The sequence below is a fragment of the Ptychodera flava genome, chromosome 1 (genome assembly GCF_041260155.1).
Source record: "Ptychodera flava strain L36383 chromosome 1, AS_Pfla_20210202, whole genome shotgun sequence".
NCBI classification, from domain to species: domain Eukaryota; kingdom Metazoa; phylum Hemichordata; class Enteropneusta; family Ptychoderidae; genus Ptychodera; species Ptychodera flava.
The window spans coordinates 23,367,964-23,440,052 of record NC_091928.1 but is presented as its reverse complement, the minus strand read 5'-3'; the positions used below and the strand labels follow the sequence as shown (position 1 = coordinate 23,440,052).

At 36.8% G+C, this 72,089-nt stretch overlaps 1 protein-coding gene and 1 long non-coding RNA gene across 2 annotated transcripts; one reads left to right on the top strand and one right to left on the bottom strand.

Moving 5' to 3' along the window:
- Positions 1 to 6,703: 6,703 nt before the first annotated feature.
- Positions 6,704 to 9,189, top strand: LOC139133290 (uncharacterized). The gene is made up of 5 exons (XR_011552555.1): positions 6,704 to 6,808; positions 7,280 to 7,361; positions 7,648 to 7,740; positions 8,187 to 8,226; positions 9,030 to 9,189. It is a non-coding gene; the product is annotated as an uncharacterized lncRNA (long non-coding RNA).
- An 8,439-nt stretch (positions 9,190 to 17,628) lies between these two features.
- LOC139133280 (uncharacterized) lies at positions 17,629 to 58,522 on the bottom strand. Its single transcript, XM_070699811.1, has 3 exons — positions 58,416 to 58,522; positions 22,202 to 22,332; positions 17,629 to 20,979 (listed from the first exon to the last, which is right to left on the bottom strand). The coding sequence occupies exons 2-3, from the start codon at positions 22,306 to 22,308 to the stop codon at positions 19,752 to 19,754; spliced, it is 1,335 nt and encodes a 444-aa protein (XP_070555912.1). The 5' UTR covers positions 22,309 to 22,332; positions 58,416 to 58,522; the 3' UTR covers positions 17,629 to 19,751.
- Positions 58,523 to 72,089: the final 13,567 nt, after the last annotated feature.

Below are 72,089 nucleotides of genomic sequence, written 5' to 3'. Positions count from 1 at the left end.
TTTCTGGTTATCCAACGATATCAACATGAACTGGATAATGAGTGAACAGGATTGTATATTGCGAGGAGGACAGCTTGCCGTCATAAACAGTAAAGCAGTGCTTGTAAGTATGCTGACAAAGGAAGATATCGGTAATCTTACTTACCATACTATACATTCTCAAAGCTACAAAATGCTTTATAAGACGTCTCTTATAAATAAAAAGTATCTTTGAACAGCACTGATGTTATTTTCATGTACGAGTCAAAGATACGACCCACATCTTTCTATGGTCATACGCTCTATACCTGATTCTGTTAGATCTTTGATATTTGCAGTAAGATACTTACCATATAGTGCTATACAACTTCGCTGTTGCCTCAACAGAAACGTCAGTTTGAAATTGACTTGAAATTAGTCATGTTTATATCTTTCTCTTTTTTGTCAAAAGGAATTCATTGTATATTATATTTCCCATCTATATGACTTTGAACGAGATTTCTGGATAGGAGCATCAAATTACGAAAAAATGGACGACCTACACTTCAATGACATTGGCAACACGGTTTTAGACATATCCACTGGCATAACTTGGTCTTCGCCACTTGGTGATATTACCTCCGTTGATTGTTGTATGTGTGAGTATTTATTGTTCATTTACAATGAAAAGTTTATAAAGTATTCCTATATTTTAGTTCGTAAACAGTCCATCCCTAACATCGTTTAGTACACTGAATGGATTCACTGTTATAAAAGTATGAACAGGTGTACTTATGACACTCAAGATTTTCCCATTTTTATATTCTTTGCTTTGCCTCTCATCATTGCAGATATGCGACAACGTTATGCATATAAATTAGGTATAAGTGTGTGTACAAGAATGCGACAACGTGTTTGTTCTAAAGTAATCGGCGAGCAAGGTTAGTTCATTACCCGTCAAGTACATCTTACACATGACTTTGTGCAGAGAACGTCAACGTTTCGTATGTCCGCCTGTATCCTGATATTTACGATAAATCAATCGTTAAAAAATCAGAGATTTATAGGATTCAAAGAAAGAGAAACTAATAAGGCTCTGGTACTTATGTTTGTCAGAAATGAAAACCCATGAGTACTGACGGTGAAAATACACAGAAAAAGTATTATCACAATAATGGAATTTTGCAAAAATTACGAGGGGATAAAACACAATATTTTCGAGTGAAAATCAAACATATTTTTGATTATCGCCTCTATAGCCTAGTGATCGGCTTACGAATTATCGTTCGACAACTATTCATGTACATACTTGATGCAAAATAGTTGACTTAGAAACAACGGTTGTTTTGCAAGCACTGTTTCAAATTGATATTGAGAACGAATTCCCGACAACAGTCAAAGTGGTTGTTAAACTACTGAAAATATTTGCAAGACTTTTGGTACTATAATATTGATTGGTAACATTTCTTAAAATGATCAATTTTACCATGACGAGTGATGTATACGTACACAAGATTTCGCATATTTCAGTTTGTTGCTCTTAACCTTCTGAGCTCACTTGAAACAGCCGCCTCTCCTTAACGCACGATTTGTCGCGGGGGTGCATATATCGCATGCGACAGCATATTCCAAAAATGAGAATCATATGCCACAACAGAGCATACTTATGACTCGAAACTTCTATGAGAATCATAATTTGTTCATTACATGACATGCCTCTAAGATGACATTTTATGTCATAATATCAATCATCCACAGATGAGCCTGAATTGTGTGGACAGGACGACAACGGACTTTTATTTGACGGTACCTGTTACTTCCTCGTTGAGGAATCACGCAAATGGGAAAGTGCTGATTTAGCCTGTGCTGGTTTTGGTTGCAAATTGGCGACAATATCTTCACGGCGGACGCAAGTATGTAAAATAATGTGTTGTACAAAAGGTCGAAAGTCTGCTTCTAGCAATTATAAAAAGTAGATTTTTGCATTTACATGTTTGCTGTTCACCTGAACTTATGACAATGTATATTAAATGATTATATGACAATGTGTATTAAATGAGACCCTTCTACGTTCGTTGTACGATCTTGATACTGTAAGTACTTCTATATTTCCTTATATCATACATTGCATGTATATATATATATATATATATATATATATATATATATATATATATATATTATATATATATATATATATATACTGAACAAAATGTTCTCAATGGTTCTCTTTTAAAGTGGTTTCTTCGGCGCCAACTCCTGCTAACTGGAACTACAAAAGACTGGTGGTTGGGTGAACAGTTCAAGAATAATTCTTCTCGTGATAAACTCAGTTTCTTTGTCATTGAACAGGCGACTGTCGGACAATGTTCGAGTAAGCTTTTACGTTCAGTGTTCTCATTCCTATGAAAATATGTAAATTCATTCGTTTTTCTGCTTGATATAGGAATCATTATCTACCGCATGCACTTACCTAGTAGAGTAAATCATGATTGAGTGATTGAGTGAGTGAGTGATTTAGTGAGGGGATGAGCAAACGATTGGGTATCTTAATGTTACGTTGTTTTTTTTTATGAACGAGTGGATGGATGTACGGATAGGGTCCGGACGGATGGTGGGGCAGTTACATGGGAGTAGTTATGGATGAATGGAAAATGTGTCAATAAACGTTCTGAACAGTGCAAAAGATAACCTTTTATTCACTAGCTGATGGATAAACAGATTGATCTGCTCTCTCTCTCTCTCTCTGAACTGATGTATAACCCTTGGTCAGATTTATACACTTTAAGTTGTATTGTCATGCATTACAAATATGTTTCAATTATTCGTTCATTTTTTCCTTAATCTGTAATAAGTCATTCGCTTATGCGTTCTATATGCATTAGTTTGATTGGTAATTATTTCATTTTTCGACATTAAGCGATTCGACATTTTAACTAAGATATTCATTAGCAATCAATAAAACTTGCAGTTTAAATCTGAAAAAATAAAAAGCCTCTTTTGTCTGCCATAACCCGTACTGAAAAGAGTCTAGCTCAAAAGTAACAATAGAATCTACATTCAATAGCATACAATAGGCTTCTCCTTTGTAGTATTTAAATGATGATCCTATAGCAGACCAGGTATTTATAATAAAGACCATTTTAATTAGTTTACACGAAACAGGACCACATTTTTTAACTTGATGTTTCATTCAAGCTTGATTTCTTTTCATGTTTTCTTTGTGCAGAAATGACCTTCGAGTATAATTATCTGTGGACTACTGATGCTTGCGATTCAGAAAACTATTTTGTATGTGAAAGAGGTAAACACCTTTTTCAAACAATATTTATCTAGTCAAACTATTGTTTATAGATATTGTATGTCAATTGCCTATACCGTAATAGTCGTTCGACAAAGTCATATTGATATAAGCAACCCGGTAGTTACCAAACATGTATTTTGATTCCATGTTCCCTGTACAAAATGTTAAAACCCCCCATTGCTTAACTTTTGAACGTTATTTCTTTCGCCCATTTTACATTGATTTGTAAACATACGGACTTGTTCCTCTTATTACAGATATATACGAAGACAGTGGATGTGCTTTCGCTTAATTGTCTACTTCATGGCACTATATATATCTGCAATTTACTTATATGTGTATAAAGTCATGGCTTTATGAGTTGATTTGAAATATATCTTCACATTAAGATAGAGATATACACGAATAAGGTGACAGCAGTGGTGATGCATAGCGGCGACAGTTTTTATAGTGTTGTTGACGACTAGCATGAAGACGCTGATAATCACAACAGGGACAATGATAGTTATAATGGCCACTACAACATTTCTGACGGCAACGATGACGATAAACGGTTAACCGCGAAGATGACTTTCATTACAACTACGATGCTAATAATTATTATCTAGTGAAAACTTTTATTTTTGTATCTATTTCCTTAAACTCTTATGTTTTCTATGTTTCACATCATCGGTGTTTCACTTTATCATTGTGGAAAAAATTTTGTTGACAATATGCACAATATGCATTTCAGGGTTTCTTTACAACCCCTTCCGCGTACCCGTATATATATTTAATATCGTACTCAAAGTTATCCTCCTGTCATGCCCACATGTGGGTTCGCTCCTTTTATCTGGCTCTTTACTGTTATTATCAATGCATTGCTGTACCCTTATTTATCACATTTCTCAGGTGCTAGCCTCAGCCTCAAATGAAGAAGAGTCCATTATGTTTGACATGTTGCGGATTATCGAGCCCTTCTTTGTAACAAAACCAAAATATTGCTTTGTGGCTGCAGTTAAAGGAGCCGATGTAACACGAATAGCGACACAATAGTGACACGAATAGCCGATGTTGAGGTCCCATATTTGTGTGGCGTGAAGCATAACTTATATTTTGCATACCCGACACATGCAATCATTCTTACGATGCCATCTAGATTATTTGTATTAAGGTAATGTTCTCATAGTCTTCACATATTTCCCTTTCGGGTCTTGAGACTTTACATCGTTAGTATATTAGTGTTAATATTTCAATAAAAAACACTGAAAATGAAAATTTTCACATGTGAAAATGACCGAGAGAAGGATAATTTGACATGTTTAGGACACAATTAAGCTATAGTATTTACTACATATACATCGGTCATGCACACCCGCCTGCACAACGAGGACACTGACATGTACAGTCCAGCGTGCGCCTGATTTTGGGACGACTGAAGATTAGTGGACACACATTTGGTTTTGAACAAAACAGGATTTTTTGAGGAGCTGTTAATATAAGTTATGGCATGGGTTGACTCCCTAGGTTCCAACAATTTCCCACACAGGATGGTCTTTCAATGATGGAAACTGTTACCGTTATGTCAACTGTACATCCGAAGATTTCGAAGGGAGTCGTCAGCAATGCATATCGTAAGTATCCTACCCATCTTAAATTAAAATAATTGGCTTAATACTGCACATATATACGAGGGCGCCATCAGAAAACGGACAGGTACAACGTAAACTTGGCAAAAAGGTGCGTAAACGTTCCCGACACGGCTATTCGACGGATTCAGAATAAGTATTCTTAACGCGTTTTGCGTAACTCCATAATATTCCCTGTTGTATTTTATACAGTGCTGGGGCTCACTTAGTTGCAATAACAAATGATGCTGACAATCAGTTCGTCATGTCACTTATCAACAGAACGTGCTCTTCGTGTTCAGCATTTATCGGTATGTAGATTAATACATTATCATGTTTAATATATGAAAAGTATTTAATGATTTATAATATGACAGACTCCTATGGCGAGACAGTGCAAATACGCCGATATCAGCGTATTTGAACGATTTCTGGAGGTCTTTTATACAGCCGTCTCTGCACAAAATGCTGGCGATGTATTTTTCAACTGATGCCTTGAACTCCGAGTTTCGGCGTCTTAAGTTTAGCGCATTGATACATATGAAATTTCCCCTTTTGGCAATCGGGTTTGATGTACAAGGATGCCTTACAGCCAATGGCTAATTGCACAACACGTCCGGTTCTACTTGGGTGGTGCGTTGTTTGCTTGTTTACAGGTCAGAGACTGGTGTGCATTCGGAATAGTTCTCTGTCAAGTATTCGCCGCAATTTCGGTAGAGCAACGCTAAACATCGTGTGTTTCATTTACGTCTCATTAGATAAAGTAAGATTTGTCGTAGCTCTCATCGGTGAAACCTGCCAAGCAGATGAGTATTTCTCCCGCTTTTAGATGACCAAGTTTGTTGTTTTTTCGAGTAAATAATTGTCTTCAAACAAAATTACCTGTTACTCATAAAAATAAGATTGGTATTTGCACTTCCATGCAATATCAGTGATACGCGGGCGCTCCGATGTAAGTTAATTGTGCTACATTTGCAATGATGCATTTTATAACGACGAGAAGCATGACTACATTAATATCTGTTCTCAGGTTTCAACGATATCAAAGAAGAGGGCTTTTTGTTTGGGATGGCGTCAGAGCAAAATATGAGAATTGGTCACCAAGCAATGTGTTCACTGACACGAATGATTGTGTGTTGTTCGATTCATCGGATGGGAAATGGACAGAGACAAATTGTTCAAAGCCTAATGTTTTTGTGTGTGAAATGATATCACTTTGTGTGAAATGATATCACTTTCATAGAGCCATGATAATCTGAAACCACAATAATGAAAACTATTTTCATGATACATGATTGTTTGAGACATATAGTGTTATCATAAAGTTATCACCAGTAGTTCTACAATGCCTTTGTAATTTCTTAAATGCGATTTTGACATCAAAGTGAGTCACAACAGTCTCAGAGGTCAACCATATTTGTAATATCGCGACTTTTTACAGGTAAAACAGGTGAGATTACAGACAGTGACTTTATTTGTATTAACAGTATTTGCTGGATCATTTTTCAAACTCTTGCTGTGTTAGGATGTCGACGTTTTACCCGTAATACTTTTCCATATCATGCAGTTCGCCCCAGGCACAACACAGCACATATAAAATCCCAGGATGCAGCAGATTCTGTCCACACGAATGTAAATTTTGGCCGAGTGGGGGCGCTCGACCATTTTCGCCGATATCTAGTGTATAACTTTAACACCGGTTACCTAGAGGGTCTTAGTTGTAACCTCGTTCCCCTGTATATGGAGTGAATCTCACATTCTTCGCGGTTTAGATGTTTTTTGAATTTTTTTCAACTCCCAGCCGTTTTTTTTAATAAATATGCAAATTAGCTGTAGAAAACGTCAGATTTTAGAGGTTTTTCTGTATCTCCTTCACCGTTTTCAAAATCATCGGCATATGAGGTTGACCTCGGCAGTGTTGACAAGCATGGCTGCAAAGGTACGTTCTCGTTTCTGTTTTCTCTCCGGTTTTCTGCAAAAAAATCGTGAATTTTTGTAATTTTGGTGTCCTCCTTAAACTTTTGGCGCCATTTATGCTATGGGTGGATAAGTAAGACAAAAATAAGAACGTACTTTTCTATCGTACGTCCCAAGCTTTCCAACGATATATTATGAGTATAGGAGCGCCCTTGTTTGCTAAAACTAGATACAAATTTAGCGATGCAATGTAATTTTTAAGCAGAGATATAATCATAGCATCATGAAACTACTCAGAAATGCATTGTAATGGTGTACGTACGACCCGCTCACGTTGTGCTGCTGCATATTTAAACGTCATTCATACAACTATTTTGTTTAAAACAATACACGCTGTAGCCATGTGTGTCTGTAGCATCATCAACACATATTTTGAGATATTTTTGGGTTGAAAAATAGTTAAAATATATGTGTTTTATATAATATTTTCCAGGTGCAAAGGTCAAGTTATCTACCCTATCTTCCCGGCTCAAGTTCTCTACCCTATCTTCTCGCGACCACAACCTATCATCCTTGTAAGTTCACATCTCTTCCTGCTATACATCTACACTCTATTCCCCTACCTGAAACACCCCCTCTCTGTATTGTAATGTATGTGGTATGAACGTTGATGATCACCCATTCCAACATACAGAATCCCGCTGAGTTCAAAGCCAACTAAAACGTATGAATAATCATGTTCAATACCATGGCAGTGTGTTCTTCAATTTTTCAATTACAAACTGCAGTACAGTTAAATTTTTAATTGTTCTTTATATAAATGTCTATAGAACTGACTGTTAATCATTTTTTTCTTTATAGGGGCTGAGCATCAAGCAAATCCATGATATTCCAAATATCCAGTGATCCTGCAACCTAGTGTCATGGACCTTTGTGTTTAGTTCAGTTTCACAGGTTTTTATTTGTCTTCAGACTTTGTGGAATGGTGGTGGTATACTGACGCAAGCAAAATTATTTGGCAGTCCATGACCTTTTACCACTGGCTTTGCTCATGTTTTTTTTGTATTTTTATTTTTTATCATTTTTTTTTAGGATTTTAAGTTTTAATACTTTACAAGTAATCAAATGTAACTTCAAAGACAATTATCCATGTTTAGCTGACAGATGACCAATGTGTGATTTTTATACAATCACACAGCTGCACACCTTGCAACCAGCATTTTAGAATTTAATTGGTGTGCTCTGCAAAATGCGTCGGTCTGTCCTCATAAGCCATCTTACAAGTATTGTTTTGGCCCAATGTCCACCCCCAGGTGTCGTCGAATATCCATTTTCATCCTTTGATGTGACATTTCAATACCTGAACTACTGTGTATGTTAATTCCATTGTCTCTTTTCAGGAGTTGTGGGCCATGATGGGAAACACTATGCATATAGTTGGTAAGTGTCATGTGTGGCAGTTCAGTGATTATGCGTGACAGCCATCTTTTAGCTTTCTCACTGAACATGTCACACAGTTCAGCATAGTCGTTAACATCAGTACCATATTGACTATTTAATGCATGGAATGTTTTCTCATTAAAATGTGTAATACTCATAATACTATTTAATATTCTATAATCTCTAATCAAAGAAAATATACTGGTGGCATGTTCAGAGTGACATAACAGTTTCTCACATCCAGAGAGAACATTCTCATCCATCATTCGAGTGCATGCTCCACCTTCATAACCACCACCGTATTTCTTTATAATCCCCTTGCTACGCAAATAGGACTGTAGTTTTAGCAGTACACTCAATGGTGCATCACCCCCATAGAGAATGCTTTCCACATTTACTAACTTGTCCTGTAATGTCTTTTTTGTTTATTTTCTGAAATTCTCTTTTTCCCACTATGGTGGTCCTCAATTACTTTTCCTTCACAGTCTTTCTCCGGGGGGACATATTTGACTGAGCCATTGATATAATTAATAAGTTTATTATAATTGTCCAGTGTATTACACTTCAGTAGCCTAGCTTCTTTGTGTTTTTGAAGACTCACCAAATCTGCTTCTTGGCCCTTTTTTTTATTTCAATGTCAATTAGGTCAAACTTAGAAATTACGTCTGGATATTTTTGGGGGCATTTAATTTTTACTGTCTGACCCAAGTCTGAATTACCAGATATAATGTTCTTGATATCATTCACAATGGCCTGTTTGTACTGAGAGTATTATCATCATGTTGTTTTTTCTCCTTCAACAGATTTTTGCGGGACAACTTGTGATGGCTGTGCTCGATATGGCTGAATACACCAGACCTTGATTTGTATGGAGCCTTGCAAATGATGCACTCATACTTTTTTGTATTTTTATCTCTCTCCCCTGTGTTAAATAAAGTTTTAATGTATTGTTCCACACAGTCATCCATGTCTTGTGTTCTTTCTTCATTTATATCAAATGAAAATGCCACATTGGCTGCTTTCAGCTGCATATCTAATTTATTAGCCTTGTCCTGCTCTCTAGCTTGCCCCAACTGACTTTGGAAGGCTTCGTTGTTAACCTCCATCTTCAGCTTAAATTGGTCAGACAGCTGATCCTTGAATTTATCAATATCCATTTGATTACTTTCTGGTAACTCTGCATACTTTAACAGATACTCTGTTTTCTTATCTAGTATTTCAGCTTCTGTAAAAAGCTCATCTATAAATTTTCCGATGTTCCTCAATTTAGCATGCAGATGATCCATTGTATATTCAGTTTTTGGATTATAGTTCACAATTGGAACAGCTGTCTGACCATTAGCATTAGATTCAGCCCATGTTGTCATATCATCAGATGTTATTGTCATCTCCCAGCTATGACTGATATTGTGACACTGATCAGCTGAAACAACACACAAATTGCAAAAGAATTTGTTGCTTTTTCTTTGCAGTACAAGGCATTTATATTTTTCATCACCTTCAAGTACTCTCTTGTATGTTATGCCTTTGAGACCAGACTCTGACAATGTCTCAGTTATTTTTAGAATAGGAAGTATCTCCTTTTTAATCATTGTATCTGACTCTGCAGCATTGATCACAGCAAAGGGATACGACTATCTTCTGACTGGGGATTTTGGTCACGCCACACTTCCTGCCCCTCAAACCTGATCAGTCTAATTGCACCACTGATGGCAAATACTTTAAAATTTTGGGAGATCCCTTTACTGTCCGCGTAGGTATCACCACCCTCCCCAACAACAATTTCTACCTTGTTGGCATCTTCAGGCCTCTCCAGATCAATCATGTCTAATTTATTTTCTTTGATTATCTCATTTAATTGAGCCCAAATGGCATCCTCAATGCAAGCCACCCGCCACCCCTTCTTATTTTCACTGCTTGTTTCGACAACTTGATCATGAAATCTGCGGAGGTGGCCTTTAACAGCAGTCAACCTTGGAAGGCGGGATACATTTTCATCAGATCTCAGTGATTTTTCAAGACCGTCATAATCAGCCTCAGACAGACCACCACCCAGATGTATGTACATATGTTCTGCCTGTAGATCTGACCATAGTTTCATATTTTTATTTTCACTCCCAATTTCATCAGTTTTGTCAAATGTAGTGATGCCTCTTTGCAGACAGGTTTTAATAGAAAGGGGCAGTACATCAAAGTCTGCAGCAGTAGTGGCCTCTTTAAAGAAATCAGGTGTTAACAGGTTCCTGGCAAACTCTTTATCATTTTTTAAACGTGCTTTCCAAAGGGCTGTTTCATCATTGCCCGACAATTTAACACCTATGACTTTGTGTTGGCTAAGTATTCGGCCAGTGTTTGTCCTACTGCGGCTTTTTGAAAACTGTGCACGGTTTGAACTAAACAGAACTGCAGTGGCAGCATCAATGTGTTCATTATTTTCAGCTACTTTGAGATGGTCCAACAGTTTTCGTATTGCTGATTTTATTTGACCTGGCCCCATGCTAATGATGTTTTCCACATGGCTGCCTAGCTCGTTTGCCATAGTAACCCGTGCCTTCATAAGCTTGAACTTTCTAAAAAATTGTCGGGACAACAAATCAACATCACTAGCCGCGGACACCTCGTAAAAACGGCCATGTTTCATCATATTTACTAAAAAGAGGTCACTACTGCCAATTGCATAAAACCGAGAAGAAACCATCCGGAGTGAACACATTGTTTTCACCTTTTCGTATTGATCGGCTTGACTATCTTTTGAGTTAGAATAACAACAAAAGCCAAATATTTGAAGTAAAACTTCAGGGGAAAGATCGAGAATAGAAGGAGACTGAGGACAGATAGAAAGGTTTAGATCGCCGTCGACGTCGCTGATCGGAACGTCGTCATTTTCACCACGTGGGCGGGGGCTTGAGCGCGGCACGGCGGCGGCATTGCTCGATTGCGCCCCGCTCACTCGGCCAGCAGCTACACTCTGCCTCCGTCTTTTACCCAATTTCGGCATCGGAGAACGGTTAGAGTAGTCAGCAGTTAGAAATGAAGGAAAAACTTGCTAATTTGCAGATATTTCTGAAGTTTTTGCGATGAGAGTACGCGTACGATATATAGTCGATGCTTTCGGGTCGAGATCCGATCGCTCACTGAAAAAGTTGTTAACTATGCGCAGAAGAGGAAAACTTTATAACGATCTGCGCATCTCAACCTTTGTGTGGACAGATCGTATTGCACTGTGGGAATTTTCTCGTACCGTGAAGAAGTTCAGTAGCAAAATGCTGATAATATAGGTGCAGAAGCATATAATAAATCTCTCAATATACTATGCGCACCTTATATACACTGTATGTGTCAAGATTGCCAAATAAAGTATATATTGAATTCCGTTGAGAAATAAAACTGGTTGGACCGGCTGAAATGTTGGTAGAAAGTTCCTTTCACTGAGGTGACTAAGGTGTGGGACGCTAGAAATGATTATTACAGGGTAAGGATAATTGGACTGATTCGCAGAATGTACGTAATAAATTTAAACATACCATTATTCATATTTTACTTTACTTGATTCTTTGTTTGTTAGACGTTCACATGTTCTTGTTGTTGGAGATGATATCAGAGATTTAAATCTGAACTGTAAATTTTCTGGCATATTCAAATGTGAAACATTTTTACGAAACGGAACTTAGTTTCGGCCGACAGGCGTTTAGCGTTGGCAGAAGACAAAATGTAGTAAAATTGGAGAAGGCGAATACTTTAAACGTAAAAAACTGATATCTATGTGGTATTGGTTAAAAATATAATACAACTGATTGAGAATAATGAAAACGACAAAAACTAAGGAGAAGTTTAAAAAAACTTACCTGAGGCACAGATAAAGGGACTTTGACTGAGGTAAAGGCATAATGCTGTATTATAAAGTCTCCGCAGTGGGAGGTTAATTAATTGCGCCATTCGAACTTAGTATGGACTTCCTAGCATATCGTCATTCAGCATAACAACAAACCTTCGGGGGATGTGAAAAATACGATCGGGAAACTACATGTTTTTATCGATATCTCGCGATCCGCGCGCAGTCTCCACGTGAAATATCGACCGTTGGTATAAAAAACTGTGTTTAAAAAATGTTACCAAGTGGGAGTGCCACTTTAAGCTATATCAGAAATAAGTGTTTTGATATCCCTACGCTCGCATTTTCTTGCTGTTCAGAACAATTTAAATATTAAGCTTGGCATTTCATAAGGATATCAAATCCAGTTTGTTTTCCGATAAGTAAGATACATTTTTTAACCGAACAGTTCTATGATCTTTTAGGAAACTGACATGTGCTATTGTTTTTAGACTTAATCTAAAAACCCTTTCGCACAACCGTACTTTACCGCAATCATCCAAGTGATAAATGGATTTCATCACTAGTTTTGTTTCACCTGGCAGAAGGCGTGTATCATTAAATGATCCCTTTATGTGATTTAACGGCAATATTTACGATGCAGGCCACGCTTTCAAATGCTCGACATGTACTTAATGCTTTCGACAAGTAACCAGGACCATGGTCCATCTATCGCGAAACATCGATACCCGGATTCTTCAGCTTGTATTACAATTCACTTTTGTATGCTATCGAGAATTTGCCACACCATAAGTCGTAGGGGATACATTAACAGAGTAAAGACTCTCAGTCTTCAAAGTTAACATCGTTTTATTATTACGAGCAGAAGTTACATATCGACAAAGATGATTACAGAAGATCCTGCTAACGATAAACGGCTGGTATACCAAAACTATTACTCAACTTTACACCCGCTTAATTACAATTACATATTCAATTTAATCCCTTATATTAACTAAATGTGAAACTTAAACTATACAAACAACTTCAATAACAATCAGCGTGCAATAATGTACATATGTTCACAAATCAAAGCATTTATTAATATACACTTCAAAAAAAACTCTCGTAAATGAACAAATATCGAAAACAACTGATATATTAGAAATGTCTACCCTTAAAATTCCAGCTTGTTTATGAAGATTTTCGCTCGGCGTCTTTGTGGATGTCCCATCAATTAAGCGCATGTCTAGATTGTATGTAGATTAGCTGACATTTGGGTGTTTATTTACCCTCAACCACGTTTAATACTCTGTTCTACCGGTTAGGAAACTGGCTAGATCCTTTGTTTAAGTCCCTGTCTCGATAAAACATTTGGGATAAAAGCGTGTTAAAAAGTAGTACATATGTCGGCCCGCTGGTATCCAGTGGCGGCACGCGTAATTTTAATGAAACGGTATAGAGTCAATACCTTGGATGTAAACAACCTGACCATGACAGTGAAACAAGATGGCATCCGTCAATAGCCGGCAATCTGTGTAATTTACAATATGGAACGCTCCATCCGGTATTGATAATGCTACTTTCACAGTGATTATAATAATAATAATAATTAATAAAGTATTATATAGAAATAATAACACGAATAATAATAGGTTCAATTTCCGTGAAAATTTCACCATAAGGGTATTTTGGTCGAAAAGACCAAATATGATATCAATTTCACTGCCCCATGTTTCCATGGTAACCATTTTAGGTGTTGAAAATTTCAGTTTTTCTAATATCCCATGAAAAGTTACTTTGATTGATATGAAAATTATCTAGTGGGGAAGTTCGGGTCAGAGAACACAAATGCCAGACTTATTTTAATGTTTCGAGTTGCCATAGTAACTATTTTGGGATTGAAAATGTTACTTTTTCCCTAATTCCTATTAAAGAACTATTAATTGATGTAAAAAATTGATAATAAGGGGTTTTCTGGTTAGCACACCAAAAAAATCACACTCATTTTAATGTGAGATGTTTCTATGGCAACCATTCAGGAGTAACAACACCTTTTTTTCAGAAGTCCCACAGCTTCAATGAACTGTTTTTAGATTTCTATATAATACTTATAGCCCCTAAACTTGTAATAATAATAATAATAATAATAATAATAATAATAATAATAATAATAATAATAATAATAATAATAATAACAAGGCAGTATTGCTGAAGGCAATGAGTACTTTGGCCGTGAAAGAGTAATTTTGAGGACAATATATACTACTATTCAAATATGGTCTTGAATTTCCTCCTGTCAATTAGGCATTTGATTAACTGGTTATTAAACGAAGCAATGGCATGATAACGGCAAATATGTCTAGCAACTTTTGTGGAGTTTGAGGCAGGGGTTCTTTATTTATAGTGGAAATTGCTTAAACTCCTTAAATATTCAAATTACAACAAATTTCTTTTGTTCTCGATGGTAGATGTCTAATATTTAGATGGGCATATTTAGATTTCTACCCTATAGTTATCCCTATATACCAAAAATCGGACATCCAGCTCTATTGGCTTGCTCAGAATTAGATATGCGCATAATTAATGAGGTACAATATGTGGTGTCATAAGGTGTCCCATCATACCAAATATGAAGGGTGTAGCACTTGTGGTTACTGAGTTGTGGACAAATACATATATATTTGAGGTCAAAGGTCATTGAGGTCACGTCAAATTTTGTCATAATAATTGTATTGCTAAGTTATTCCTATATACCAAAAATCAGACCTCTAGCTCTATTGGCTCGCTCAAAATTAGATATGCGCATAATTAATGAGGTACAATATATGGTGTCATAAGGTGTCCTACCATACCAAATATGAAGGGTGTAGCACTTGTGGTTACTGAGTTGTGGACAAATATGTATATTTGAGTTAAAGGTCATTGAGGTCACGTGACGTTTTGTCAAACAAATTATATTGTTAACTTATCCCTATATACCAAAAATCAGACCTCTAGCCTTATTGGCTCTCTCAAAATTAGATATGCACATAATTAATGGTACAATATGTGGCGTCATAAGGTGTCCCATCATACCAAATATGAAAGGTTTAGCACTTGTAGTTACTGAGTTATGGACAATAATGTATATTTGAGGTCAAAGGTCACCAAGGTCACATGATATTTTGTCAAAATGTCTGAGATATCTGCGTGAACCGATGGACTCACTGATAGACTCACGGACGGATATGACCCAATCTATAAGCCCCCTGGACTTTATCCGTGGGGACAAAAAACTGTGTCACTGCATCCTTTAGGCAATATGAATACGATGAGAAACTAAATTTTTATTTTTCTTGGCCTTATACATGGGAGTCTATGGAGGTGTAAACTAAAACGTCCTCTAGCACGGCCAAATTCGATCGCATTGTGAAACAAATCAACGTGCATCTGTATGGGGTTGGGTACTACTCTTGTGCAAAGTTTGAAAGAAATTGACCAGGGCATGTCTGAGATATCTGCGTGAACGGACGGACGGTAGGTTCATATCCAGAGCCCCGTACGGTCTGCCGCCGTCGCTTGAAAACAATCTCATAAACCTGGCCATATGGGGCAACTGCGTATGGGCAGCTGGATACTTGACTTCCCGGAGAAGGCTAGCTGTCACGTTCAAGCTCAGGATTATTTGTCGATCAAATTTCAGTAGATTTGCCTTACCTAGATGAAATTTTGTCTATAGGCTGAAATTTCGCCGAAGTTTGACAAAATTGCATCGATTTTTCAGGTTCATATCCGACATTTTTGAGTTTTGAGTGCAGACAGAAATAAGTTTTGAGGCAACATGGCTGCGACCCCATGTTGACCCCTAGTCCTGCGTACGATGCTATGTGCTACAGCTAACACACAGCATCGTACGCAGGATCTAGGACAAGCGAGAGAGTTGCCGACATCGACGGTTATCTACGAGAAGTGAATAAACGACTGTCATTTTTGGAAGCGATCGAGTAGCTGAGGTAGGCTGGGATACGACTTGGGCCCAAGAACGCTGAATTTCGGCAGTAATTTGGCTTTTTACGTCAAGTCCCGAAATGGATTTGAAGTCACCGACCCTACGTACGGGTCTTTGCAGGGCTGTGGTGAGCGGGGCGATTAGCTGTAGCGGAACACACAGCATCGTACGCAGGGCTAGTTGACCCCAAGTGAAAATGTGTTCGCGATCAAATCTTCCTATATTTTTTCAGAATTTTCGACAAAATCATTGCTTCTTAAATCTTTTGTAAAATATAAAATACTAAAATAAAAATGCGATGTGCCATGTCTCCAGATTTCTAAAATATCGTTCGTTGACCGTTCGACGGAATACTCATTTCGCAAACTTGTGACGCAGTTGAAATTCAATACTGACCGCCAAATAATCTTAATGAGACGAGATCATTCTAGACATCCTCCAAATTATCCAACCATTCGCGTTAGAGTTCAGCTCGCTTAGAGTATCATAACATTCTTCGGCCTTCGTTTTATAGATCAACCCTAATCTCTCCCATTTAGGAAATAAATACACAAGCTACCTTGACTAAACTTCGTGCACCATCCAGGACCAAACGCACTACAAATCTGTCTTGACGTCATCATCTCCTTACATGGTAATCGGCATACCGTATTTTTTAGCAAAGGAGACACAGAATACGTCGGAGTATTCAGTTTCAAAACGTATTACATTGTGTGATGTTGTCAAAAAAAGGTAATGTTACTGCAGTGGTATAAATTACAAAACACAAAAGTTCAAATCAGTTTATTTTGGACTGGCTTTACCCAACATTTCATATTGTTTCTTATGCCAGATTTGACCACGTGCTTACTGGCGACCCCTTTACATGCAAATTTTGTGTCAAATGGTGTGTTCTCCTGGAAAAACAAACGTACATTTCTATATGAAGGAGGCGAAATTTGCCCTCAAAACTCGAAACCACCCCTTTATGGGGTGTACCTAGCTATTTTGAACGAGCTTCTCGAATCTGCAGCTGGCTTTCTCAGCTCAAGGATAAGTGTTCTCCATCGCTGTGGGCATTACTATTCTCAACTGGGGGTACAGTTTCCAGTCGTAATGTTTTTCATTGTGTCCGGGATATAAAACCTTTCCTTTTCACACTAGTACTTTGATTAACACTAGTCCACATCTTGTCAGCGATTAAACATGTTTCAAGTTTAAATGTTAAATTCTGGTCTCGAGCCCTCTTGTTCGACCAAACTGAAATTACCCTCCCACTTTGGCTCGTCCAGTGGGTGTAGCAAGGGTCGTGCCATCGCCTAGGAAACGGAGGGTGCATTAATTGTTGCATTTCGATGCACATTTTGATTATATTCAGAAGATTTTGTGGCAAAAACTCAGATAGAGAAGCATTAATATTCAATCTCACTTATTCAAGACTGGCTGAGAGCAGCACTTCCATTCAGTTAACATCATTACGCCATTTATTATGCCAAGAAAGATGAAGCGAAGACATTTTGCCCTCCCTGGTCTCAGCCAGAAATGGTTATACCTTACAGACTTTTTTCCCACGGAATGAAAACAAATGTACTTGGGCTGAGGCCCAAGTACAATAATAATAATAATAATAATAATAATAATAATTTATTGTTTAAAGACCACTACACACCTTGTCTTAGTGGTCTGTACATTATAGAAATTTACTGAAAGAAATACAGGTTTCGAAGAACATACAAGATAACTCAGAGGAAAGAGTGTAATTTAAATCAAATCAATGAAAACAAGCAAGCTTAAAATCTAGAATAAAGGATCCCACCTAAAAACAGCAAAGAAAGTATTTTAAAAAATGTCACTAAAAATAATAGAATAAAATATAAAAAATGCAATGATTTTAAGATATTAAAAAAAACAATTTGGTAAGTATCTCGGGTGAACATTACTTTTGAGAAGTCGAGAAACAGAAAAGCGCAGAAAATACATTCATCCGCAAAATCAATGATATCTTTTATCAAACGCATAATTTCTCCAATATATTGACCTCTAATGTTTGCATTTTGATCTGTGTCATTATGTTAGCACGATATTCGATAGTTGTCCAGCAAGTGCTAGGACTGATATTCCATGGTCAGTGTTGAGGATACTAATTTACCTCCCATTGTTCACGAGCATTCTTTGCACGAATTAATCGAATATTTAAGCGACCTTGAGAAGCTAATAGTTCAGGTATCTTAAAAGCCTCAACAAATAAAATGCGCCAAGGGTCCATCAATGGCATCATCATCATTATCACAATCAACATCGTCGTCATCATCATTTTATTGTCATATTTGAAAATTTACAATAACATTGTACTATTTAAATTCTGCAGAGTATAATGATAATATGGAACTAGGAATATAGATATGTACTAGTCGAGCTTGACCCAGTTAGCTCGTATTTTCTTTGCATTACTACAAGCATTATGGGGTACTGTCGAATGAATGATAAAAGTACTTTTGCGGGGAGGAAATATAACTGTAACTGTAAAAATGGTCTCTAAAAATTAAGTAATTAGAATCAAGTGTTGCATCTACCTTTTGCGAGAATCTACAGTTCCTTTCAATGCTGATTGCGAGTTTATGCAGCATTTTGTGAGTGAAATATTCTGAAATAGTTAACACTCTTTTTCGTAAAGTCCCACAAAATACTTCAGACAAATATTGCTTTTGGTTAATTCGAATACAATGTCATCCACCACCATTTTAAAACCTTCCATATATTCCACTTCATCTAAAATATAGCTGTTTAATCGAAAGATACCTTGCTATTTTGAGAAATAAAGCCTGTGGTTATCAGTAAGAAAACGTGATTTTATAGACTATTTCGATTCTAAACATTAATATTTGACTGCACTAATTGAACACCTGTACCCTTCTAGATATTTCCGTTCAGTAAATAGATTATCACTCAAATTCCATGGACACGACTCAAGTTCAATGAAGATCGTTTATTTTCATATGTGGCCGCTACATTGTCGAATGGGCTCCCTAGTCATATTCGTTCTGCATCAGGTGCTAACATTTTCAAATCTGGACTTAAGACCTACTTTTAGAGAGAGCTTAACACTGTGACACTGTGTACGCTAGTGAACATTTGAATGGATAACGGGTATTACATAATTTCTTATCGTATTGTATCGTATCATATGGTGTGTATGTTGCATTCTTACTATTTTGACAAGAGGAATGATCTTACCGACACGCTAGGATAGGTTGAGTTTGAAGAGGAAACTCGTAGCAGTATGCGATTTTATTTTCAACCTATGTCGAGATGGCTGCATCGGATTTTCTGCCACCTTTTTGTCCGTATCTAGATTCAAAACGATAGAGAAATCTCTGCCAATGATAAGATGGATGGAGAAAGCAGCTCTTTTCTTTGAAGTATTTCGGGTGTATATATTAAGGAAAGAACGATGGAAGGTAATGAATTTAACATGACAATTAATCGTCTTCATCAGTGTCACATTTTAGTCTTGAACGGGATGGCGTGGCATTCTGCTATTTCAACGACTAGGTTTAATATGCACATTTAATGTATCGAACACGGATTGCAATTAACTTAAAAAAAATGAATATCAATCATCTATTTATCGAAATGTTGTGATCATTCATTTGACGTATCATTGAGCCATTTCAGTTGGTTATTGACTTTTTCGGGGTTCGAATGTTATCGATTGTTGTTTTTATTCTAATCTTTATCATGGATCTAAAAAATTCCATTTAATGCGTTTTTAAACGTTTTTCTTGATTTCTCTATTCGTTCAATCGTTGGTGATTGTTGTAGCTTTTCCTTCAAATCTTGCGCTACTTCGAATCTCATTGTGTAGTTGTAACTGAGAACATCTATTATACGATCACGCCATTTATCTATGTCGCCTTCAACGTCAAGATCATTAACCCCAACCTTGACGATCATTTGCCTAGCTTCATTTTTAAATTCTTTTTCGATGAAATCAGCCAATCCAGAGCGACTTGTTACAAGAACTGGTATACCTACTGCCATCGCTTCAAGACCAGCTATACCGAAAGGCTCGCTTCGAGAAGGCACAACAACCAGGTTGCTCTCCTTAATATCTTGTAAATTCTTCTCATATGTGCCGTATTGTGCTAGCTTGATTTTCAAATATTTATCTTGGGCTGACAACCTTTCAAATAATTTCCTTCTAATTTCATCACGATGTTGGGTTGGGACACCTTTTATTATAAAAGTTGGTAGAGGCCGATGCATATCGTGATATGTCTTCGCAACACGGCTGAATGCTTTGGCAATTAACATGTAATTGTCTTTCATATTGTCTACGCCTATCATGTGTGTGTAAGTAAGAACTTGCATGGGATTGCCTTCGCCTGGCAGTTTTACTTGGATCTTAAACGTATCATTATCGGGAAACGGAATATATTCACGATGTATGATCTTTTTGGACAACGCTTTAAATTTTCTATCTAAGACAGAGAATACTTTTGGCCCCACGGAAAACACTGCGGTGGCTTTTTTCGCTGCTTTTATCGTGTTACGTTCCCATTCCTCATAGTATTCCGGTTGATATTCCTCCAGATCCTCATGATTATCACTGATGAAAAGGAAAATACGACTTTTCTTAAATTTCTTCTCTTTTAAAGAAATTGCGGATCCTGAAGTCACGGGTACATGGCCAACAATTACGTCCAGGTGTTTTAATTTTTCTATTTCGGACAAATCACACTCATTGTAGGATTGAAGACAGTCAAGGTTTATGTTCTCGTGGCAAATGTTGTCCGCTACTTTAATATTATGCTCGTTTGCGTCAGAAATATCAATGCAACAGCGATTTCTACCAAGAACTGTCCTGTAAACCTCAAACCCAGCTTCTTTTGCTTCCAATTCTATCTGACGATTCAGGCTTGACGTACCTTTGTCAACCTTTTCCCATTCGTCGTTGAGGATCAATATGCTCCTGTAATGAAACAGAAGATAACATAGTTGACAATGAAAATGACGTCAATTGCCGTTTCAATACTCATTGAATTTGACCGGAATTTTGCTATCACTTGCTCATACCTAGTTTTAGTTATAGTTCAATGAGTATAATATTCTTTATAACAGCTCATTTGCATATTGAATTATATTCTGTAGTCAGGTATTATATTGATATTGAGAGCACATATTTTGACCAGACTTCTGCTATGTATTGACCATACTTAGGTCTAGTTATTTTTTCAGTTTGACAGGCACGAAATTCAGATTATAAGCTCATTTGCATATTCAACTATCCTGTGATATACTGCAATTGATTGAATTTGTGAGTACATAAGTTATATTGAGATTTATTCATGCTCATGATCAAAGCTTGATTAGTGTCACATCCTAATGAATCCATTTGCATACTTATAAATGACTCAACGTATTTAGACCATACATCAACGTTGAATACTCCGAATTTGAACGATCACACCATTGATATGTGACTTTGATTTAAGTAAAACATAATAAGCATCAAACGACACTTCATATAGCACACACAAATGTGTCTAAACACCTGTGGTTTTGCAAATTTTGTTTCGATATAGCGATTCTATCGCTATCCTTTCTTACAGACGCTGTCCACCTAAGTCTTACTTTGTTTTCTTGAGTTTGTATTAAAAATGAGAACTCAAATGAAACCACTACAGGATACAATACAAGATTCATCACACTGTACTAAAATACCTACGTTCTCGAACGTCCTTCAAATTTTGCTGTCGGCAACATCGTGTCGCAGAGGAGGACGGCAGTCATTTTGCTTGTGTGCTTTGTGTAAAATACTTTGAAGTTGCCAATATAGTTAAGAGACTCCAAAACTTATTGCGTTTGTCTTGCATATTATATGTCAATGTGTTTATTTACACCACAATATCGTGGTTTATAGCCTAAAATATCATTCGCTTTATCTAACCTCTCTAACCTCATAGGTTTGGTCACTAAATATTCCACTGAAAGCAGAATTTGTGTGTTGACTTCAGGAACGTCAGTACAAGTCTGTTCTTATCTTGGATGCTTGATTCACTAATTTGATGGAGTGTCGAAACACCATTAAAAACTGCACATTGTATTCAGCGACGTTTCGAAATTGTCACACGTTGACGTTGTTGTTACATTTGATACATTATTTAAAAACAAAAATTGGCTCTTTATCTTACTTGGCTCGTAAATTCTCGGGATTAGCTGTGGTTTTGTCGCACAGTCCACCTGGGCATATTTTAAACCAAATGGTGAGCACGCACAATATGTACATCATCGTCGTCATTTTTCGGCTGGAAGTGAAGACTTTCTGTGAAGAAACAATGAAACACAATAAAAATAGGCTACACGTAGATCTAAACCACTTAACTCTCTCGTGCGCGAATATGACCCTAAAATATATTTTCTACAGCCCACTTTCAATGAAAATAATGATAAAAGGGTTAATAAACCGATAAGCATTAAACTATGAATGTTGCTCGCTGAAGTCGATCGCTGTTCCGTAGTTTCTTGAGTTGCGCAAACAAAGTTCGCCCTGTACACTCAGGGCATCGGGCATCATTCCAAACATGGCCCGTAGATTTTGTCTGGCCGTATAAAAATTATTCTTGAAGAGAAAGATACATGAGTATGCTACTTTGCAAATATTTTTAACACATATTAACACCTTAATGTGGGTCTACTCTAAAAGGCGGAAGCCAGCATCCCAAATGAGAATGCCCAATACTTCAAAAACCGGGAAATGTGATGTTAAGTTTTTTTACATCCACTATCGACCAGCAGTTGTTTCGATGTTGCTTTGTTGTAGAAATTATGACGAACAAAAAGCATCTACAAGCATCTGGAATATTGAACAACCCTATTGTATAATTTCTGTGTCTCTCTGACAACTCATTTATATATGAAATGGAGGAGTCATCACGGGGTAGTGGTTAGCGTACCGGACTCACTGTCGGAGGATGGTGAGTTCGAGATTCGCTAAGTCTAGAGTAACAGACTCTCTGTCAGAGCATGGTAAGTTCGAGACTCCAGCATTGTGTTGTGCCCCTGAGCAAAGCACTTTGCTCCTCTTTGCTCCATTGAGTAGTGAGTTATGGGTACCTCATCCTGTACTTTGGTTGACCTGTTAGATGAGTAATATAAAAATGCATTCCAAAACAGCAATAAATTAGGCAGTCGAACAGATTTCAAAGCTTCCCGATTGATAACTTAATGCTCATAAAGATATACGCAATCAAAGTATTATTACATATGTACCACAGTTTACTTGCATCGAAGCGCGCGCATACTACCGGTATTTGCACTGCAGTGCAATACCAAAAACATTATGCCATTTCTTTATGTTAATGAGTATTTACCAATTTTGACCCGGAACTATTTTTGTTTGTAAACACAAAAATTGTCGTCTACAAGATTTCATTTCACTTTGGTTCTATGCTAGTTATCGTAAAATGGATGACATTACCGATAAAAAAACTACGACAAAGAAAATTGCATGTACTTATCGTAGTGTGAGGATGATTTTTACTATACGGTGAAGCAGTTTGTCGTCAGCGAAGCGAAAACATTGACAACGGGCGACGTCGGCGCAGCGCGCAGCCACAGTTACGTGTGGTTCGATACACGGCGGCTATCAAGTATTGAATTGAACCACACGTAACTGTGGGCGCAGCGGAGCCAATTAAACAGTTAACATTTTCAGAGACGTTTTTGCCAGTAGTTTTCTCACCGGACATTCCCTGTTTTCAATCCTAAAGAATATTTAGAAAGTCATTTTTTGCGTGCAGTTTACTCTGTGTTTGTGTGTCCTACACGCTATTGATAACAGTGAGCGCTTGTGTGCCACGGTGAACACTGAAATTTGATCGTTCGACAAGTTACGTTTGCCGTATCTTACTCTTAAAATTCCCTTAAAAATCTTTGAACTGTTATTTGTATCGATCATTTAGAAAAATTTCAAGCTCAAAATGTGAAAAAATTAAAGCGTTCCATTTTCAAAGTTCTCTTCGTTTGACTATCTATGGAATGTTGCTACGTATGTGTGAGCGATCGCAAGCAGAGTTCGAGCTCTGCGACGTTCCTCTGACGTCATCCTTGATAAACAAATAAACAATAAATAAGCCAATCAAAATAGAGGGTGTGGCGGCTTTGACCAATGAAAATTGAAAGCTAATTCGATGCCTCATTACAGTGATGTCAATGTTATATAACTCCGCAGGGTCGGCTGAAGCTTTGACAGACAAGTAGTACGCACGACTAATCGTCGATTTTCTCGATAAATGATGCAAATAAAAGATAGAACATATAACAAAACCCATGACCTGTGAGTGCAAGCGCGCCGTACTATCGTTATTGCACTCGTGCTGTGGTTTTATCGGCTGTTCTTTTACTCGCTTCGCTCGTGAAAAGACTTCCACCGAATACACCGCAGCACTCGTGCAAATACTGCTTGTACGGCGCGCTTGCTCTCACAGGTCAGGGGGTCTGTCATATTATTAGACAGATGAAAAAGAATGCTCTTAATGAGTTTCCGTGTGTAACCATATCCTGTATATATTTGCAGATATGTGTGTGTTATGGAATAGGTGATGTAATATTTCAGAAATTTATGTTTTGGCCACAGATAGCGCTAGATACAGGTCGTCCTTCCAACCTAAGACTGTGAATCCCTTACAATTGGCTTTGCACGGTAATGGCTTTGGGCTTAGAAAAATAAATCCGAGACAGTATATCCATATTAAAATAGTTTTACTATTTGTGATGTTTTATCATATGTATCTATACTCTAAGAATATTTCTGAATGATCAGATGTACCATAACTCGTATTGAGTCAGAATTTCATGGCTTCTCCTAATTTAAATGTAATAGTCGTACGCACTATGACATTGCCCTAAGAGACCTATTTCCCTGAGAGTCATCCATAGACGGCATGCAGTGAGCATCATGATTTTGGGGCTGCTGATTTGAACTGATTTTTGACACCAGTTAGTTGGATTTGGAACCAAACAGCGAATAGGGTCCAATTTTCTATTCCATTCTGATGTATAGTATAGTCCTGTGAAGCTTTAGGGTGAAAACCCCAGGATTGGTGACTTTATGGACCTGTATCTGAAGCCAGACTTTGAGCCTTGAACGTGCTAACCACGGAGACGTGTTTGGGTATGTTTAGAAATGTCTGCTTCATCCAAAGGTATGACTATGCGATTGTGAAGTCCATATACAGATAGCCGAGACTGTGCTGTTGGTGAAACGAACCGTCAAGATTCATGCAGTCGCTGTACTCGAGAAACTTTTCTAGAGTTTAGAAGTGGTTTTGCAGAATTTGTTCCTCTTGATTTATGTATGCCGGATAATGCTGAAGAGTGAGTACTACAGCAGTAAATGAACAGGTTAAGACCAAAGACAAGTGAACAACATGCTGTATGGGTGTAATAACCAGAGTGTGAGTACTTGACCAGTGTCTAACCACGGGGAATAGTCTGCAGAGTTTTTCTGCTATGGTGTGTTGTAATGGATGTGCGAGTCTACAGCGGGTGCACCTGTGTTGAAATCTGTTGAGGGAAGAGAGCTGACCTTGTGCATCGAGAGAGACTGTGTTAGGAAGCAGATGACTGTTAAAGATAGCTCGTTTATTCAAGCTGCTATGAACTATATCATCATGTGCACTATGGATTTCTAATTGTGAGACTGTGTTACAAATACTAAATATAGCGATAATTATTCCATGTGAATTAATATTAAGAAACTTGAGGCTGAGGGCTAAACTGATTTACATATGCATTTACATATCATGCATTTACATATTGTGATTAAGTTATTGAGTTGAATTACTAACTTCATTAGTGATGGAAAGATTATATTTCGGAGACATTGGTTATGTTTATGTAGAGTGATTATGATTATTGAGTTTATATTCATTAATTAAGTACTTTCTATTTTGTTTTGATTATTCCATTTTTTACCAAAGGTACAGTAATTTGATTGAGTTGATCTCTTTAGGCTCATCCGATTTGAAATATTTATCAGAGCTAAATATTGCTCAAAGTATAGAATATTATCAGAGTCCACAATATTTATCAGAATCTATGATATATTTTGTCAGTAATTATTTCTTTCAAATTGCATAATTTCTTTGGTTTATACTAGAGTGCTGAATGTGCTCAGAGATGTTGTTGCTCAGAGATGTTGTTGTTCACTGCTGTTATAGGACGAAGGGGGAGGGCTTTGCGTACAATTCATAATATTATACAAGTAGTAGAATACTGAAGGCGGAGCCTATAACTTTCACTGATGCCACAAAGGGGGCATATATTCTCAGTGTCAGTAAAGAACACTTTGATAATAACATGCAAAAATGAATTATTGTACTCAGGGTTAAGGGAGTTATGCTATGGCACGAGGGGGGCTTTGTTGTAATGTATAATATACAGGAAGTAGCGCCATCTTGAAGGCGGGCCTATAACTACCCCTGATGCGCGAATGGGACATAATATTTACAGTGTCTGAAGCGAAAAGTTTGATAGAAACATGCAAAATTAGATTATTGTCCTCAGGCATAAGGGACTAATGTTAGAGGATAAAGGGGAGGGCTTTGGGTATAACGTATAATATACAGGAACCACCACTTTACTGTAACAAGGCCTATAACTGTAATTTTTGCCACGAAGGGGGGCATGATATTGTCAGTGTCAGTAGAGAAGACATTTATAACGAGATTCAAAAATGAAATATTGTCCTTTCGCTTATGGGATTTATGTTATAGAAGAAGGGAGAACTTAGTTGTAACGGCCAAATCGGATTTTAGTATATTTTCTGTTAATTGTATTTCTTATTATTGTGTACTGTACCAGTATTTGAGTTTTCTACATATACCAGCAATTCTATACGTGATTCTTTACACCTTATTTTCTATATCCATTATTCATGACTTTTATTCATACACACTCTTATTCAATCAATAGAACTTACTTTTATTTGTTCCTCTCGCTCATATGTTTTATTCAACCAATATAAACTACCTTTAGTGTTGTTCTCGCTCTAATGATGTTGTATTCACCAATAGAACTTCCCTTTTATTATTGCTCTCGCTCATATGAAATCACCTTGATGTTTTAACTCAACCGCTGAATAAAGCTTACCTGGCATTACCACGTTGTTTGCCAATTAAAAGCACCCACGCATAATTTGGTTCAGTGCACCTCTGTAGCCTGATAGGCAGCATACAAGGAACTGACAATGTCTCTGTGTTCCATTTTTCAGGTTAGTTTCTTTTCTTTGACTACACTAATTGTACGGTAGTTTGTAGTATTCACTATGTATTTTTGTGTATTGTTACTGCTGTATTTAAGTATATGTAATTGCTGTATTTTTGTGTATATGAATTTCTTAAAATTTTGCACTCGTGTAATTTTAAGCAGTTAACCTCTGTAGATTGACAGGCAGCATACAAGGAACTGACAATGTCTCTGTATTCCATTTTTCAGTAATGAACGCTATCACTAGTGAAATACTTTTGAGTGTGGGTCTTGGTTGACAGCGAGGACCGTGACATAGTGTATAATGTATTTAAAGTGTTTGATGTTAAATGAAGCACTCAATAAGGATATTATTATTATTATTATTCTTTATTTCAGGCCATAAGCCCATTCAGTAAAATGTACAAAAAATACAACATTACATCTAAGAAATAAAGCTAGAAAAACTTAATAATCTTGTTTCCGCTAAATTATGATATTGTCGAAGGATCTCTTGAGATCTTGTTGCAATTAACTTCAAGAGACATATCCTGACAGTGGTGGACTCTAGGCACATGACCAAAAAACTATTTTTAGTGGAGTACAGTTCTTTGTTGCTGCATGTAATGTAGTTGCAGGGTTGTACTATGATCAAAATGAACGGGAACTTGTTGTAAGTAATGACACCATTCGAAAGCCTAATGGTTATGATTGTGGAATATACACGATTTTGAATGCATAAAGTGTCATCACAGGAAGACTGTATGACATTATTGGCAGTATTACAGTTAGAAGATGGGTGTCCACGCTTTTAATACGTCTATATGATCATATTTTTAAGTCCCTTAATCTAAATCCAAGGGCCATACCACTACCAATAAATTATGCGATATGTACACGATACTGAAGGAGCTATTTCGTATAGGAGAAGAGCCTAGAATTGTAATTAGGCCCTTAGGAAATAATTCACCGTAGTAATGACGACCTTATGCTGAAAAGAAATTTGTCTGTTTGTCATGCACAATATGTCCAGGGAAGTTATCATATGCGGAGGAGATTATATGTTGTTCATGCAGAGAAGCTAAGATGTGATATTAGTTGTGTTTCGCTGAATCTCAACAATTCACCACTGTATTACAAATGTATGTAATGTACTTGTAAATAAATTTGATGTAGCAACTGTAAATATATCAAGGTATGAAGCCGCAAAGTATTGTTTGGGGGACTATGGCATATAGAGCAGCGTAATCTTATTACAATTAGTTAGAGTACTGTAGCCAGTCTCCATAATAGCGCACGAAAACAACATTAATCTGATGTCCGTATAAACTATGCATAACTGTGTATTACATGCATGCACTATGTGTAAATCGGTATTTTACTGAACGAGAGGCCACAACATGGTGAACAATGTGATTATTGGAAGCAATACGTTTAAAGTAGGCAATTTGTTGTGACTGTTATTATATTAAGTACATATAATGTTAAATGTGAATCTTTGTGTGCGCATACACAAAATTTATAAGTCCCTCCATTTAGGTCACTATATATGATCGTATACACGAATACATAGAGAAGGTGACAACCTTTTTTCCAAGAACATATATCCCAGAATCGTAAAAACCATACTTCGGCATTCCGTATATTTCACATATTGATCTATAATACCACTGCATATACCGTCTTATCTGTCAGATTAGAACTGCAAGTCATTTGCCATGTACAGTCTTGTTTGTATATGGTGCATTGTGCACATAGCCCTCGCCATGTGTTTAATAGAATAAATCTATGAAGTGTGAGCACAATATTCTATTACTTCCTATTGTTATCAATGCGATCTCTAACATAACTTTGAATATCATGTTCTTCAGGGCATCAATAGAAGTTAATTGCTCTCTTTAGTCTAGCGCTTTTATATCGTGCATTGTCCCTCACACCAGAGAACAATATTTCGTTTTCGAATCTTGTTATCAAAGTGTTCTCTACTAAAACATTAGAGATCATTTCCCTTCATTGCATCAGTTATAGGCCCATGATCTGTATGGTGCTAGAACTTTTAGATATTGCATTGTATGCAGCCCCACCCTTTCGTCCTACACCATAAGTCCATCAAGCATGAGGACAAAATTTCTCTTTTGCAAGTGTCAATCACCTTTTCTCTACTGACACTGTCAGTATCATGTCCCCCTTCGTGGCATAATTTATGGTTTATAGGCCCCGCCATCAGCATGGTGGTGGTGCCCCTATATTGTACATTGTACACGAAAACCTCCCTCTTCGTCCTATAAGATAGTTCCGTAAGCCTGAGGACAATATTAAACTTTGCATAATTCTATCAAACGTTATCTATTGACACGTGAATATCATGTCATCCTTTCGTAGCATAATTTAAAGTTAAAGGCCCGTCTTCAGCTTGTGTGGTGCTGTATATTACACATTATACGCTAAGCCCCCCCCTCGCCATAAGATAGTTCCTTAAGCGTGAGTACAATATTTCATTTTTTGAATCTTTTATCAATATGTTCTCGACTGAGAGTGAGAACATCATGCCCCCTTTGTGGCATCAGTGAAAGTTAAGGTCTAATGCCCTGTCTTCAGCATATGGTGGTGCCTGTATATTATGTATTATACCAAATCTCTCTTCCTTCGCCCTATAACATAAGATCCTTAAGACTGAGGACAATAATCTAACTTTGCATGTTTCTATCAGATTGTTCACTACTGACACTGTGAATGTCAGGCCCCCTTGTGGATAATATAAAGTTATAGGTCCCATCTTAAGCATTGTGGTGGTGCCTGTATATTATACATTATGCACAAGCCCCCCCCTCGTCCTATAAATAAGTCCCTTAAGCGTGAGCACAATATTTCATTTTGAATCTTGTTATCAATATGTTCTCTTCTGACACTGAGAATATCATGTCCCCTTCGTGGCATAAGTGAAAGTTATAGGTCCTGCCTTCAGTATGGATGTGCTGCCTCTATATTATACATTATACACAAGCCCTCCCCCTCGTCCCTAAAGATAAGTCCCTTAAGCATAGCGCAATATTTCATTTTTGAATTTTGTTATCAATATGTTCTCTTCTGACACTGAGAATATCATGTCCCCCTTTGTGGCATCAGTGAAAGTTATAGGCCCTGCCTTCAGTATTCACTATCGCTCGTGCATATATGTCGTGTACTGGTCAAAATTTCGTGGTATACCATCGCTGGGTGTGCTTTATTGCTTAATTATACACTACGCCCTCCCATTCGTCCTATAACGTAAATCCCTTAAGCGCGAGGACAATATTTAACTTTGCATGTTTCTATCAAACTTTTCTCTACTGACACTGAGAATATCATGTCCCCTTCGTGGCATAATTAAAGTTATAGGTCATGCTTCAGTAGGTGGAGTGCCTGCGTATATTACACATTATACACAAAGCCCTCTCCCTTCGTCCTATAAGATAAGTCCCTTAAGCGTGAGCACAATATTTCATTTTTGAATCATTTTATCAATTTGTTCTCTTCTGACACTGACATATCATGTCCCCCTTTGTTGCATGATTTAAAGTTAAAGGTCCCGTCCTTCAGCATTGTGGTGGTGCCTTTATATTGTACATTATACACTAAGCCCTCCCCTTCCTCCCATAAGATAAGTCCCTTAAGCGTGAGCACAATATTTAATTTTGAATCTTGTTATGAATATGTTCTCTTCTGACACTTAGAATATCATATCCTCCTTCGTGCATCATGGAGTGTAATGGGCACCGATCAGTATGATGCTAGTGCTTGTGTATAGTGCACTTTGCACAAAGCCCTCCCCTTCGTCCAATAAGATAAGTACCTTAAACCTACGGACAATTTTTCATTTTGCATATTTTTATTAAAGTGTTCTCTACTACACAGTGAATATCATATCCCCTAAATGGTATCAGTGATTATTTTAGGTCCCCATCAAGTTGGTGCTTGTGCCGGTATATATTGCATTGTGCATTAAGCCCCGGCCCCGTTTTTCTACTGACATAAGTCCCTTAAGCGTGAGAATAATATTTAAATTTTGCGTATTTTTATCAAAATTAGGACAATATTTCATTTTTGCAAAGTGTTATCAAAATTTTATCTACTTACAGAGAGAATATCATAACCCTTCGTATTCACCCTTCCCCCTTACCCTTTCGTTTAGTTTTTTCCCCGCTTCGTAAAAGGTGTCAAAACATTGGGCTGATCTAACATTTGTAGATAAACATCGAGAACAGTAGTATTAGTGCATGTGTTATAATACAAAGTGGACCAGTTTCTGTGAGGGGAAAAGTTGGAATTTAATTACGCGTTTTTAATATATCTTGAGAACGAGTTTTTTTCTCGTAATTTCGAAATTTAAAAGAATTGAATTTTGAGTTTTTTTATTCTTGTAATTTCGCTTTTTTGACTCCAGCAATAACGATCTTTTATTCTCGATAGTACGCGTTTTTATTCTCATAATTACGAATTTCTCTTGTAGTTATGAGTTTTAAATTCTCGTAATTTGTTTCTCGTTCATCTACTCTAAAGGATACAGGAAGCGCCTCGTTACATCGTACGTTTACCTTGATCTACATCATTTCAAGACTTTTGTCAGTCTTGCGGCATGCCATTGCATGATCATTAAACATGAGAATTTTGCGAAAGTGTTTGGATGTGTTTGCTTGTACAGACAAATAATCTACAGCAATTTTCTGAATTTGCCAAGTGGAAGACAACTTGTACAGTGTAAAGTAGTGGATTAATAAACAAATGTCATAGTTTTCACTTGCATCTAATTTATTCTTCAATACAATATTCTGAAAACATTTCACAGCGTAAATATAATTTTTTAAATTAAATCGAATATTTATTCAGAATTGCAAACAATAGAATAAGAAAGAACAGTTAAATATTGTTTGCAAATGGCATCAGCATGCTCAAACAAATGCGTTTGTTGAATTTGCCTGACCTATCATAATAAATTTCAATATGATTGGCATGGCTAAGAATTTTTAAAATTGTTAAAAGTACGCAAAGATGCTAAATTTTATGCTTGTATCATCATTTTAAATAATTGCTGCTTATCTACATACAATTACAGTATTTGATCACATTTTTAAAGTAGCTTTAGTTATTATCAATCCGTTTCACTGGTTCAGACGAATTTCAATTAGTAATGCAAATAAAATCTTGTTCGTACCCCGGGTTATTACCGGCTGTATATGTACGAAGAAAGACGTACAAGCAGGAAAAAGCTAAGTTTCAATGAATTGTACATTTTGAAATATATGCATGTATAAGAATTAGTGATCAAGTAACACATGTCGATATACTGCTTACCATACATACAAAAGACCATTGTTTTCGTTTAAATGTTTCTAAAAATAGATATTACGGCAAAAATCTCTGTTCACTATTTTGAGTTAGATATTACAGATTTCAATTGATATCAGTGCAAAGGTGTGTTGACCCATAACACGTTTTGAAGACTGAGTTCATTGATAATCAGTGTTTACTTTTCTGTTACACAACGCAATGCATAGAAAGACAGTACGTGGCCTAACAGCCATTAGTGTGGGAAACACTTCCTTGAAAGTTTAAGTCAAGGATATAGGCAAGCATTCTTGTTTTTCGGAACAGATTTCAGCCTGTTCAGTGCTACAGTTGTCTATGAACCCACAAAAATCAGGTGAGTTTCTATCTTATTTTATATTGAGTTTACAGCTGAATGAGTTTCCAAGGAACTCTGTTGAGCGTCGCCCCTGCAAGGCAAATCTATACGGACAATGATCAATGACAAAAGAACATTCGTACAGACATTGATCGAAGTCAAACATGTTTGATCTAGGACTTATTAGTTTAGTTTCTTTAGTGATTGTATGTTCATGCAACTCTGATTTAGTAATAACTTTTGCAAAGCAGTTAAATTGTAGATACTCTGTAAGTCAAGGCTGTTTATGCAAACGAGATCTTGTAAACAAAAGTAAGCGTTCAGTCACCGTTACAAGGCGTTTAATGAGCCAGGTCCTATGACTTGACCCGACCACTTGACCTTTGACCCATGGTCATTACAGAGTGTGAATTTAGCTGAGTTCTTATTTTTTCTCTATTTTTTCTTTGATTTATTTGAGTTACTCGTTCCACTACGTTTCTTATACGTTCTCTAGAAGGCATGCTTATATTCGATTAAACCTCGTAATGATTAGATCGGATATCTGCTTCGTCTGAACGCATTACGGAATATCATTCATAGATGACTATTGCACAGTTGTTGCAGACAAATTATTTTGAGTCTTAGGGACTGGACATAAATTACAGGGGGCGGTGTTTTTCGAAACACCGCTGCATCAAAATAGTGACCCTTCAAAAGTTCATGCACAAAAATGAGTGACCCTCCCAGTTATCCGAGCATGAAATAAGTGACCCTCCCCTGTTACTCAAAACCCCCAACAAACCCGCAATGTGTTCAAGTCTCCTTCTGACTTGCTATACTTTTGAAGTCCCCTCCCACAAGGAAGGCAAAATGTGGCCGATATAACGCTTTGTCCAAAAATATCAAATCATATGTGTGTGATAATTCGTGTTAATGTACTTTGCTTGAAGTGGCAGGTAAAAAGTGCATGCGTGTACAAAAAAATGTAATTTTTAGATTTCATCGATAATGTTGATTCACACGATACATGGTAGTCGACTATAGGAAAACTATGAACGTGTAATTTCCAATATAAACTAGCAATATCTGTTCATCTATAGATGTTTAATAACTGATATAAATATAATTGATTAGCATGGCTGTTTACAAGTGCACATGTGAATAAGATATTTGATTTTGGAATTCGATCCACTATACATGGGAGTCTATCACAAAACTGTAAAAAATGTCACAATTCAAAATATGCACTATTTGTGCACATATGAACTTTAATAATTGACAAATTGTACTTGATTAGAAGAATTTGGTAACACGTGCATCCGTGTACAAGACTTTTTTGGAATTCCGCATAAAATGTTGATCCATCATACATTGTAGTCTATGACGAAACTATGAATATTTTTTAATACAAAACTTGGCAAATCTGTGTGTTTATGTATGCTTGATTATTGATATTTATGTTCTTGATTAGACTAGAGTGGTTACAAGTCCATGTGTGTGCAAGAAATTTGATTTTGGAATTTCACCGAAATGTTGATTCATTATACATGGCAGTCTATGATGAAACCCTGTGAATAATTTTTTCAATACAAAACTAGGTAAATCTGTGCATTTATGTACACTTGATTATTGGTATTAATGTTCTATTAATGTTCTACAAAATTGTTTACCGCCAACACAGAAATACAGAAGGTGCAGTTCTTTGTCTTCTGCATACCATCACACAACACCTTGACACTTCAAATGCGTCTGTTCGAATTTTATTTGCTGACTTCTCAAGTGCGTTTACTATATCACCAAACTTGTTGATCAGAAAATTGAAAAATATGTCAGTCAACAGGCAGTTAGTCGGTTGGGTTGCAATTTTTTTATTAGGAGACCACAGTTTGTTAAGGTACATTCGATACGATCGTATGAGCGATTGACAAATGCCGGCTCGCCTCAACGTTCGGTTATATCACCATAATTATTTACCATTTTTACATCTGAGTGTACTCCTATGCATGAGGACAGTAATGATAAGCTTTACAAATTTGCTGATGATAAGGCTTTAGCTGGCCTCATTACAGCAGATCAGGACACAATCTATAAGCAAGACTGAAGTGAGCAGATTGGTTACATGGTGTGATTGTAGTTTCTGAATGTAAAGAAAACAAAAAAATGAAAATTGATTTCAGGAAAAAAACTAAAATGAGTCCACCTCCGTTAAAAATCAAGTGTAGGGAGGTTGAAAGGATAAACAGTTATAATATCTTGGGAACTTTCTTACAAACATGGTTTCTTGTGATGACCGGCCACATTAATATGTCAAATCGTAAATGTCAACAAAGATTGTTTTTCCTACGTAATTCAGTTGCATACATTTGAAGTATCAGGGAACCGTTTATCATATGTTTTACAGATCAATGGTTGAGTCTATCATTTTGTCATTGTATTTCCTGCTGGGGTGGTATATTGCCTCCTCTGATGAAAATCAGATAAATAGTGTCATCGAAGCAGCTAGGAATATTCTAGGCATATCATTGCCTAGTTTTGATGACATGTACATGAAATCAATGAAAAACAAATCTAGGACTATAATGTCTTACAAAGCTCATCCACTGCATAGAAATTTTATTAAAATGAGGTCTGGTCCAGATATCACTCAATTAGGTGCGGCACGAACAGGTTTAAAACTACTTTTGTGCCCTTAGCAGTTAGGATTCCTAACCAAATTTCTACGAGGTGAAAATCGCATCGCGGAGACGGCTAATGTCACAATTATTTCAAATTTCATGAAAAAAGTACGGTACCGCCAGAAAATGAACCGTCTACCTGGCTGTTTATGTATTCACATAAATTAGTGTGATGGCAGGTTAGCCTATGACGTAAGACTATCAAGTACGGTTTCCCTCAGTTGCCGGGAGGAGAACTTTATAGAGGTGCTAACTGGTCCTCGTTAATTGGGATTAGCTGATAAACAAAAGGTGATTCCAGATCGATTACTCTCTTTTGTTCACTCGCCAGAGTTGTTCATATCAGCGTATATGGGAAGTTTGGTCTGAGTAAATAAATAGCGAACACTCGACTGTTATCTGGCCATTGAGGGCGCTTTATGAGTAAAATAAATAACAAACATGCCAGACACGTCGTTATTCTAGAATGACATCATCGATCCTTTTTTCTGAGGGAAAATACCATTTAAGGCACCGGATTTAATTTAGTTTCAATCGGACAGCTTCGTGAATCTTCGGAGAGGCAGTAAAGTCATTGCGGGGTACATGCAGTGGCGTCTATGCACTAGTGGCGATTTCCATGTAAAGCGTACCGGATGTGTGTTACACAACATGTCGACGTGATTTGTAAGTTTATTTAGCGTATTTACTGTTTAGAATGTTGATTTTTCTCAGCGAAAGGCAAATTAAATTGTTGTGAAAATAATTCCGAGGGTACATTAATGTCTTGTGTTCTGGGATTTGATGCTATTTGCCGTCGCACCCTGTAGACTTGTGTCGCAAGTGTTCGAACTTTAACCTTCCATGCCATGGCAACTGCTATGTTTACAGGTTTGTTTACTGTAAGGGGGGGGGGGCAAAATTGAGTGTTCGCCGGTAAATCATTGCGAGTAGCTTGAGCTACCATATCGCTGTTGTTGGGAAACATTGCCGAGTATATGCTGCAAAACTGTTTGGTACCTCATACAACTGTAAGTTATTTCCAAATCATATCAAACGATGTTTCTAGTATCGATATTTCTGCCGATGAGAACACTGTTCATCCAGTGAAATTCTGTGAAAACTGCAATCGGACACTGGACAGACACCTACAGTTGCTGGCAAATGGACAGTGTAAAGTATGGAAAGTGAACATTGAGTGAAAGATACATTGTGAAAATGACTGCAGTATTTGTGACTACTTCAGTAAAACCGGGAAAAAAAACAAGTTTTGCCAAATTGTTAGAAATCTGTGACTTCCACCACAAGTGATAATGGTCATAGTGGTGAGGTAAAGGCGATAACTTCAAAGACATGCAGCTGTCAGGCTTTAGATTTGGAGAAAATCAACTGTATTCTAAATGGGAAATGTGGAGCAAAGTGGGGCACATGCTCCCTTACACCCAGATCGTTTTGATTCTGTAAGTCAGGATTAGCACTGTCAAATATGTAAAGAAATTTTTGAACAGACCAGTTCAATTGCTGTGTAAATGGAATCACATATTCCGTGCAGACTGCTTGAAGGAATGGGTTAAAACGTCCGCCTCTTGCCCACTTTGCAGAGTGTCAATAAACAAGACCTCTATTACATGTATTCAAGTAGCTCTTGGGAATATCATTGGGGAGCTTAAAATAACCTGTGATTACAAATGGAAGGGGTGTACAGAAATATGTAAACTGAGCGCTCTTGGCAATCATGTGATAAACTGCCTCTATGCAACAATCCCAGTTCCAATTATGTTGGAACATATCTATTCAAAACAACCAACTGATGTCGCGCCCGAGGATGAAAGTGTGCCTTAGCCTAAACGGCAAGTCTCTGTTTCAAAAACTGAAAGTGCCAAAGCAGCTGTAGAAGTGCTACTCCAACATGAGAAGCTAGAATCAGTGCACTGTTTTGAGGACCTGGCCACAAAAGTGATGAAGACAAAAATTGAATCACAGAAGTCTCATGAAGAACTTATAAGATTTAAAACGGGCGGAACAGTAAGTAGTTGTAATTTTTTTAAAGTGAAGGATGTAGATTGAATGGTATAATTTCTTGACAATGTGATTATTTTCGTCCAATGTGTTGTTGAAATTATCTACACTTCCAAATGTGAGATAGAGGTCACCAGTGTGCTTAAAGTACAATGTATCTGGTTGTTGATGACAGAAAGCAATGCTATAGTGTAAAACTGGCATATTTCAGCAATGTTTCATTGTTGTGATGCGCATTTGCATGTACACAAACTGTGATAGGGTGTATGGTTGTTTGTAATTGATCTGAATTTATGCTGTGTGGTAAAGTCAAATACAAAATTGTATTTGTAGACAGGACAACAGCGTGTTTTACCTTCTGCTGACATTTTGACACTCTCTAGCAATCTGTCAGGGGTGGCTGGTGCTGCACAAAATAATGTCAGTCACATCTTAGAGACTCCCCAAAAAGAGACCTGATGTGTATATTTGATGCAAAAGAATGGCTTTATTTAATAGCTCATACACATGAAACGGATCACTGTAGCAAGGAGAAATCCTTCGGCTGATACATCTACCAAAACCATCCGTGAGCGGGCCAGATTGATCAACAGTAAAAGAAAAGTGGTCAGTGGTAGTGAAAGTGACACACGACAAATACAGAGGGAGTTGAAGCTATTGAGACCACAGGACCGTGGACAAACCTAGCGCCATCCTACAACCATATCTACCTGATGTTCCTGATATTGGAGGATTAATCCTGAAAACAAATATTGGGCTGTCTTGGAATGGTCTACGAAAACTGAAGAGGTATTTCAAAACACTAACCTCTAGTTTCTATTGATTTCCAGGTATGGCTGAAACACTCACCCTTATTTATTATTGCAGGCAATTCTGCTTTAGCTACTGGCAATGTAGATGCCAGCTTTGTATATGCTTTGAAAAAAGTGCGGCTCATATAGCAAACGTAGACTTCAACCAGCAATCATCAGTGATAGAGATCTGTCCTACTGTTGTCATTGAAAAGATAACGATATCATTTTCATCTATTACTTTTAAAGTCATCTATTCCTAAATTATATTTGTTGGTAGAACTCCATGTATGTTGTTGGTTATTTGCTTCAAAAATAACAAAGGACAACAAAATTTCAGATGGCTAGGAAATTGAAAGATAAAACTCAGGAGTGAGCACAGAGTCAAAGATGAAGCAAGCAAGTTGAAGAATTCTCTTCCAGCTCAGAAACCGCCCTTTCAGTATCTGGTAAAGGGTCCAAATAGAAAGCAATCTAGGGAAATGAGGCGAGGTCCTTGTGTTGCTGTCGAAGATTTGAAAATAGCTGTCATCAATAGGTTGGAGTGTTTGGAAAGGTAATGATTAATTTTCTTTTTTTTCAGATTATGTATTGCTTTCAATTAAACACAGAAAAATCATTGACAAGCAAACATTTTCGATTTAGCCATGTGCAATGTATTGCCAGTTATCATTTTCGATCTGTTTAAGAAATATCATTGTTATCTAACTTGCAGAGAAGAACAACTGTACTGGCACAATGGTGTCATTCCAGCAAGATGAATATGGTTGAAGATAGGTGGCGATAAAGGTGGTGGAAAATGAAGACTGTGTTTCAAATCTGCAACACAGTGGCCATTAATTCTGTGAAGAATACCATAATTTGGAATTTATTTGCAGCCCGAGACACCTTTCAGAATCTATGACAGCATACCAGATTAATTCAAATCAAGTCAATGATTTGAGTGACAGTGCTTAGAAGTTTGTACATTTCTAGTGTAAATTGTTGTTCATAATTATAGATATAGCATCTAAACTACCAGATTTAGATGTTTTCATACTGCATGTATGAATTTTTAGATTTCATCGATAATGTTGATTCACACGATACATGGTAGTCGACTATAGGAAAACTATGAACGTGTAATTTCCAATATAAAACTAGCAATATCTGTTCATCTATAGATGTTTAATAACTGATATAAATATAATTGATTAGCATGGCTGTTTACAAGTGCACATGTGAATAAGATATTTGATTTTGGAATTCGATCCACTATACATGGGAGTCTATGACAAAACTGTAAAAAATGTCACAATTCAAAATATGCACTATTTGTGCACATATGAACCTTTAATAATTGACAAAATTGTACTTGATTAGAAGAATTTGGTAACACGTGCATCCGTGTACAAGAACTTTGTTTTGGAATTCCGCATAAAATGTTGATCCATCATACATTGTAGTCTATGACGAAACTATGAATATTTTTTAATACAAAACTTGGCAAATCTGTGTGTTTATGTATGCTTGATTATTGATATTTATGTTCTTGATTAGACTAGAGTGGTTACAAGTCCATGTGTGTGCAAGAAATTTGATTTTGGAATTTCACCGAAATGTTGATTCATTATACATGGCAGTCTATGATGAAACCCTGTGAATAATTTTTTCCAATACAAAACTAGGTAAATCTGTGCATTTATGTACACTTGATTATTGGTATTAATGTTCTATTAATGTTCTACAAAATTGTTTACCGCCAACACAGAAATACAGAAGGTGCAGTTCTTTGTCTTCTGCATAGCCTCATACAACACCTTGACACTTCAAATGCGTCTGTTCGAATTTTATTTGCCGACTTTCAAGTGCATTTACTATATCACCAAAACTTGTTGATCGGAAAATTGAAAAACATGTCAGTCGACAGTTAGTCGGTTGGGTTGCAATTTTTGATTAGGAGACTACAGTTTGTTAAGGTACATTCGATACGATCGTATGAGCGATTGACAAATGCCGGCTCGCCTCAACGTTCGGTTATATCACCGTAATTATTTACCATTTTTACATCTGAGTGTACTCCTATGCATGAGGACAGTAATGATAAGCTTTACAAATTTGCTGATGATAAGGCTTTAGCTGGCCTCATTACAGCAGATCAGGACACAATCTATAAGCAAGACTGAAGTGAGCAGATTGGTTACATGGTGTGATTGTAGTTTCTGAATGTAAAGAAAACAAAAAAATAAAAATTGATTTAAGGAAAAACTAAAACGAGTCAACAAAGATCAACTGATATCGCCATCTGAAGAGAGCATTCTAGCAACACCAAACAGTAGAAGTCAAAAGAGACATGGTATCGCTCGCTTCTTCTCGAGACTTGGGTCAAAGAAGAAGAATAGATCTCCGCCAACACCAGTTGAAACTTACAGAAGAAGAGAAAAGAGTTTGCAAGAACACCATCAACGGTCAGTAACTCTCCTGATAAGTCAGGCTTGCTCGATAGTTCAAGGGACAGTCACGTGAGGGCAATGTCGATTTAAATATCTGGAAAACATAGTATTACTTTTATAATTTTTAACTTTGGAAATTATGTCATGTAAAATAGTTACACTTAATGTAAGAGGTTTACGTGAAAAAACAAAGCGAAATGTTATCTTTAATTGGTGTCGGAAAAAGGGATTTCATATAATTTGTTTACAAGAAACATACAGTAAAGCAGGAGATGAGAAAATATGGAGTAGAGAATGGGGTGGTCGGGTTTTATACAGTCACGGCACGATTCACAGTTGTGGAGTTACAATAATGCTCGCAAATAGTATTCAAGCTACAGTAAGTGAGATCCATAAAGATAAGAATGGTCGTTTTATTATGACAAAAATTGGCCTAGAAGGTTCTTCGTTCTATCTTCTCAATATCTATGCACCAAATCGCACATATGCAAAATGTAATTTCTTTAAGATTATGTACAACAATGTAAAGCTTGCAATGTTTGACGACGACAATATTGTGATCTGTGGCGATTTTAATGTATCTCTCAATCCTAAAGTAGACAAGTTTTCCAGTAGCGAAAGAAGTGATGGCTTAGATGATGTCAGCGCAAGAATATCTTTAAAGAATCTTATTGGTTCATGTAATTTATTTGATGTTTGGCGTAAGTTACACCCTAACAGTAAGCAATACACATGGAGGAGAAAGAACCCTCTAACACAGAGTCGTCTTGATTACTTCCTAGTGTCCAGTGAAATACATAAGAACACCTCATCATGTGAAATATTATCTATAAGTTGTACTGATCATATGGCAGTTGAACTTTCTTTTGTGTACAGTAAGCAGGAAAAAGGCCCAAATTACTGGAAATTTAATAATAGTCTGTTGGAAGACAATATTTATTTGAACAAGTTAGTCCTTTTTATTGATAAATGTGAAGACAATTATAAACACGTTGTGTGCAAACAAACAAAATGGGAGTTATTTAAGAAATCTTTGAAACACTTCACTGTAACTTATAGTTGTCACAAGAGTCGATGTCAACGTAGTAGAAAACAAGATCTTGAGCAATTGTTAAAACAAAAAGAAAAAGTACTCTGTTATGACCCAACAGAAGAAAGTTACTGTTCATATCAAGAAATCTCTGCAGAATTGGAGAAAATTGTACGGAATGAAGCAGAGGGTAGTCAAATCAGATCAAGAGCACGTTGGGTGGAAAAGGAGAAAAGAGCACAAAATACTTTTTAGGGTTAGAGAAAAGGAATAATGTAAAGAAAAATATTGTAAAACTCAGAGCCGGGACGGATCACTGTTGTCAGATCTGGACTCCATCTTAAATGAAGAGGTCAATTTTTACAGCAACTTGTACAGGGAAATTCCACAAACTATTTCTTTTGAAGATTTTACACGTAATGTTCAACTACCTGAATTGAGTTTATCACAAAGGCAAGTTTGCGAAGGTATTGTGTCTAATGAAGAATGTTACCATGTATTACACAAGATGAAAAAGAACAAGTCGCCAGGTTATGATGGTTTTACCATCGAATTTTACTGTAAATGTTGGCCATTACTAGGCAATTTGATGGTTGATTCATTTAATGAAGCTTTTGAGAATGGTAGTTTGTCAATAACACAGCAAAGAGGTATTCTTTCATTGTTACACAAGAAAAATGAATTGGAGTGTTTAAAGAATTGGCGCCCAGTTTCCTTATTGTGTGTTGATTATAAAATTCTTACGCACGTTTTATCAAATAGAGTGTCAAAAATCATTTCAAACATTGTAAACACAGATCAAGTAGGATATATTAAAGGGGTGAAGTTGTTAGGCTGATCGAAGACATGTATCATTACACTTCAAGGTACAATATTCCTGGAGCAGTCCTGTACGTTGATTTCGAGAAGGCTTTTGATTGTATTAATTGGAACTTTATGCACAAAACATTAGGGAGCTTTGGTTTCGGGCCCGTCTTTAGAAGATGGGTGAAAGTAATTTACTCTAATGTTCAAAGTTGTGCCACAATATGGGTGGTTATCAAATTTCTTTTCACTCTTTCGAGGAGTCCGTCAGGGATGCCCTTTGAGCGCTGTGATTTTTATTATATGTGTTGAAGTTTTGGCATGCAAAGTGCGTCAATGTATGACATAAAGGGTATACCACTACCATGTAAAAATTGTGGCAGGAGTGTTGCAAAAATAGCCCAATTAGCTGATGACACTACCTTATTTGTAAAAGACGAAAATTCGATTGTAAAAGCGTTGGAAATTATGGATGACTTCGAGAAAACGTCTGGTTTGAAAGTAAATAAAGAAAAAACAGAGGGTGTATGGTTGGGTAAAGAAAGAAACAAAAGAAAATGTGTGAAATCGGTTACTGGTCTGAAGTGGACTGACCAGCCGATTAAAGCTTTAGGAGTTTGGTTTGGATATGACCGACAAAAATGCGAGCATTTGAATTGGGATTCAAAGCTTGAAAAATTCGAGAATATTTTGAAGTCTTGGGGAATGAGGGATTTAACTATTTATGGTAAAGTGCTTATAGTTAACGCACTTGGGATTTCTCAGTTAACTTATTTAGCATCAATGATAGCAGTTCCTGGGTATGTAATTCAAAAAGTTGACCGTTTAATTTACGATTTCATTACAAAAGGTATTGGTAAAATAAAAAGAAATGTACTCGCTGGGCCACTATGTGATGGTGGATGCAACATGCCTAATTTTTGTTTAAAGGTAAAAGCGCTGAAATTTATGTGGATTTCACGTTTAATAAGTGGAAGTGATGCATGCTGGAAAAACTACCCTTGCTATTTATTGGAACCCTTATCAGATTTTTCGATGTTAAGAGATTTTTTGTCTAGAGATATAATTTCATCAGAAGCTTTGCAATCGAGGTTACCTTTATTTTATCAGCATGTATTAGAATCGTGGAACTCTATTCCACACATGAAGAGCTGGCTGACAGTGATGCAAAGGTAATTTGTGGAATTCTAAGTTTAAACTTTTTGTAAGATTAAGACGTAAGGTAGAATATATTGTAACTGACAAAAAGAAGGTAAAACTACAGAAACTAAAAACTTAAGATGTGTACAAACTTTTGCTAGGTCAATTTTCGCAACCAGCCAGTATAATGAATTGGCGAAGAGAGTTCAAGCAGGTGGCTAATTGGCAAGATATCTGGATACTTGCTAACAAACTTACGTCTGAAAATAAAGTGTGTGCCTTTCATTGGAAATTTTTGCACAACAAATGCATTAATAATGTAAAATTGCACCTTTGGAAACTAAGGAAAAACTCTCTTTGTAAGTTTTGTAATTTGCATGATACAACTCAACATCGTTATTTTGAATGTATTATTGCTAGAGAAGTATGGAAAACGATAGAAAAAGAAGTGTTTCAGAACTTATATAATATATGGATACATTTATCATGGCAAAATATAGTGTGTGGAGTAGATGTTAATAGAAACTTGAATAGCAAACTCAACTTAATTGTGTTAGTAGCAAAATGGACAATACACAAATTTCATTGTACAGAAACAAACAAGTCACATCTGAGACAATTATTGCAATGTGAATTACAACGAAGGAATTTGTTTTAACTTCATCTTTTTTTTTCTGTTATAGTTTAAGTGTGTAGCCACCAGGTTTTGAGAAACTGTCGTACATACATTCTGTGATGTAAACTTTTTTTTTTCTTTCCACTGGGAATAAATAATGAAGGAACTTTAAAGAAAAAAAAAAGAAGCAAAGTAAAGAAAAGCTATTATTCTTCCTGTTTGTTTCTCGTGCGCCCTCCCCCTTTTCCGTTAGCGGGGACACACGAAATATAAGTTAACGGTCTACTGACTCAATCGGCATTAAAACTGTCTTAAATTAACTATTACGAAAAATAATTATTAGGCCTACACAATAAAACAACCAAGACCTGTCAGCAGACGGTAGAAAACGATAAAGTACAATTGGCTGGGGGATGTGATTAGCTGGAAATGATTTATTGTAAGATAAAACGCAGATTTCCATTGGTGTTGGCTTTACGTCTCGTCACCGTTGCCGGCAGGCTACGTTGTTGGCAGCTCTGGTCTGCCAGCGACGGTGCGGTGACGCCCTATTGTTCGCACATGCGCAGATGTCAATGTGTCTCCGTTGTTGGCAACCTACGTTGTTGGCAGAACACCCGCAAGAGTACATTTTATACACTTGCTGGTGCGTTCGTTGTAACCCCTGATTGCTTTGGCGAATTAGGCAATCAAACACGTCAGACAATAAATGCAAATACTGACACAACTTCACGTAAGATTGTCAAAGGACTAATACATGACACAGTCAAGGAGAAAAAGAAATCTCAGCGCTAAGGAAAGACGAACTTCAAGTATAAATCTTTTTTTGGTAATATATATATTACAGTCAAACGTATGAAGATAAAGCTAACAATAGCAACAATAAACCTGTGTATCATAAGTACAAAACTAGACATGCAACTGCTAAACTTTCTTGTTGATCCTTGTTTTTGTTTTGCTGTTCAATACTGGTCCATTATGAAACATCCAATCAGCAGTATTATTTATTTCGTGTCCCTTTCTCAATCCAAGTGTCCCTCCCTAATGAAGTCTCACATTTTTATGTATGCCCTACAATTCTGCAATCCCCCTCAAAATGCTTGTGGAAGCAGCCCAAGGGGCGTTTTTCAAGTCACCACGCACACCTGATACGTAATTGACTCATCTTCAATGGCAAACACCAATTCTTTACAAAAAAATCTTCCCCTCTCATTGATAAAAAATCAGGTAAAGTTGGTAAGGAATTTTTCGTTATCGTATATTCTTATAATGCTGTCATGTAGGCCAAAGCTTCAGATGCCATTTCATTTTACGCTAATGAACATGCCAAGCGCAGCAAATCGAGCAAGAACATCAATGGACTGATGATCATTGTTCAGAAATGTTGAAATACGTTTAGTGCCTACCTTGTACAAGCAAACCTGTTTCGTAATGTGTCACATAGCGAAACAGTGAGACTACTAGTATTTCGAAGAATGTAACGACCTACACCCACGCTTCACACAAGCTTTACTGATGAAGATATTTTCTCAAAACACTAGTATATTTAGTTCATAAATGCACTTTTATTGCCCTCATAAGGTTTGTGCGCCATGTGTGATAGCGAGTACTTGAGTACGAGTGAACTTTACAACGTGTAGAGGGGTCGCAGTCAGAAAAATTGTAACAACTTAGCTCGGTTATTGAACTACTCTTTTCAAGAGTAGGAAATTGCTGAGCGATTTTGAATGCGATGTCTTCGCTAGGTGACCGGAGGCCAACGATATGCGTTCTAATCCGGTCGAAAATCCACTGTAATTTTATCGAGAACCATGGGTCTTATCCATTGAAACCTTATTCCTTTATTATAACCATATTTTGATATTGAATGACTTAATTTTCTGTGAATATTGACGAATAACGAGTCGTCTTGTTTCGTTCTATGAATGAGATGAATTTATTAGGACATGGAGTCTTGTAAAACCTAGCTCTGCCTCAAATATATCACATTCTGCTTCGATGTTACGTGCAGTACGTCTAAAATCTCTGTGCAAAAAAAAACATATACGACGATTATTGTTAGATCTTTGACTGGAGGGTAAAATGACAAAGTAGAGTGTGTGAAAACTTAGCCTGGCTATCTAAAAAAAGCAAGGTTAATGATGAGTATTGAGCGACAAATGACCAATTACATCATGACTTCTTAGCGAGAACTTTGAACCAGGAAGACCATTTGGACTGCACACGTCACAAAGAATCACAAACTGGCGAGCATTCAATGTTCAATAATCTACGATATTTATTAGTTTCGCATTCTTGTACCATGCCAAACCTCGCTACTGTTTCTCCTTATTCATGAATTCCGGCTTTGACAGAAATAGGAATAGCAAATGTAAAGGCGACTTTACATAAAATCGTTCCTTTGTTTCATTTTTTGGCATTCTGAATCGTACTTTGATCTAAATTATGACGTAAAATAAACCCCACAATTCACAAAAGAAGGAATTATATCATCATTGACCATCGCGTGTCATTGTAACCACAACAGCAAGTCAGTAAATTGTCGTGTAAATTTCCTTAAGCTCGTATCAGAAGTAATTTATTGGCAATAGTTCTATTTCTTCTATGTTTCACAGAAACTGCATTGTTGAAACCGTTTTGAGAAGTAGGCATATTGTTTGTCATACTGTCATTGAAATACTCGTGCGACTACCCGACGTAGTGTAAAACTTCGAGCAAATAAAATGAAATTTATAAAAAAACCGTTTGGTTTATTTCATCATAAACCTATCATAAAGGCAGGTTTGATAATTTTTTTGTTTTCAATGGATTGTATATAATAAATATTTTTGAATCGTCATACAATATGTCGCTGCTATAAACGATGATTCCGCATAAGAATATCGAATCGGATGTTATACGAAATACACTGGTTTTCAAAGTAGCGATTTAACATTTTAAACCATTGAATTTAGTAGTAGTCGTGATACTAATCAGATTGTAACAATATGACTGAATGGAAATGTAGAAAACGTTATGCTCCCTGGGTTAATGATGATATCATTCCTTCTTGTATGAATGGTGGGGTTATCTTTGTCGTCCTCATTTAGATCACAGTACGATTCGTGTTACCAAGAAAAGAAACAAAAAAATGACCTTTATGCAACGTAACATATTTACATTAGTCATTGGCAAGCTTTATTCTGTCAAAGTAGGAATTCATGAATAAGGAGAAACAGTAGCGAGGTTTGGCATGGTACAAGAATGCGAAACTAATAAATATCGTAGATTATTGAACATTGAATGCTCGCCAGTTTGTGATTCTTTGTGACGTGTGCAGTCCAAATGGTCTTCCTGGTTCAAAGTTCTCGCTAAGAAGTCATGATGTAATTGGTCATTTGTCGCTCAATACTCATCATTAACCTTGCTTTTTTTAGACAGCCAGGCTGAGTCTTCCCTCACTCTAGTTTGTCATTTTCCCCTTCAGTCAATATATCTAGCAATAATCATCGTTCATGGCATGCTATGCTTTTGCGCAGAGATTTTAGACAAACTGCCATCCACAAGAAGTAGAATTTGAGGCAGAGGTAATCGGTTTCTTAAGGCTCCTTATCTTGATAAGTTATTTTTTCCATAGAATGAAACAAGCTGACTCGATACTCGTCAAACATAAAAACATTAAGTCATTCAATACTAAAATATGGTCCTAATACAAGACTCGTAATAAAGGGAAAGCGGCTCTACAGATCACCTATACTATATTTGTCGTTCTCTGTGTTCATGGTTGTTTTTGTGTGTTTTGCTATTGGTGTAGATATAAGCCATGGTGAGACGTAGCCGTAATCTGGCTGTCAAATGACAGCGTGATTCCTTGACGCTCCGTTTCGAAAATAGTGTGCGGTCTCTTCCTCAGATGCTTTTGATACTTGCTGTCCTCGGATTTTGTTTCACTGTTTGTGTTTTAAATCTTGCCAGGGATTTTTTCATCCAGTAAGGACGCTAGAATATTTTATATTGGGGGCGATTTGTTGTGTTTCATTTGTTCGGTAACTTCTGCAAGATTGTGTACTTTGGCATGTATGAGTGTGTAGCTAATGTTGTGATTTCCTTCGTATGCGATGATAGCTTTCATCGTGAATAGATTATTTAGTGTTTGATTTTTTATTTCGTGTGACGAACTTTCAAATGAACATTTGAAAGTTGGAGGTATTTTGTTAATTATTGTGATGAATTTGTGGAGTTCGTGTTCTGTTCGCATAAAATTAGGAAAATATCGTATCTGAATCTAAGCTAGGGGGATCTTTTTTGCTGTGTATTCATGTATAATTTCATTTCTAATTCGTGAAACGTTATGTCGGCAGTTTCAGGTGAGGCTGGCGATCCGTGCAACATCCACTTGTTTGTTTGTAGAATTCGTTGTTGTATTCCAATGTGTTGTATTTTTTCAGAATGATGTTTAGCACAGCTAACAAGAATTCTGTTGGTGGCTTATGAATAGTTCATCGTGTTGTGTGTTCGTGTACATAGAAACTACGTCTAATGTGGCTAAGGTAGCATTGTTCGGAACCTTGACTGAGTCCATTTTCCGGATGAAGTCTGTAGTGTCTTTTTTACATGTTTGTTGGTTTTTCACAATTTCTTTGAGGAAATGGTCTAGAAATTCAAATATGTGCTATATTGGACTTGAGCATCCGCTTATAATCGGGTGACTTCGAATTGTGTGTCCGTTGGTGGCACTTTGTGTTATTTTGGTAGGAGATACAAACGTAGTGTTCGCGTATTAGTGTAGGATGGATTTATATATTTATAAGTGTGGTAGACGATGTGCTTTTTGTTGTACATTTCTGTTGTTAGTTCGTGTATTTCTTCTACTGTATGTTTTGTGTCATCTGTTGTCAATAAAACATTAGGGCATAAATCATTGCAATAAACAGCCTAATACAATACCATCTACAGTGTTTATTTGATCTTTCGTACTCCAGTCAATAGCGGCAAACCAAACGTGCAAACTCGATATGAAATCACCAAAACACAGTTTACATCCGTGGTATGTCAGTAAGACATGATAATGTGACCAGGTGTGTGGTGATATTTTCCTGTTCATTGACTGAGAGAAGCTGATAATGAAACTTTCCTATATTTCAGGCTGTTATAAAAAGTGCACTTGCAACGTCAGCAAGGACGTTATTTCAGATTATCTCACGCGAAATATAACTCTTTGTAGAAAACGGCTATTTCAGCGAAGTACAGACAAAACAACTTTTCTAAAACACGATGCAACTTTCGAATGGGTGTTTGGAATAGCTTTAAAAAATTTTACTCCAGATTATATATCAAAAACCTTTGTGATATGCTAAAGTGGCACGGAATTCAATGCAGAGAATGCCCTTCCAGCAGCAAAAAATACATATAAATAATTTTTTATTTCATAATCAATAAAAAGAAGATACACAAAAAAACCCAGGTCCTCAGCCGAATATGAGAAAGGCAAAATGTTCCTCGGACTGGCAAGAGGTAGGGCAAACAAAATAATGCAATAACAATGAAGAACATAACGTATAACATCTTGCCAAAGAAAAAAAAACAAACAAAAACATTTGACAAGGAAAAACCTGCGCAAAACATAAGCAAATCTGTGTAATACAGATGAACATATAGATTGGTTGGTAAATGTACATTATACAATGCTATTTAGTAGTTGCACTTTTGGAAGAAGATAATATTGAAGCCTCACACCATGATGGTTCATCTTTGGCATGAAATAGGCAATAGCTTGAAATAAGGCATATTTTACTGATATCACGTATCACGGTTTTATGCTGCTTACTTAATTTCAGTGCCTTAAGAAGTTGTAGAAGTCTGAGTTTATTGTCTGTCGTTATTTGTCCTCTCGACCCGACTTCAAAACAAATGAGTTCAGTCGAATAACCTTGAGCTTGTAAAGAGTTAACAAGATGTGAATATTTCATGCATTTGTCATTATGACGTCTCTCGATATTAAATTCAAATGGTACTGTCAGTTCAAAAATGATCATTCTTTTTACATTACTGAACAGAATAACAAGATCAGGACGGTCAGGTGTACATAAAACATTGTGCGGGATGGTACCTTTTGTATGACCTGGTAAATCGGCGTAAATAGATAATGTGTCCATAACTGATGAAGCACAAATTTCAAAAATATAATTCAGAATATTATTATGTCGCCACGTGTATCTATTCTGTTCAAGCATGATTTTGCAGCCATTCAGAACATGATGAAGGGTTTGGGTATTACCGCAAAGTTTACACTTTGAGGAAATTTTCTTACCCCATCTATGTAGATTATTGAACGTTGGAAGACAGTCAATAGCTGCTCTGACTGCGAAGCTGAGGAATTTTTTGGCATGTTATAGATAATGCTTCTCCATGTAATGTCAGACTTTTCTTCTGCAAGAAGCGCCAGGAATTTTCCCTGAACAATCAGAGATTTTATTTTATCCATCCAATGACACTGATATTTTGTTGTAACAATTTGTTTGATGTTTTCCTTCACATGGTCCCACTTACTACCTGTTGCTGCATTAACAGCATCTGTTGCTATGGCAGCAGCTTCAATGTTGCCATATGATTTCCTACTATAAGATTCCTCCCGTGCTATTGTGGCATTCATGGCTGCCATAACCCGGTCATCTGCCCTGATGTGACAGTGTGCTACAGTATGTGCATGACATTCACTGTACACCTGGGAGATGAGCGGAATGGCAAGCCCCTGTTGACTGTAAATAATTGCCGAAGTGGCACCATGAGAAGGAATATTTAACCACTTTTTGATATATTTAGTTGTAATACTATCTAGAAAGCTTCTTTGTGATTTTGTCAGATCATGTACAGTTAACATAAACCTAATTGAAGAAAGCATATACTTGGAATATACATGCAACTTATATTCAGGTCTTACTAATGAAGAATCAATATTTGATAACATACTAGTAATTTGTCTTTTACTAAGGCGAAAGCCGCTTGTGATGTACCTGAATAAGTAATCCATGAACCAAGAAATTTTTCGGGAGCGTCTTTAACCAGAGCTACTTGACTATCGTCAATATAATATGGCACAGCTTTAGCCTGACCACTGCAAATTGAAAGGGTCTTACATTTAGATGGCTTCAAATGTAGATTCATTGTTTTCGTAATCCTCTGAACCTCATCCATCAATTTCTGATGCTTACGCTTGTTATTTGTTACTAAAATGAAGTCATCGGCGTATGGAAGGGTCTAAATGTCTATCAACCTGAATTACCTATGTTAGTGTGACGACTTTGCTTTCTAATGAATTCACGGCACGATTTATTGCACAATAATCTTTATAGTTAGCACAGCTGTATGTATGTATGTATGTATGTATGTATGTATGTATGTATGTATGTATGTATGTATGTATGTATGTATGTATGTATGTATGTATGTATGTATGTATGTATGTATGTATGTATGTATGTATGTATGTATGTATGTATGTATGTATGTATGTATGTATGTATGTATGTATGTATGTATGTATGTATGTATGTATGTATGTATGTATGTATGTATGTATGTATGTATGTATGTATGTATGTATGTATGTATAGTGTATGTATGTATGTATAGTGTATGTATGTATGTATGTATGTATGTATGTATGTATGTATGTATGTATGTATGTATGTATGTATGTATGTATGTATGTATGTATGTATGTATGTATGTATGTATGTATGTATGTATGTATGTATGTATGTATGTATGTATGTATGTATGTATGTATGTATGTATGTATGTATGTATGTATGTATGTATGTATGTATATTGTATGTATGTATATTGTATGTATGTATGTATGTATGTATGTATGTATGTATGTATGTATGTATGTATGTATGTATGTATGTATGTATGTATGTATGTATGTATGTATGTATGTATGTATGTATGTATGTATGTATGTATGTATGTATGTATGTATGTATGTATGTATGTATATGTATGTATGTGTGTGTGTGTGTAGCAAGAATAAGGGAGCTGCTGCACACAGCCAGGGAGCCTACCATCTATCATATTTCTGACGAAGATGAGTATCTTAATACAATTATTTATCAAAAACATCTACGGTGTCATTGAACCGTCACTTTCAGTGACAATTATTCCAATATTACTAGTCGCCAACTGAAAGGCTTCAGCCCTTAGAGATGAACAGGTTCGGGTGTAATCCTTTTCAATTGACAAGACACTTCCAGCATTATACTCCGCTTAGCTGTGAAGGCTAATGACTTTTACGCCCACTGACACAGACGAGACGCTCGGGCATATTATGTTTGAAAATCCATTGGAATTCTTGTAAAGGTGATGTGAGGTTTTTGTTCTTTTTACAAAACATCACCTAGAATATTTGCACTCAATTGCACGTGTTTTCGTGAAAGTAAGATTCAGTATGCTGCCAAATCTCTATGACAAAGATCCTAAAAGAATGTCTGCACGTCTCGTCTTAGAATTCAGCTTATGTAAAGAAAGCCCCGTTACCAACAAACAATCTTTCAACTGTAAAAATATCAAAATAGAGGTATTCTTCACAATAATAAATCATATATTCTCTTGTCTGCGATGTGTGGTAGTGATCATCTCTTCTTGTCCGTGACTCAATATGTTTAGCCACAAGCATTTTCCACAGATCACCTTTGCAAATGTCAAGTCACTGATTCTCAGTTAAAGTGGACAAAGTGGAGGCTAAAATGGTTTTGTATGTGATGTCGGCTAATCAGTTTAGTTTTTTATCCTGAGTGTTAGGGACATGACTTTGCGCTAATGTGCAAATTTTCCACACATAAATCAACTAAGTTTTTATTTTTCGTGCTATTTAATTATAAGTATGCAAATTTAACGTGTAATTTACGTTACCAAGGAAAGTTTTTGAAATAGTTATACCCATTAAAGTAGCCACAGATATTTCGGAAAGTAATGTTTTATTTAAGAGCAAGTTACCATAGCCTTTATGAAATAGGTAATTAACGCTTACAACACAATGTTGATAGACAGAAAATACTGCCAAGTTCGTGATACCATCAATCTTAACAAAATTTTCATGACCTCTGATATTATCTTTCATGATATATAAAAGTGACTACATAGTTTCGCTTTAAATTGTTTGTTTGTTTACTTGTGTTGAGTGCGAAATAGCAACACTGAGATTAAAAACTGCGCAGCGTTGTTAATAAAAACATTAGATTGTCCTGAAAAGTTGTAACGTAGATTACGTCAATATTGTCGGTGGTAACGTAAATTAAAGAAACTATTACAAGTTACATGGCTCTTGTTATCTTTAAATATTTTGTTTTGTCATAATTAATATCAAAGGAACAAATTGACTTTATCAATAACAATCTTTCTGTTAACAACTAAGTCACTTTGATTCAAACTGTATGTTATTTAATCTCTCGTAGGAGGGATTAAGGAATGTTTATCCATCAAATGGAATGTTTCATCAATCGAAATTCCAACATTTCTGTAAAACACTTTGCGTTTAAAATGACATCAATAAATCATAAATATTGGATGAACTAACATCTTTGTAGTCCTCTGCAGCAGTTTTCAGCTATCTGCCACATTGATATTCATGATAAAGTTGATCTTGAATGATAATAACGTAAATTACATATTAATTCCGATTGCCTCATAGAAATGTAAAGTTGAAAAGTCACCAAATTCATTTGCGGAAATAAATGTAGAAATACAAAGTTTAATCGCCATTTTTATATAGATACAGAGTAAAGGACTATAATCCATCATACTTACAAGAAAGGCAAATGCTACCGAACACATTTCGAAACGCAACATGCGGTAAATTGTCTGAGAATTCAGAAATATCATTCTCTTAACAATGTCAGTATTGTAGCAGCTTCATTACATTAAGAAGTCACCCTTGTTTAAAATATTGATCAATCGGACTTAAGGAAACTTAGATGGTATTTTAACGAACTGTCTCACCCTTTTCCATCGCAAAACTTCTTCTCGTGCAAGTTCATCTGTTAAAGAGCTTACATGCAGAATTCTTCCACTTTTATATTTTACTTTTGCTCAATACAGCACAATACATCTTTCAATGAGAGCCTTGACCTGGACATTTTTCCCGTGTCGTATTCTGTGACTGACATATTACTGAGTGCTTTTTTGACTATCTGTCTTGTCCGACAACAACTAACTGCATTGACTTTAGAATTTTGTTTTGTCTTTGCTGTGCTGCCCTCTTACTTTAACTATTTTACTGGGTTGTGGTATACGTACTTCTTGACGTGGTCCCTATCCTTCCTCTAAAAAACTCTCCCCAGTTTAAGTCACTTTTCATTCGCTTTACTAGGCTCTATGAATTTCTACTCTAGCTTTCCCCATTCCCAAAATAGTAGACATATTGCCCATGACGATGTTGAAAAAAAACAAGAACACATTTTTGTCACATTAATTGTAGTCTACGTTACGGTTATTGCAACTAAATATTATCTATTAGAAAATTACAGCATGTTTGAATATGGCGTTTTGAGGAAGTCACAACTTTGTTGTTTACTATTTAGTACTTTTACAAGCTTTAACATATCAAATGTGATTTTATAACGAGTGCTTCTTCGCAAATGTAACTTACGTTACCTCTACTTTGAAATCTGTTAATATTTTCAAGAGATATATGATTATATATATTTCTTTGCCTTTGCTGAATATTAGTTTGCTTCGTTAATTTGGATATTATTTCAAAATACCAAACTTTTTACTGAAAATCAGATTTAGCCCTATTCAGTTTGCTTTTTAAAACTTAAGTAATTTACGTTACAATGCCAACCTGCAAACATGGTCAGTCATATGATCCAGATTTATATACAGTGTTGCCAAATGAAGTTGATTCTCAAGTTGTAATGTACCAGAACAGCAAGACAGCAATATAACAAATCATATAATGACACGTATCGTTACTGTATCCTGGACGCGTCAAGATGAGGCAACACCGTACATGAGTAAAATATTCACAGGGTCTGTCTTTTAGAATCATTTCCTCACATTTTGGTCTGTCTGAATGGTGATTTGAGTAGTTTGCTGTTGTCAGCTACCGGACAGTGTGTCGGCTTCGTTGTGAATAGTATTGGGGTTAACACAAAGTCAGTGTGCGGTGGCCTCCTTTAGGGTAATACACTGGTAACGTTTTTTACTAGTAACGTAGTTTACGTAACGTTCATTACATTTTAAAACCTTTTCACACAATTTCTGCATAAATTCACCCTTTTGTAAACAAATATCTGTTTCATATGAAAGATGACCTTGTTTAAAAATAAATTATGTGAATTGCTAAAACTTATCTACTTGAGCAATCAGAAAATTTATGGTAACGTTTATTACATGATTATCTATACGGGTAGAATGGGCGAATATGGCAAATGAGCAACTTCAAGTTGTAAGGAAAACATTGTTTCCTTACTACCGAAACAGAACTAGAACAAATCATGTCCATGTACCATTTCTTTTTATAACAGAATAAGGAAATATATTCGAATTAGCCTAATTGCGTACATCAACAATGGAAAAAAATTGCTTAATGAATGATAACGTAAATTACCTAGATTATACGACAACGAAAATTCAGGAAGGAAACGGTGAAGGCAGTAATTCTTCAGCATAAAATTTGCTTTACTAAATGCGTGACATATTACTACAAAGAAAGAAGGAACGAAATATTTCGATACCACTGCAAATTTTCGGAGAACAGAGTGAACGTAAAGAGTATACTGAATGCGACATTCGTTTTACTGCGAATTTGATGAGAAAAACAAATTCAAAAAAGGGTAGAATTATTTAAATAATGCATTTAAATGGTACATGTAGATGTTTCTAGTGTAAAATAGCTATTTTGTTTAAAGTTTTAACATCCGATAAGACTTTCCTACACACTGTTCATTTTTATAGCCATACGACACCGCTCACATCAATTTGTCCCTGTTAACTGAGAATCAGTGAAGTGCATGCCGGTATTTTTGTGATAAAAGAGTAATATTCCATATTTATCATATACCCATGCTCATATTGCTTCATCCTAGTGACGTTCACTAATCGTTACGGCCCTGATACGGGTTTTGCAGACCGAGGTTGTACGGCGGAAGGGTCCGAGAGTGCGAGGCCCGTACGCCGTACGACCGAGGTCCGCAAAACCCGTATCTGGGCCGTAAAGGTTTTATCATATACCTTATTGATCGGTTGTGATATGTTTCAGTATTTATCAATAAATTTTGATAAGTTATGACCGATAATTAAAAAAAAACATGAGCAACGCAACTTTGCGTATATATATGTACGATGTTGTCATTTGTTCTGTTGTGGAACGAGTCACCAGCTTGTTCTATGCGAACGGCAATGTCACTACAGAATGAGCACAGATGAGTAGTTGATCCTGCTGGTTAAAATACACTTTCTCAGCAAAAAATTGAGAGGAGACTATCAAGCACTTGTTTTAAACCAATTTTGATCGTATAAGATTCGAACTGTCTACAATTTGCTTCAAAACTACGAGCGAAGCGCATAGAAACGGGTGCGAATCTCGCGCTGGTCGTCAACGTGCTTTCGAATGGAATGTACGTGGATAGCAACGCGCGTAGCAACGACAACGAAAAAGTTCGTAAAAGCGCGCACACTACCTTATTTGGGCAAAGTGTGCCTGGGCGTGATAAACGGCAACTTATTACACACCTGTCAGAGCGCCTTTTCCCATAGGTTTACAAGGGTACGTGAATGTAGGTATATGATAACGTAAAATATCATCCGTGATATTTCACGGTAAACGTTGAGATATGCACGATAGGCGTCATCGGTTTCGGAGTTCTCCCGAACTACATTAACAATTTCTTGGTAAATAACGTACACAAACAAAATGGCCGCCGCTCCCGGCCCGCGAAGCCACGTCGCCGACGTAAAAAATTGAAGGGCTTCAAGGAACACGGGTATTTCTGGTTGCCAAATACGGAAACAAAATGTTGAGTCTTGTGATGTTTTCCTACGGTTTTCCTGTTAAAGTTCTCGTAGTTTTGGGCCAAGCTCTAGCAAACATTCTGCCGTTCGCACGGCGCCGGCACTGTCCCCGAACAGGAAGTGAGCGCGTGACGTGACAGCGATGTCGCGCGCACGACGACTGTTGACATGGCAACTCTATGAGTAAACAAACAAAATGTCGGCCCCTTTCCCCGCGAGCTCCGTGCCCTACGACGATCGAGCGCGATCGAAATCAGGATTGATTTAAATCTGAGGACAGTTTTTGATCGGTTACAATTGTAATAGCATATTGCACCTTGAAAGGTTCCTCCTGTAGAACAATTTTTGAATCCCAGAGTCTTTCTTCTTGGGGTTCATTGAGATATGGAGGACTTGCAGCGATGTCACGCGTGATGTTGACTTCATCGTATACTTAATGAAGCCTGTTCACATAATTATTCCTATATTCATGCGCAAGGCGTAATAAAGCAAAGCCTCAAAATTTGAGAGGATTTCGTACTATTGGTAAAATTATGGGCATGGGTATATGATAAATCGATTCACACATTTGTGCTGCGTCAGACACTCGACTTCGTCTCGTGTCTTACGCAGCACAAATGACACTCAAACTGATACGACACAGGAACAGGCAATATTGGGTAATAACCTCTAATTATTCTGTTGTCACAAACTTGCCTAAGAATGAAGTCGGTACGAAAACTTTGGATCACGACAAAGCTTTGGTGCTCTTGGCAGTTTATGTAAATGGCTGCAAAGTATCGTACATTTGAAATATGATAACGGTCAGAGACGTCGGTAGAGTATCATCACAAGGCCACCTTCGAACAACCGCTATTGCCATTGGAAATCCTAGCTCAAGAGCTTCCATAAGGAGATCTCATTTTACGTAAAATTGGAATTTTTATTATATCCGTTGCGGTCCTTAGCAGATTGTGCTTTTCAGCGATAATTCAGAATATGGCGCAATGGACACCTACATTATAAAAAATTCAAATAAGTTTTAAAACTCACCTCAAGACAACAACAACTTGACGATTATTGATGAGCGTTTGTTTGGTAGAATAAAAACGATATCAACGGAATTCTTTTGAACTAATCAGTACTCTTCTGTGTTCTGCCAAGCTCAGACATTGATTCGAGCTTTTAACTTCTGCCGTAGTTAAGTTTAATGATTGATTGATTTCTGCAGTCTTGGGCCAAGACCTGAGATTGCATTGTTCTATTTGTAATGTTCGTAAATATCATTTGGCAACATTTCAAAAAAGGCATTACCGGTGTGTCAGACTACCATTTACAGAAACCAGCTCAAACCAGCTCAAACCAGCTCAAGAGACATATGTTATATAATGAGAGAGAGACCCTTGGTCTTATTTATCACTGGAGTTTAAAAACCTCCCGCTGCCCTCGCAAAACAAGCATGAATTTTGTGAATTCTTGACCCTCAAGTGATTTTTTTCAAAAATCGTCAACAAATTATTGCAATAATGATTATATTTGTCTATCTGGGATGATACAGAAATTGCATTGAGCCATTGTATATCTTCATCGGTAAGAGATTGCGAGTGATTGCAAAATAATTTCCAAAGAGTTAAACGAAATTTTCAAAAGGTTACTGAAAACCCTTTGTACTGAATTGTTAAGTATTCTGCAAATAATTACTCAACAGACCAAAATTCTCAGAATCGCAAAAAGACAAATGAAAATTTTACAAACTGTTTAAATGCCAATTTACAAACCTCGTGACAGACGTCGAGACCTCAGATAAAGATTAAACAATATGTCGGGCAACCCATGACAGCGAGAAACAATAGGTTTTGTTTGGTGATTTATAGATTTCCCGATCACAAGATCAGCTTCTCCTAACAGGGTTGTTTTATAATCTGACACCGTATTGTTTTATGTTAATTAGTCGAATTATCAACCTCAATCGCTAATACACCCGTGGCCACTTTAGTGTTGATTAAGCCTGTCTGGTGCAAGCAGAAATTCTGTTTGTATAAACGAAACAAAGTGGTGGTCGGTGTAATAAATGTAAGGTTCACTATCGGCACCCCACTGTTAGGATTGAGATAACGTTCTACTAAAATGTCTCGCCTGCCCAATTTAAATCGATCACAACACTGCACTGTAGACACGCTGTAAGTCTGCACTCCGACAATGAACATCAATAACAACGGTCGCGAATATCATACGGGAAAATCCTTCAGTGAGGACGTAGCAAGCTTGATTGTTCAAAATATAAGACATTGTGGTGGCAATTTGGCATCTAGCGAGGTACCACGAGGAGCTACAAAAAACAAGCAAGCGACCGTTTTAAGATAAGCGTGGAGGGAGCCAGAAAAGTTTGGAAGAGATATACATGTATCAGGACAGGTTCCCTCAACCGGGATGAGAAAAGTGTCGTTCATGGTTACACACATGTGAATACATGTACATGTAAAATGCTACCCCGACTGTACTTTACTCTTACCTTTCCGTACCAAGTGAAATTGGAGTAAGTTTATTCACGGTTTGTAGGAAAGAAACATGGCTTAGTGCAAGTGAATGTTTATTTCGAAAGTTTTGCAGTCAAGACAGGCGATATGTCTGTAATTTAATTGCTAACATTTTCAAAGTGGCATTTTCTCAATTCCCGCGTCTGAACAAAGTCTGAACACGACACTTACGATACATGCTATAGTATCGTTGGTATTCATTCACTGCAATATTGAAATCGGCACAAAATGTGTGATGTTCTGTAACACTGACTGCATTTGAAACACATGAGTTTTACCTGAAACTAAATACTGATAGGGCAAATGCTGTGGTCAACATCATTTGTATACAGTGTATTTTATAATCACTCCGTAATTTCAGGCTAATCGGCGTGTCCATGGGGTACCGATAGTAGGATCATATCACCACTGATACAGGGTAAAGCAACCGTTTTATCACCCTTCTGCAGACAGAATTTCTGCTTGCACCAGACAGGCTTGATCAACACTAAAGTGGCCACGGGTGTAACATGTCAAGTATTTTCCTATAATAGTGACCACCAATTTACCTCCAGAATTGTATGAGAATAATCAAATTACGTATGAATCAACCTATGAGACCAACTCACACGATTGCAAATGAGTCGATAACAAAATTAACTCAGTCGTGATTCAACAGATATTCACTTTTGTGCAATAAAATGTTTATCTCTTAAATTGTGCCGCTAAATATCAACTGAAATTTTAAAGCTAATTTGATAGACCTGAAATTGCAATTAAAAAACGATAAAGACATAGGTCGACATTAGGTGCCGATGGAAATCCTGAATAAGACGACAGCATCGCATCCATTATAGTCGTGATACGATATCTATTTTAAAAAGCAGATATCAAAAGTTTAAGACGCCCGTCAAATTGACATTTTATCTAGCCATCAAACAAAGCGGTTTTATGAAGCCTACACTTCCCATTATGCACCACTGAACATTGTATTACTCTGGATATTAGGCTTCATATTAATTTGTTGGATAGACAGATTGATTGCTTGATTGATTGATTGATTGATTGATTGATTGATTGAACATCAAAAAGCATGACATTGTTTCAGACAAAACTCCGATATCAGTGTTGCCACACGCTCGGATGTAAAGTACTCTCGTCTACAGTAAATATCTAAAGTTAGTGTTGCCATAAAGTATTTTAAAGCCCCAGTGGCCCAATATGTAATAAACCGATCTCAAAATGTCCTCAGTTTTTCAAGACTTTTCCTTCAATAAGACCCATTAAAGACTGAAAAAGTGTATAGCACTGTTATAAGTGTCGAAAATGGCATTTAAACTCAAATTGGAGTCATCACCCGATTACCAATGTTACTATACTTTAGTCTCCTGCTACATGCGCCATCGTCGTCGTTGTCGGTCACTAAGTAATTTATATCAACAGTTAAATAAAGAAAACTTTCTTTCGGCAAGAAATTTTCTTTTAGGGCCGCGGTAACATGTCCATAGTCGTACTTGATTTGGTCGTTCATGTCATTCCAAAAGTCGGATGCAAATTCTCGTAGAAAGGCAGGCAGTATTTCAGCTTTTCATTCGTCCGACAACCTATTACATTTGCGGCGCTGTCAAATTCTTTCAGGAAAGTTTCAATGTCGTCACCATGTCTTCCGTGAAATCTTGATGGAGTCACAACAGTTACGGCTTCGATATATTCCGCCATTTCAGAATATCTTGAAACAGGGGTGTCATTTAAAGCCGCACCTTTCAATCCCAGGTTCTCGCATTAGTGGAGTTCTCCTCCCAGTCAAACACTTGGCCAGTACGATGTTTGATTTCTATTACATTAATTACACAAACAGATCTCAACCTTTTTGGCACCGTTTGCTAATCCTGCAAACGGAGTTTATACAAGCGTTTTATTGACGGTCGGTTCAAATTGCCAACGCTCATTGATTCTCCATCACCAACGCTCGAATTCCTGAAAATCGTCTTCCAGTCGTGTTAGAATTTGAATATCACCACAGAGATCGATCGGCAACAGCTTCGCGCTGACCGCTTGGCAGTCCGTCTGCGTTTTTGCGACCTGGAAAAAACTAAAAAGTGGCATTTTCTGGAGCGTGTGGCCGCGTGTTGCCTGTTTGGTGTCCACTTACACAATGAACGTCGCCATAGCTTAGCGCACTTTTAAAGGGAGGCTCCGCCTTTAATCGTTGTCTACGATCTGGTAGTATAATACTAGTGATGTTCGAGCAACAGAAATGTACGTACCAATTCATCGGATGATGAGCGTCACCAAAATATCACGTCGAGCAGAAGGCGCTGGCTTGAGTCGATCCTTAACCTCTGAACACCAATTATGTCATGTGGCATGGATGAGTGGTGAGTAGCTATGATTTACTTGATAGGGTTAGAAGACACGGCAACAGGTATACAGAAATACTCTAAGTCGTCGTAGTTTATTAGCCGAGTAACACACAAGTTACATGGTATAACTTCTATGACAAAGGTAGTCTAACAATAGTTGTCAGGTGTTTTCCTAAACGTCTCCGTCTCAGTCACTAAAATGACAGTTTATATGGAGTGAGAAAACTGCATGACTTTGATATGCGTCTAATATTATCTACAGACTGTCGGCAAACGGGGAGAGGAAGGTCGCACCCATGTAAGTGCAATGCCAAGCAGGAAGAAATAGTCCGTGGGTTAGAGGGGGGTCTACGTGCACCCCCCCCCCTCAGGATAACAAACCTGTATTTTTCAGAAGCCTTGGGATCCCTAGAATACGAAATGGAATTTTAACAGAAAAAATATAGGGATGGAATAGCTGTTATGGTCATGTTTTGAAGGGTACCACAAAATCACGATTTTCCAAGCCAAATGCATTTTCGTCAAATCTGTCTTCTTGTAAGTCATGTGCTGAGCTCATTTTTTAACGTAACCCGGGCTATAAAGTTTTTACACAATATTTCTGTCACTTCGCTACCTCATGGTCAAAGCCTTATAAAGTCAAAAGAATAATAATGCTCAGTCTGCATTACAGTAAATTTGATGTTCATGACGTTTAAAGTTTTGACGGATAATAAATAACTCTTTTGATTAGAATATTGAAGAAAAATGTCAGACCTCGGCTTTCATTCAAGAGAATATTTCTCAGTAAAAGGCACTAAAAGGCACAAAGAGCACGTTATGATAAGGAGGATAGATTGAGGAGAAGGTTTTTGTTATGTTTTATTGGGCTGCCTAGTCCAATGCCATATCGAATAGCTCAATAATTTAGCGTCATGAATATCAAAATTATTTAGTTGTCTGTAATCCCGGATGTTTGCATATACTAGAGGGTTCTTTATACTAAGGGAGCGTTCAGTTATTATGCCCGGGGTGGGCCGGCAAATTCTTCCTGCGCATCAGTCAAAATAAGTGAACTCCCTACCCATTGTACCAAAAAATTGATGATCCCTCCCTTTAAGATGACAAAAATTTCATGACCCCCCTCCCCCAAACATTGCTTGAGTAAAGCTGCACACACAAACACCTCGGGAGGGGGTATGGAGCGAAAGAATAAAACAATCTTAGATCTTTTCAAATGACCTTCCTTACAAACTCACAAGGTGCTTACACTCAGATTTCCGCTTCTGACTTGCTATACTTTGAAATTACCCTTCAAAGGGGTTGGACAGAAATTACAGGTGGATCGCAATATTTTTGCGCAAGCGTGTGTGTACAAATTTTGATATTTGGATTTAATTAAAAATCAGCTGTTGATAATGTTGATTCACTATACATGGTATACATATATTTTCTCATACATGTATGAGAATGTATTATACTTTTCTATGCAAACTATATCTAGATTTTGATGAATTTATATAAATGTACTTAAATGAAATAGGGTTGTTAAAACTGGTGTGTGGACAAAACATTTGACTTTAGAATTTCACCATAAATGTTCATCCCACTATACATGGGAGTCAATGATAAAATTGTGAATATTTTTTTTCCAATGAAAAAACTTGCTATACTTGTACACACAAAGACGTTCAATAATTAACATAATTGTACTTGGTCAGAATATGATGGTTCAAGGTGCATGTGTACAAGAAATCTGATTATGGAACTTCACTGAAAATGATCACCCCCTATACATAGGAGTCAATGATGAAAGTATGAATAATTTTTTTCCAATACAAAAATAGGTAAACCTGTGTTTTTATGTACTCTCGATTAGACTAGGGTGATGAGAAATGGATGTGTTCGCCAGAAATTGGATTTTGGAATTTTACCAAAATGTAGATTCACTGTACATGGGAGTCTATGAGGAAACTTTGAATAATTTTTTTCCAATACAAAACTATCAAAATATGTGTATTTAGACATTTGATAATTCATTTTAAAATACTTAGTAAGTCTAGGATGGTTAAAGGTTAATATGTGGACAAGAAATTGAATTTTGGAATTTCACCGAAATGTTGATTTACTATACATTGGAGTCTCTGAGAAAACTAAGAATATTTTTTACAATACTAAACTAAATTGATTTGTGCTCTGGTGTTTGATAATTGATACAAATGTACTAGATTCAAACAGGGTATTTGAAAGTTTAGATGTGGGCACCAATTATAATATTGGAATTTCACATACAAGTATTCTTTAAAGGGCCATTATTTGTAACTTTTGACCATTTTTACCTCGGAAAATTCCATGTTGGAGGCTCATATTTGTTGCAAAATGTTGTTTTACGAAGAAACAAACATGATTAGTGATGTAATAGCCACATAAAATGCTAATTTTTTTCCAAACGTGTTGCTCTTTCGATCTCGTTTGTTGACGTCTGGCATGCTCAGAGTGCTGGGGGAGAACGCAGACATGGTGACGCCGCGATCACACGAGATGTACAAGTTCACCTTATTGCGGGATCAAAACAACATTGCGTCGTGGATTGCCAGACATCTGGCTACGCAACGTGTTCGGACAATGGACTACGACGCAAGTACCGGGCATAAGTAATGAATATTTATTTTTATATTGCTGTAAATGGCTCGCGCAGGTGTAGAAGAATGCCTACGTTGGAATCCGCGTGTCAATAGAGTTTGTATTTCTGTCCGGACAAAAATTGAAATTTTCGTTGTAAAATCACATGTTATTTAGTTGTCGGGCACGTAATGTTTCCGAATAATATGCGATTCTCTGTTATTTGACAGACTCTTCAACATGAGCCAGTGATCATTTCAATCAAAAACTAACGGAAAAAATCGCAAGAAGATACAGCTAATGGAACTTTAACTATTCATGGTACTGGTAGTCTCAGTACAGGTAACTGTTGAATAATATCCCTGCCAAACATGCTATATCTCTAATATGTAAGTAATAGGAATTGTTCATTGCCCTCAGTGAGCTTGCTTTACAATAAGACAAGCCTCAGAGTTGCCAGGTCAAGATGTCCATGTGACAGATAATTATACTTTTGATCAGATTTACAGTTGAACAACTTCAGAAAATGAAATCATGCAACGCATCATTTTATCTTCCAGAATATTTCTGAACACTGAAACTGCTTTTTGACGGGACGGATACTTATGAAAATTAAGTGACCCCCCCCCTCCTCTGAGCTGTTTGAAAAATACATGACCTCCCCCTTTGCAGGTTTCAAATTTGAGGTGAACCCCCCCGCCTGGATTTTGCCGGCCAACCCCCGGCCATAATAACTGAACGCTCCCTAAATGATGTTTAAATTGTAACTTAAGGTAGTCTCTTTATTCGTTTTCCTAAAAAAACTAATTACTTGTTGATCACCTCAGCAGCAGCTCGAGGTGTCTCTTTGGATACATTGCAATTGTTGACGTGCTACAAAGAGTTTACACAACATTTGTGGCCCTTCGCTAGCTTATGGACAAAGAATAATGATGCTTAACCTGCATTAAATATCAAATCATTAGAAGAAGATGAAACTTTTCGGAAGTCATAATATTCAATATGTTCTCTTTGAGGAATATGTGAATTTTCCACCGAATATTTTTGCCATTTGCTGATGTAGAACGATCTATAGCCGCAATATATCTCGTGTGTGACCTCAAGTGAGAGCAGAGACTTCAGAATCTTGCCATAGTCTATTAGAGTACTTGATAACCTAAAATATAGCCTTTGCTTATTATCCATCCGTCACGCTGACTGATTGATAGGCCACATACAATTATGCGCGTACCATTCATAACTACAGGTTGATGAAACTGCAAAGAAATCTATACAATTACAAGCTGACACAAAGACTAGGCCGCTTTCGATGCCATAATTTGGACAAAACATGCTTCTATAAGAATTGTTGATATAGAGAACTGTCATCGTTTTCTCTGACAATTTGTAAAGGATCACATAAAATACCTCGATATACTGCAGATAATATCACATGAAAGAACTGTGCACTCGTTTTAAAATCTGCTAGATAATATTGTGCGACAGGAAACGTTTGTGCAGAAATCACAGCACTCATAAGCCTGATTAATACAATCTGGAATATTGCATTGTCTCTCGTACTCCAGTCAATAGCGGCATACCCAGCTTTCCCAATACGAACCTCAATCTTCAGAATACATTTTACATCCAAGTCATGTCAATCGAAGGAATCAAAGAAATATTAATCAAGAAATTTAATATGCCAACCATTCCTAGAATACCTGTCGCATGGTCAACAGTTCCGAAAGATATAAGTTCACAAGTGCATGCTGTGGAAATGTAGTATGTTCGTCTCGCAGTCAGATGAAGCGGGTCACGAAATCAAATACTGGCATATTGGTTGTCAATCGCTCAAAATCACCAAACTAGATTTCAATTTCACGAAATCAATACAAGTTTCTCGATATTCGTCTTTGTTGCCCTAAGAAACCTCAATCACGAGCGTTCGCTATGAATGGATCATGGTATGTTACCATTAATTTCCACTAAAGTCAAAAGTTTACAATAACAATCGACCGATCAGCAAATCTCTCCATAAATATTGTCGATAAATAGCAAATTTTGCTATTTCTATCACTCAGGGGTAAATAACTTGGCATGAAATAATTTTCTTCTCTGTGAATATCACACACATGTTTTAAAAATGTCTCCCACTGCATTCATAATAGATTTATATGCGAACCTCACCTGATTAAATATTCATGACAAAAAACAGCTGGCCATATTTCATTTCGAAGTTTGTTAATTCTAAATGACATAGAAAAAGCACCACCTGACGTTGCGCGTGATCCAGGGCTGCGCCATTCTGTAGTATATGGGGCGGTATCTACGATTTAACACTTTGATTATAGAAAGTCGCATAAATTATTTCAAGTATAGAGTGATAATATGTGTCACCGACATTTCATGCATATGGAAGTTTCCAGGTGGCTGGCTCGTAACAGTGTCCCTTTGTCCCGGGTACTTCATAAATGTTTGACAAATAATTTTTTGTAGTATTTCAGACGAATTCTATGGCGTTATTCCAAATTATCCCCGCTGGTAGGGTTTTATTTTCACGAGTGAGGATTTGGGCCGCATCACATAAGTCTAAGACAGGTGTGTACGACTAATTCTTACTAATGTCAGTACGTCCCAACCAAGCGGTTCTAAAGTGAGATAAGATATTGGTCATATGCCCATTACCAAAAATAACGCGATAGGTATATTGTTAATCTCTACTTTTAAGTATTTATTACAGTATCTGGTTTTATAGCTCTCTGGCTATAAAATAAGGTAAAGTGTAATTTAAACACTCGTTGTTCGTTTCAACATATTCAGCACGAGTAAAACATGGGATGTCGGCGATCTGCAGAAGGCAGACAAGGGGTCTCCCGCGCCCCATACAGCCGCCGGATGCAGCATTGCCGGCGACAGGCTATCGACCATATCAGTCAAATACAGAGCTAAAGACACTGTTTTTATCCGCTTAAAATAACATTATCATCTCATATCCGGAAGACGGAGAGTCCCGACTATCGCGAAACTTCAAAACACCCCAATTTGTACCGTGGACGAAAACGACAAATCTCCGCGCTGTGTTAAAAAAATCGCCGCGCTGTGTTAAAAGCTCCGCGCTGTGTTAAATTTGTGTCCGCGCTGTGTTAAAATCGCCGCGCTGTGTTAAAAAAATCGCCGCGCTGTGTTAAATTTGTGTCCGCGCTGTGTTAAAATCGCCATGCTGTTAAAAAATCGCCGCGCTGTTTAAAAAATCGCCGCGCTGTTTAAAAACTCTCCGCGCTGTGTAAAAATCTCCGCGCTGTTTAAAAATCTACACGCTGTTTGAAATTTCTCTCTACTGTTTGAAATTTCTCCGCACTGTTTCAAATTTCTCAGCTAAGAGACAATTCTCCGCACTGTTTCAAATTTCTCTCTTCTGTTTAACATTTAACATTTTATTAGTACTCAACATACACTATCAGAGAGTGTTGTAAGGTACAGTACTCTTAGTACAAAGTGGGAAAATTTTGCTAAGCTAAATACAAGACAAAATTATTCACAGATACGAAATTTATTCTTTCAAGAGATTTGCCAAACGTGAAATTCGCAAATAAAAACTGAACATAATGATCGGTACTGCATCTACGTGAAAGACCTTACCTCAACTTTTCTCGCCAGAATAGTGGCGCTATTCAATATGCTCCCCATTTACTTTCGGCTCGTGATCTCCTTGTGGCCATAAAAGAGTTATTATTTAGCGAATCGAGGTAAAATGGATTTCCAGGACACCGCGACATTGCACTTTCATATGACATCGGACATTTAGTTTCTAGACAACACAGTATCGAAATTAGAATTGTTCTGTCAGATATGTGAGTTGGTGAAATCTCCAATATAGGATAGTTACCCACAGTTTTAGACAGGCTCGTATAATTCAAGTTAGAGTCGGACTACGGAAATCGGGCTTGGCCAGACAGCGGGGCAAGGTCTGTAAGGTATAGTGAAATCCCAGTAATCTGACAAGTATGGTATCGTCGAGTATCGAAATAAGAGTCGGATTGAGGAAGTCGGGCCTGTCAAGATCTGTGAGGTGGTAAAATCTCTGATATATATTGATGTTTACCCGTGATTTGAAAGTCAAGAATCGACCAGAATTGATATTAGAGTCCCGAAATCGCCGATAAACATCGGCAATTTTACATAGACCAGACGTGCCCGAGACACAAAGCAAATCATTCCAGTATCGATATTAGAGTCCCAATTTCCAATAAATATGAAGTCAATATCTGTGATTTCACAGATCCGGCGTGTCGAGACGAAAGGCAAAGTCATTTTAAAATTGTCTAGTGTCGATTATTAGAGTCCCCAAAATCGCCGATATGTATCAGCTTTATGTGTAGTGTATGCTTATCCTTACTGGGTACGAAAATACACGATTTAATAAAAGTGTATTATAAGTAAAGAATTGGACAATTTACAAGTAAACATTTTTTTGTTTGTTTTGTTTTGTTTTTTGTTTTGTTTTTTCTTTTTTGTTCAATACAAATCAATTATGAAACATCCAATCAGCAGTTACACTGTTTTTTTCGAGTCTCTTTCTCAGTCCAGTTGTCTCTCCCTGATGAAGCCTTATTGCCTTATGATTATCGCTAGATTTTTCTACTGAAGAAGGAAATGACAACCTAGGGTGAGGGAAGACTCACCCTGGCTTACAAAAAATAGCTAGATGAATTACGAGTATCAAACAACAAGTGACCAATTACATCATGACTTATTTTGGCCAGGACTTTGAACCAAGTAGGTTGTTTTGACTTCACAAATATCACAAATAGGCGAGAAATTAATGATAGATAAGCTACAGAATTTATCGATCTCGCATTCTTGTGCATGCAACACCTGTTTCGTGTTTCTATTTATTATCATGAATACCAACTTTGACAGCAAAAAGGTTGCCAATGATTAATGTACAGGTGTGCCTGTACGTAAAGGTCATTCTTTTGTTTCACTCCTTGGTTACACCATGGAGTTAAAACAGAAGCTCGATGGTAACACGAATCGTACATCGATCAAAATTATGACGTAAAATGAACGCTAACGATTTACAAAAAAGGAATTATATCTGTGCTGAGACCAAGGCTTACCTATCCCCGTCTCTGTCCCTGGGAACGAACATACCTGAGATCAATATATGTTTACACTACTCCTGACCCTTTCTCGTCCATTTTTGGCCCGAACTATACACTGTAATCAAAATTCAGTGTGGAGCAGTTTAAAGAACAAGACTTGTCTCTACACGAAATTCAATCTTCAGAATACTTTTTACATCCGCGTCATGTCAGATTATACATGGTTACGTGATCAAGTATATAGATTTGTTTTTTCTTTTTTTGTTCAATACAAATCAATTATGAAACATCCAATCAGCAGTTTCATCGTTTTTTCGAGTCTCTTTCCCAGTCCAGTTGTCTCTCCCTGATGAAGCCTTACATGATCAAGTACGACCTAAAAATATGTAGGCACCCTCACAAATGTTATTAAGCTGCCAAAGGGCGTTTGTCAAGTCACCACACACCCCTGATACGTAATTGACTCCGTTTTAATGGCAAACACCAATTCTTAACATAAAATCTTCCCCTCACATTTATACAAAAGTCACGTAATGTTGGTAAGGAAATTTTCGTTAAGTATATTCTTAATGCAGTCATGGAGCCCGAAGCGAATCGAATACCCTAACCCTCCTTTAGCTGCCATTTTAATTTTCACTCATGAACATGTCAAGCGCTGCAACTTGAGTAAGAAATAAATGGACGAAAATTCAAAAATGTTGAATAAGTATTATTAGCGCCCTGTACGAGCAAATCCGTTTCGTAATGTGTCACTTTGGGAAACAGTGAGATTCGAAAGGTGAATATCCAGGCAAATGTTTGATCACTGATATGAAAGCAGTACTGTGCTACCATCTGGATGGCTTCTTAGAGTAGGCCGATGAAGTAGAACCGATTTGTAGCATTGCAGACTTCAATATGTTTTCAGATTGTGTATTTAAGAGGTAAACTCATAAAGAAGATTTACGGATTGACCTGACCCATGACTGTTCAACCATATTGAATTTATGACAGACTAAGTAGAAGCAATGTAGAGTGTGTAGACTTCAATATGTTTACACATTGTGTATTTTACAGTTAACATCATAAATAAGATTTACCGATTGACCGGACCAATGACTCGTTCACCCATATTGTGTTTGTGACGGACTATTTCGAATTACTTTTTCAATTACGTATCAGGGGTGAGTGGTGACTTTAAAAAACGCCCTACGGCTGCTTAAACAAATATTTATAAAGGGTGTCTGCAGATTTTAGGGGCGGACTTGAAAATTGTAGGCTAAATTAGGGAGGGATACCTGGACTGAGAACGGGACTCGAAAAAATAATACTGCAGATTAGATGTTTCATAATGGACCAGTATTGAACTAAAACAACAAGAAAGTTTTGTAGTAACGTGGTCAAGTTCATTGCTTATGATACATATATGTAAATATAATGTACTTTTTTAGGCCGTCAGCTTTAGCATACAACAAATGCAACTACTTCTACCACGTTGTTGTGTCAACAAACATTGTCGGTTTTACAGTTACTACTCCACTTCGCTGTAAACTGTTGTACACCGAATAAGAAAATCCATGGACTGCAACCCATTGTTCAGACAATTAAGAAAGGTTGAAATAGTTTTAAAACTATTATTAGCGCCTTGTACGAGCAAATCCACTTCGTAACGAGTCACTTTGAGAAACAGTGAGAATCGAAAGGTGAATCTCCAAGCAAATGTTCGATCACTGATGAGAGAGCAGTACTGTACTACCTTCTGGATGGTTTCTAAGAGTAGGCCGATGAAGTAGAACCAAATTAAAGCATTGTAGACTTCAATATATTTACACATTGTGTATTTTACAGCTAACATCATAAATAAGATTTACCGATTGACTGGACCAATGACTTGTTTACCCATATTGTGTTTGTGACGGACCATTTCGAAGAATATCACTACCTACTGCCACGCTTCACACAAGCTATACTGATAAAGAGATTTTCGCAAAATGCTGGCTTATTTTGCTCATATATGTACTTTTTACCAACAGCAGTGGGTCTTATCAATGGAAAACATTTCCTTTATTATGACCATATTTTAATATTGAATGACTTAACTTTTTTGAGTAACGAGTTTGTTTGTTTCATTCTATGAACGAGATGAATTTATTAAGATAGGGAGTTTTTGGAAACCTAACTCTG

Coding starts and splice junctions, on each gene's coding strand:
- LOC139133280 (XM_070699811.1), bottom strand. CDS start 22,308: ATGACGACGATGATGTACATATTGTGCGTGCTCACCATTTGGTTTAAA. Junction 20,980..22,201: donor CCCGAGAATTTACGAGCCAA/GTAAGATAAAGA, acceptor GTTTCATTACAG/GAGCATATTGATCCTCAACG.